We start from the raw sequence: 61,368 nt of genomic DNA on the forward strand, positions 1-61,368 counted from the left end.
GTAGACCAGGCTGGCCTCGAACTCAGAAATCTGCCTGCCTCTGCCTCCCAAGTGCTGGGATTAAAGGCCTGCGCCACCAGGCCCGGCTAATGCAGGTCTTTAATCCAGCACATGAGAGGTAGTGTCAGAAGGATCACTGTGACTATGGGAGCTCTAGGAGAACTAGGACTACATGGAGAAACCCTTTCTCAAACAAACTAACTAAAAAGCAAATAAAACCAGCTTCCTCATTCAGAAAATGGAAACATTGATAGTCCCTAAATTGTAATACCTAAAGCATGTGACACTTTGGGTGCTTCTTACTATAGCAAAGGGTTTTCTTAAATTTATTTTTAATTTTAAAAAGACTAATTAAAGTTTTTTAGATTTATTTATTTTAAAGCACATGAGTTTTTGTTTGCATGTTCTTTTTCTTTTCTTTCTTTTTTTTCTTTCATTTTTTATTTTTGGTTTTTTGAGACAGGGTTTCTCTGTGTAGTCCTCACTGTCCTGGAACTCACACTGTAGATCAGGCTGGCCTCGAACTCAGAAATCCTCCTGCCTCTGCCTCCCAAATGCTGGGATTAAAGGTGTGTGCACCACCATTGCCCGGCATGTTTGCATGTTCTTATGAGTACTACATACATGCCTGGTACCTGCTGGGGTGAGAAGAGGACACTAGACCTTTGGAGTTGAAGTTACAGATGGTTTTGAGCTGCCATGTGTGTGGTAAGAGGCTAACTCAGGTCTTCTGGAGGATCCACAAATGCTCTTAAGCTCTGAACTATCTCCCCAGACCCAGATTTATGAATTTTTGGCATTTATTTATTTATTTATTTATTTATTTGGGTTTTTTGGGGGGAGGGTGGGGGACAGGGTTTCTCTGTGTAATTGTGACTGTCCTGAAATTCATTCTGTAGACCAGGCTGGCCTTGAACTCATAGAGGTCTGATTGCTTCCATCTCCCGAGAGATGCGACTAAACATGTGTGCCACCATCTCACCCAGCTAATTTTTACTTTATTTGTCTGAGTATTTTACCTCCATGTAAATCTACATAGCACATGTCATCCCCTGTGCCAGAAGAACTCAGAAGACGGCATCAGAACCTCAGGCACTGGAGTGACAGACTATTGTTAGCCATCATGTGAGTGCTTGGTCCTCTGGAAGAACAGGCAGTGCTCCTAACCCCTGAGCCATCTCTGCAGCTCCTCTTTTTTTTTTAGATTATTTATTTATTGAGACAGGATCTCACTGTGTAGTCCTGGCTGTTCTGGAACTCAAAGAGACTGCCTACTTCTGTCACAGGAGTGCCAGGTTAGTGCCCTTTGCCACTAAGCCTGAGAAAGAGTCTTTTGTACATTTTATTTATTTGTTTGTTTGTTGTATGTGTGTACACAGTGCTCAGAGGACAGTTTGAATAAGTCAGTTCTCTGCTTTCATCATGTGAAACCAGAAGATTCTATTCTGGTAACCAGGTACAATGGCAAGCAAGCATCTTCTACCTTCTGGCTGGCCCTATTGTGAATGTGCATAACTTGGAGTTCAGATATGCAAAGCTTCATGATAGAAAACATCTGACAATTTGTATAAATACTATTCTGTGAAGATTCCTGTTTCTTCCTCCTCTTCCTCTTCTTCCTCCTCCTCTCCCTCCGCCTTCTCCTCCTCCCTTTTCCTTTTGATCGGGCCTGGAAGCTTTAGGAGGCAGGTGGCTCTCTGAGCTTTCTGTGAGTTCTAGGCCAGCGTGGGTTATATGGAAAGTTCTAGGCCACCTGTGATTACATGGTGAGATGAACTTGTCTCAGAAAAGAGGTGTGTGTGTGTGTGTGTGTGTGTGTGTGTGTCTATGTAATTTGGGCTGGAAGTGAACTTATCCTCCTGCCAATCTACCGAGCTGTGGGAATTACAGGTGTGTGACACACATACTATATGTGTCAATGCCTTTCCTATACCCTTTGCTCTTTTTGAGACAGGGTGTGTGTAAGTCACTGTGTCTCTGGATGACCTGCTTGCCCCACCACATCTGACTCTGATGACACGTTGGCTTTTTTGTTTGTTTGATTGTTTGTTTGTTTTGTTTTCCTTCCAGAGCTGAGAACTGAATTCAGGGTCTTGTATTTGCTAGGCAAGTGCTCTACCACTGAGGTAAATCCCCAAACCCTGTGTTGTTTGTTTTCTTTTGAGACAAGGGCTCTGTGTAGCCCTGGCTGTTGGGGAGCTCAGTGTGTAGACCAGGCTAGCCTCAAACTCTGAGATTCTCCTGCTCCTGCCTCTCTAGTGCTAGGAGTAAAGGTGTTTGCCATCAATCTGACTAGTTTTTGTTTGTTCGTTTGTTTCTGTTGTTGTTGTTGAGACAGGGTCGCACAGTTCATACATGGACTTGGCTGTTCTGGAAGTCAGTGTGTAAACCAGGCTGGCCTTGAATTCACAGAGATCTGCTTTCTTCTGCTGGGACTAAAGGTGTGCACCACCAGGTTAAGGGTTAACAACAACAAAGGATTGGGGGGTTGTGGGAGCAGAGGGCCTGTAACCACCTGGAGAGATTATAAGCACTTCAGTTTTACAGTTGCTTTCTTTTTGTGTAAGACAAGCACTTCACTGAGATCAGCCTGTCTCTGCCTCTGCAGGGGTTAAAGGCCTGCGCCTGGCTAGACCGGATCTTTTGTATCAGATCAGAGGTGCTTTCTTAAAACAATAGTAGTTTCTAATCTTTACAACTGTCCTTTGAAGGAAGTTTAGCATGCCCATTATCCAGATGTGGGAACCAAGAAACGAAGTGATTAGTAAAAGATGCAGTTATTAACTAAAGTAAAAATTCCCGAGCACTTATTTTAGGCCAAGAACTGAGCGAGGCCACGGGAAGCCAGTTCCAGGGAGAGCTCAGCGCCGCGGCTGCTTGCCCTAGTCCAGGTCTACGCCTCCATCCCCGGCCACGCCGGTGGATTTCTAGTGTGTGAAATTGACTTTCCCTCCTAGGGCCCAAAGCTCCCGGGCTGTGGGGCTCCGCCCCGCGCCGGCGAGGCCCCACCCACTCTGCAGTCAGTATTGTCCGACGGTACCCAGCGTCCCTCGGCAGTTTCCGGCAGTAATCGAGAGTTTCTAACGTGCCCCGCCTCCGCCACCCCCCTTCTCTCGGCCTCGGTCCTCTCTACCGCCGCCCGGCTCGCTGTCCCCGTGCTCCCTCCCGTCCTCCGCCCTCCGCCCCTTCCCTCCCCACCTCGCCTGGCCCTGCAGGCGCCTCAGGCGGTACGGGCTGGGCAAGATGGCGGCTTTCGGGATCTTGAGCTATGAACACCGACCCCTGAAGCGGCTGCGGCTGGGGCCTCCCGATGTGTACCCTCAAGATCCCAAACAGAAGGAGGTGCGTTCACAATTCCCGATTCCCGCGGGGTCCCGGCAGGTGTTTAGTGTGGGAAGAGACACTGACAGTTGAGGGAAAAGGGGGGGTAAGGTTAGGTGAGAGAAAAAGTCCCAACAGGGGGAAGAGTAGAGTGGACCGGTGCCCTGCTGGAGAGTAGGGTCTGCCAGCAGTTCCGGTTGAGGAGCTCGTGGTTCAGGAGCCATGCCAGAGGTGCCCCCCTCCACACTCACTCGGGCGCTCACACACAAACCTCAGAAAGTTGTTAGGGCCAGCTCGGTGAGGTGCCGGTAAGGGAAGAGTGATGTTGAGGTCGCTCTGGGGGATGTGGGGATCTCATTGACTGTGGGGGTGAGGGTGGGGTCCAAATGAACATAAGGGCTGGGCTTTAAATAACAACCTCTTCCAGTCAGAATCCTCCTCCTCCTCCTCCCTGGCTCCCTTCTTACCTTTTCCTCTGCCCTCTCTTACAACCTCTTCTATAAGGCGAATGAGGGTGAGCTAAAAAATGCTGTTTTTCTGCCTCAGGATGAACTGACGGCTTTGAATGTAAAACAAGGTTTCAATAACCAGCCTGCTGTCTCTGGGGACGAACATGGCAGTGCCAAGAACGTCAACTTCAATCCTGCCAAGGTGAGACAACCCTGCCAGGCTGAAGGAAAAGGCTGGAAGAATCTGAGGAGCAAAAGCTCCGGGTTGGGCAAACTGAAAGGGATAACCTAGATGGCAGAGTTTATAACTCAGTGCTCCCACATTGGCATTTTCACACTTACTACCCTGAGGTCTCCTTTTCTCCCTTTAGATCAGTTCCAACTTCAGCAGCATCATTGCAGAGAAGTTAAGGTGTAATACTCTCTCTGACACTGGTCGCAGGAAGTCCCTAATGAACCAGAAGGACAACTTCTGGCTGGTGACTGCAAGATCTCAGAGTGCTATTAACACCTGGTTCACTGACCTGGCTGGCACCAAACCACTCACACACCTAGCCAAAAAGGTGAGGTACTGTTTTCCTGTACTTAAGGTCAAGGTGGGGAATGTGTCTACCTATATTCTAAGATGAAGCTATGGGTGTCAGCTCCCTGGGGTAATTAGAGACCTTGCTGTTTGTGATGCCCATCCAGGTCCCCATTTTCAGTAAAAAGGAAGAAGTATTTGGGTACTTGGCCAAATACACGGTGCCTGTGATGCGGGCTGCCTGGCTCATTAAGATGACTTGTGCCTACTATGCAGCAATGTCTGAGACTAAGGTTAAGAAGAAAAATACTGCTGACCCCTTCACTGGTAAGTAACTCTGTACACCTGGTGTACCACTGATGGCTTCAAGGAGTGATGGAGCCTTAGAATAAATCTTTCTAGTCTATCCCTTGCTTCTACATGACTCTTATGTGCACGAACTTGGTAATCATGGAGTAATTTGAGTATCTGCTGTGTTCAGGTACTGGGCTGTAAAGATGACCAGCATATAATTTCTGCTCTTTAGATCTTACTGGAGATGCTAAGGCATATGTAGCATAATTAAATATAGGAAGTGGTAAATGCCAAAAGAGTAGACAGAAGGTTCTTTGAGACTTCAGTGGACGTAATGATTACTTGCTTTAAGGAGGTGGCATTTGTCTATAGGCTAAGAGGATGAATAGAGCTCAGAACTCTGGTGATTGTGGGTGGAGGCAGGGGCTAGAGTATTCTAAGCTTAAGAATAGTAGCATATAGTTCCCTTTCCATATTTTCTTTAGAATGGACTCAAATCATCACAAAGTACTTATGGGAGCAGCTACAGAAGATGGCTGAATACTATCGGCCAGGGCCTGCAGGAAGTGGAGGCTGTGGTTCTACTATAGGGCCTTTGCCCCATGATGTAGAGATGGCAATCAGGCAGTGGGACTACAATGAGAAGCTTGCCTTGTTCATGTTTCAGGTAGGAGCAAGGGCATGTTGTACATGGCATTGAGTTGCACCTTATCCTGTCCTGTTGGAATAGAATGGAACTTGCCTTTTACCTTGCCCCTGGTATAGCTCTCTTCATTCTTCCATTTACTTTATCTGCCCTACCTCTAATAGTTCCCTGCTATCCATAGGACGGAATGCTGGACAGACATGAGTTCCTGACTTGGGTACTTGAGTGCTTTGAGAAAATACGCCCTGGAGAAGATGAGCTGCTTAAGTTGCTGCTTCCCCTACTGCTTCGAGTAAGACCTAGACCCAGGGAGGGACTATTTAGAGGGACTTGAGTAAGAATTAGACATCAGGGCAGTGTCTCCTGGAGAAAACTAGCAGGCTCTCTTGGTCCTATCTTTACAGTACTCAGGAGAATTTGTTCAGTCTGCCTATCTGTCCCGCCGCCTTGCCTACTTCTGTACCCGGAGATTGGCTCTCCAGCTGGATGGTGTGAGCAGCCACTCATCTCATGTCATATCTGCTCAGTCAACAAGTTCTCTGCCCACTACCCCAGCACCTCAGCCCCCGACTAGCAGTACACCCTCGACTCCCTTTAGTGACCTGCTTATGTGCCCTCAGCACCGTCCCCTGGTTTTTGGTCTCAGCTGTATCCTTCAGGTAGGTACTAAAGGGCCCAAGAAAGTATAAAGAATTGACTGCTCATCCTGGAGAATGGGGGTGAGTTCAACTTGGAGGTGGGAGCAGGCACCCGTTCAAGAATTAGTGTTTCTCTGTAATAGGATGTTCCCTTTTAGAGATTCTGGACATTCTCTTCCAGGACTAAGTAATACGGCCCAAAGCTTTTTAGAAAAGTGCATGAGAATCTGGGTATGATAGTGTATGCCTGTAGTCCCAGAACTTGGAAAGAAGAGGCAGGAGGATTGTGAGTTCAAAGTCAGCTTAAGCTATATAGCCAAATGAAACCTTGTCTCGAGATACTTTTTTTTTTTTTTTTAAGAAAAGGAGGAAAGTACAGAAGATGGGCATCAGGAATGATACTTGCTCCAAGGACTTAGTCATAATAAACCTAGTTGAGATGTCGAACCTAAGGGAGGTGGGTCTTGAGTGGGGATTCTAGAGAGGTAGAAGTGGTAACTGGGTTTGATTTTTCTCTTTGTCTGGCAGACCATCCTTCTGTGTTGCCCTAGTGCCCTAGTTTGGCACTACTCATTGACTGATAGCCGAATTAAGACCGGCTCACCACTTGACCACCTACCTATTGCTCCTTCCAACTTGCCCATGCCAGAGGGTAACAGTGCCTTTACTCAGCAGGTAAGTTTAACTGCTGCACTGTTACTTCAAAGCTGGGATGTATTTTATGTTTCTGTTTTGTTTTTGAGACAGAATCTTGCTGAGTAGCCTGAAAGTTGCTCTGTGGATCAGGCAGGCCTCAAACTTAATGGTGATCCTTCTGCCTCTGACTTCTAAGTGCTACAGGCATGTACTACCATGTTTGGTAGTACACCAACTTGGCTACCTTTTTTTAAAAATAAAGATTTTTATATATCTGGGTGTTTCCTTAAAGTTGTTTTTTTTTTTTTTTTTTTTGAATTATAGGTCCGTGCAAAATTACGAGAGATCGAACAACAGATCAAGGAGCGTGGACAAGCAGTTGAGGTTCGCTGGTCTTTTGATAAGTGCCAAGAAGCTACTGCAGGTGAGTGTCAGAGGACCAAAGCTAAGAGGATGAGTGATGGGTTCATAGATATTTAAGACTCTGAATTCATTGAGCCTCTAGTTAAGTCCCCTTTACTGTTTGTCCTCAGGTTTCACCATTGGACGGGTGCTCCATACTTTAGAAGTGCTGGATAGCCATAGTTTCGAGCGCTCTGACTTTAGTAACTCTCTTGACTCCCTTTGTAATCGAATCTTTGGATTGGGGCCTAGTAAGGATGGTCATGAGGTGAGTAAGAAGAGAAACAGAAAGAGCAAAAACATTGCAGGAGAAGCAGTATGTATAAGGCGAAGGTATAGTATGCCATTGATACCAGGAGATTCCTGAAGAGATGTCTTCCGGCTTCCTGGGCCTAGGTTGTTTTTAGCTGGGGGCTTATCTTGAACAAAGAGAACTTAGTTCTTTTGTTCCCAGCCTTCCGTTTCTTATCCTTGTCAAATCCTTTGGTTACAGATTTCCTCTGATGATGATGCTGTGGTATCATTATTGTGTGAATGGGCTGTAAGCTGCAAGCGCTCGGGTCGGCATCGTGCTATGGTAGTAGCCAAACTCCTGGAGAAGAGACAAGCAGAAATTGAGGCTGAGGTGAGAGGCAAAGGCAAGGGAATGAATTGCCCAGAGGAGAGAATCTAACTGGGTTTGAACATCCTGCAGTGACTGTGGTAGTAGTGAGACTGGGACTGGACCTGAGGGATTGCAAAGAAACAATAGATAGAGAGCTCTTATCTTGGTACATAACTGTAATTACAGCCCTTGAAAGGCAGGCCGTAGGAGCACAGGTTACAAAGCCAACCAGGACTAGGTACAGAGACAGTCTCCAAAGTTGAAAAGAAAGCAGGCGTTACCGCCTGGGGGCATACCTGTAATCTCAGCGCCCAGGAGCTAGAGGCAAAAGCAGGTCACTGTGAGTTTGAAGCCACCTGGTCTACCCCTGGAGTTCTAGAACAGTTCTTAAAAAATGATGAGGATGGTGGTGCATGACTTTAATCCCAACACTCACTTGGGAGACAAAGACAGGCTGATCTTGATGAGTGTGAGAACTAGCTTGGTCTTCATAGTGACTTCCAGGCCCACTGGAACTACAGAGTGAGATCTCGCCTCACAAAACCAAATAAACAAAAGTGGTAAACTGACAGGAAAGGTTAAGGACATAAGGCACAAATAGAAAAGAGCTGTTGGATAAACTAGAGACTAGATCAAGGCTGTATGTAGTTGGGAGGTAGCAAAGGAAAGTGTGGGACGGAGGCAAGACAAGTGATGCTTCCAAGGTTGTGTATTGAAGAGTGAAGAAGCAGAGAAAACACTCCTCAGTTTGTTCTCTTACCTTGCAGCGCTGTGGAGAATCTGAAGCAGCTGATGAGAAGGGCTCTGTTGCCTCTGGTTCCCTTTCTGCTCCTAGTGCACCCATTTTCCAGGATGTCCTCCTGCAGTTTCTGGATACACAGGCTCCCATGCTGAGTATGCACATCTCTAACCTTCTACTTACTCTGCCTAGATTCAGTTACAAGCTATGTCATCAGAAACCATAAAGAAGGATCTTCTGGTGTCTATTTCTGTCTTGGGCTCTGTGCAGAATGACTTTTAGCATAATTCCGCTCCTTTATGGTCTCACAGTTTTAATAGAATAGAGAAATGGAAAGAACCAACACAAGAACATGTGAGCAAAGCAGTTTTAATATATGCACAGTGGCAAAGATGCTCTGTTCATTCTGAGGTGGTGGTGGGGACCACATTAAGTATAGCCAATTCATTCATTCTTTCTTTCTTATCTTTTTTTTTTTTTTTTTTTTGGTTTTTTGAGACAGGATTTCTCTGTATAACCCTGGCTGTCCTGGAACTCACTCTGTAGACCAGGCTGGCCTTGAACTCAGAAATCCACCTCCCAAGTGCTGGGATTAAAGGCATGCACCACCACCGCCCGGCACTTTTTTTTTTTTTTGTATTCTTTTCTTTAAAAGTTGTCTATGGGTGTTTTTCCTGCATGTATACCAGTGCACCATGTACATGTCTGGAAGCCAGTGGAGGGTTTTAGATCCCCTGGAACTGGAGTTTATAGGTAATTGCCCAGGTGCTGGGAATCAAACCCTAGGCCCTTTGGAAGAATGGCCAATTAATGCTCTTAACTGCTGAGCCATTTTTCTAGCCCCATTAACCATATTTTGTATTTTTAGGCAGTTTCTGGATTTTTGTTGTTGTTCCTCTTATTGCCTCGGGGATGTCTTTGTGCAGTATTCTAAGAGTGCGTGTTTTGTGTTCGGCTAAATCATCTTTCCTTATTCTCTCTTTATAGCTGATCCCCGAAGTGAGAGTGAGCGAGTAGAATTCTTTAACTTGGTACTGCTCTTCTGTGAACTGATCCGACATGATGTCTTCTCCCATAATATGTACACCTGCACTCTCATCTCTCGGGGGGATCTTGCGTTTGGAGCCCCTGGTCCTCGGCCTCCCTCTCCCTTTGATGATCCTACAGATGATCCAGAGCGCAAGGAGGCTGAAGGCAGCAGCAGCAGCAAGCTAGAGGTATGTGGCCCTTTCCTTGCTCTTAATCATTACTTTTGATCCCCATTTTTCACAGCTTCCAGAAGCCTCTGAGAGTCTCCTTTACCCGAGATTTACCCAAGAATGATAGTATTTTCTCAGCACTTCGTGGTTTATAAAGTAGTCTCATGTCAGTTTTTCACGTGGTCTTCGCAAAAGGTCTGTGAGGTATTCTTGCCTTCCATTTAAAGCTGATGGAAACTGAGACTTTACTTACTTACTGGTTAAGTAACTGGACAAGGTTTGAATCCAGAACTTGGGCCTTCCTTATGCCTCCTCGATCCAATTCTCCATGACCTTTCCCGGACAGTGAGGAACTACTTCCTGGGACTAAGGAAGCTCTTGCTTTGTTGAATGCCTTCAGGACCCAGGGCTCTCTGAATCTATGGACATCGACCCTAGTTCCAGTGTGCTTTTTGAGGACATGGAAAAGCCTGATTTCTCAGTAAGATCCTGAGCATGGACGCATCCAGTGCCTTGGCTCTCCCCTTGTTTCTCCTTTTGGAATTCCTTTCTACTTCCTGCTTCTCCTGAATGCTCTGCCCTTTCGCCTTCTTAGTTGTTCTCCCCTACTATGCCTTGTGAGGGGAAGGGAAGCCCATCCCCTGAGAAAGCAGACGTCGAAAAGGAAGTGAAACCCACAGCCAAAGAGAAGATCGAGGGGACACTTGGGATTCTGTATGACCAGCCACGACATGTGCAGTATGCCACACACTTTCCAATCCCACAGGTACTGTTCTCCAACACTGGCGATGGCCCTGTTTTGAGGCCAGATTTCCATCAAAGGAATTTGCTGAGGGGCTAGACCCATTCCTAGGGGGGTGGGTGTGTTTGAGAAGGGCCTTGAACATGGGAGTGTTGAGAGATACAAAGCATGCTCTTAAGAGGAGGGCAGGAGACTTGTGATGGAGCCTGATGGTGCTGCTGGGATGCAGGAGGAGTCATGCAGCCATGAGTGCAACCAGCGGTTGGTCGTACTGTTTGGGGTGGGGAAGCAGCGAGATGATGCCCGCCATGCCATCAAGAAGATTACCAAGGATATCCTGAAGGTTCTGAATCGCAAGGGGACAGCAGAAACTGGTGGGTTTCCATCTCCTTAAACAGAAGCCTCCCTAAAGAATGCCCTAGTCAGTTTTCCCATGCCCAGTGTAGGGCACTCCCCAGTCATGTCCCAATGTCCTGTCTCTTGGAGTCTCCTGAGAGCTCTAGTCCTTTTGAAACTTCCCCCTCATTCCCCCCCTCTACAGACCAGCTTGCTCCTATTGTGCCTCTGAATCCTGGAGACCTGACATTCTTAGGTACCTCACAGTAAGCCCCTTACTGCCTTCCTCTCCCTTCCCCCTTAACCTAGCACCTCCCTGTACATGTTCCTCTGAGGACCACATAGTCTGTGGTCCTTTTAAACCTGTGCTTCGTTGTCCCATTTGTCCCTCTCCCAGCCCTTCCCTGACCTCCCTTCCCCTCTTCTCTCTCCCTTCCCTCCCCATCCTTTCCCTTCCTCCCTCCCTACCATAGTCCCTTCTCCACACCCCTACCTGAGCCCCAGTCAGCTAGTTTTCTTTTTTTGTCCTGACTCCATGCTTTGAACTGTCCTGTCAGGTGGGGAAGATGGGCAGAAGCGACGCCGCAACCGTCCTGAAGCCTTCCCCACTGCTGAAGATATTTTTGCTAAGTTCCAGCACCTTTCCCATTATGACCAACACCAGGTCACAGCTCAGGTGTGGGCCTAAGCCAGCCCCCTTCCCACATTCTGGCCTCCCGTCCTGTTTTCCTTTTCGTCTTACCTTCCCCTTAGCTAAGCAGGCTAAGCTTGATGGTCTCATCCCCTCCCACCATCATGCTTTCCTGCATCCCTAGGTCTTCTTTCCTTCCACTCCGGTCTCACCCGCATTGCCCTTATCAGGTCTCCAGGAATGTTCTGGAGCAGATCACGAGCTTCGCCCTTGGCATGTCGTACCACTTGCCTCTGGTGCAGCATGTGCAGTTCATCTTCGACCTCATGGAATATTCACTGAGCATCAGTGGCCTCATTGACTTTGCCATTCAGGTGGGGAAATTGGGAGAAAGAAGGGTGGAAGAAGGAATTCGTGCTGTGTAGGGTCATGAAGACAAGAGTGGAGGCTCCAGCCAGTTTCCCCGGCTATTTGGATGGCTTGAAGACTAGCACAGGGGGAGTGGAACATGAGCGAAGACTGCTGGAATAGAGACTTAAGTGCTCCCTGGGGAGGCCCAAGAGAGAGATTAGTGCTATGGGTACAGACCATCTTCCTGCTGTGGAGTTCATAGCATGCTGTCCTGGAGACTGGTTGGAAATACTGCTAGTAGAGTGCAGGACACTGCTATGTGGCAATCTGACCCTTCTCTGCTGAAGTGACTCCAGTGGGAAGGGCTCAGGTTCGGCCATGCCAAGTTCCTCACAGAAAACAGGGCTTATGTACAATTAAAAAGGGCCTCTTCTCAGGTTTTACTTCCATTTCTCTGACAGTTACTGAATGAGCTGAGTGTGGTTGAGGCGGAGCTTCTTCTCAAATCTTCCGATCTGGTGGGCAGCTACACTACCAGCCTGTGCTTATGTATCGTGGCTGTCCTTCGACACTATCATGCCTGCCTCATCCTCAATCAGGACCAGATGGCGCAAGTGTTTGAGGGGTAAGTGTGGTTTCGGAGTAACTAAGATGTGTAGGTTCTGGTGATTGTCAGTTAGAAATGGCCTAGGAAGGACATGTGGGTCCACACAATGAGGCAACGTCTGCTAGTAAGGTAGGGGTAGGAATAGCTTTACTAAGACACTTGAATTTGTCTCCAGGGCTTTTGTGCCTTGGGCCCTGTATACCACCTGTTAATCCTCTCTACCATGCCTCTGTGGCAGGCTCTGTGGCGTGGTGAAACATGGAATGAACCGTTCAGATGGCTCCTCTGCAGAGCGCTGTATCCTTGCTTATCTCTATGATCTGTATACCTCCTGTAGCCATTTAAAGAGCAAATTTGGGGAGCTCTTCAGGTAAGAGAGGTAGAAGGGGTCAGAGAATGGGGCTAGTCCCACGTCCTTCCCGTTACTGCTCACCTCAGCATCGAGCTGTCTGTGCGGGATCGTTATGGACTGTGTCCCTCACCTGTTACTTTATTACTGAAAGTGAACCTTCTTCCTCCTTGCCTTCACAGGCCACTTTCTTAATCACATGTGGCTCCCTTCCTGCCATGTCTGCTGTGGCCCAGCTCCCTTTTTCTTCTCCCAAGGTCCTCCATCCTTCACTCCTTTTCTTTTTTTCTTTTCTCCCCTTTCCTGCCCGTCCCTGTACCCCACCAGGCATCCTTCAGTATTGCTGTTTCCTTTTCCCCACCCCTGCAGTGACTTTTGCTCAAAAGTGAAGAACACCATCTACTGTAACGTGGAGCCATCAGAATCCAATATGCGCTGGGCACCGGAGTTCATGATTGACACTCTGGAGAACCCCGCTGCTCACACTTTCACCTACACGGGGCTCGGCAAGAGTCTTAGTGAGAACCCTGCTAACCGCTACAGCTTTGTCTGCAATGCTCTTATGCACGTCTGCGTGGGCCACCATGATCCTGATAGGTATGGGCCATCCTGATACTGGGAGGGCTGGCTGACCAGATACTCTGCCTTCCCTTGTTACTGGGGCAGAGATGAAAAGTTAGGTGTCTGAGGTATTGTGGGATGACTTTTCCTGAGGGCTTTTGTACTTTTCCCTAGGGTAAATGACATCGCCATCCTTTGTGCAGAGCTGACCGGCTATTGCAAGTCACTGAGTGCAGAGTGGTTAGGAGTACTTAAGGCTTTGTGCTGCTCCTCTAACAATGGCACTTGTGGTTTCAACGATCTCCTGTGCAACGTAGATGTAAGCCTGTGGGTGGGGTCTTGCTGGAAGATGAGGCAGTTACCTATTTGCTAGAGATCTGGCTACAGTCAAGAGCATAGAGGGTCAGAGTTGAGTAGAGTGGAGGCGTGGCACACTGGCTGTGTCTCCTTCCGCATACTGACTCACAGGCTCTGTCTGTTTCCCTTAGGTCAGTGACTTGTCTTTTCATGACTCCTTGGCTACTTTCGTTGCTATCCTCATCGCCCGTCAATGTCTGCTCCTAGAAGACCTGATTCGCTGTGCAGCCATCCCTTCACTCCTCAATGCTGGTAAAGTACCAGCCTCTAGAATGTCAGGACTGTACCATGTGTGGTCATACATGCTCCCGAGCCATCCTGTGATTGTGAAGCCCCCTGCTGCAGTTCCTAGGCCAGTGCTTTGTTGTACCCCAGGCTGGGAGGATGGAAAGGCTTCTTTTGATGCAGTCCTGATGCCACCCCCTCATATCCCCCCGACACACAATTGAACCCAGTACCTCCCTCATGCTTGAGCATGAGCTTCATCCAGCCCGGCCTAAGGACCTTTTAGGTTTTTACCCTTCCGCTGTATAACGTTTTTGTGCTCCACTTCTCCTTCAGGATTATATTGTTTCTTCCCCTTTCACCTCACTTATATTTCAGCTTATTCCTCCTCCCAACACACACATACACATGCACCGTGTTCCATTTCGTTCTTTTTCAGATCTGCTCTGTCTTTATTCTCATTCATTCATTCATTCATTCATTCATTTATTTTTGTTAGCTTGTAGTGAGCAGGATTCTGAGCCAGGAGCCAGGCTTACTTGCCGAATCCTCCTCCACCTGTTCAAGACGCCACAACTCAATCCTTGCCAGTCTGATGGAAGTGAGTGACTTTGATTGGAGCCAGGCAGTTACAGAAACAGGCTCTCCCAACCCACTGCTTTTGCTCCTGTTTCCCCTAACTTGGACTTCCTTGCAGACAAACCTACCGTTGGAATCCGGTCCTCCTGTGACCGCCACCTGCTGGCTGCCTCCCAGAACCGCATCGTGGATGGGGCTGTGTTTGCCGTTCTCAAGGCTGTGTTTGTACTTGGTATGCAAGGGGGTAGGGAGAGAGACATGCCAGAAGTGTATATAGGGTGGAGTGCCAGCTGAACCACAGGGACAGTCTTTCTCCATCCCCAAAGTGGTCTCTCTGACCTTTGGAGAAAGGGGGTGGAGAGAAATATATTTCTGTATATTTCTGTTTCATAGGGCAGCGTTTGGGGAATTTCTGCCTCTGTGGGCCAGGGCAGGTCTCCATACACTGTTCTGATCTCACTGTGCACTCTCTATCTCCCACCCATGAACCGCAGGGGATGCGGAGCTAAAAGGTTCAGGCTTTACTGTGCCGGGAGGAACAGAAGAACTTCCAGAAGAGGAGGGAGGAGGTGGTGGTAGCGGTCGGAGGCAGGGTGGCCGCAACATCTCTGTGGAGACAGCAAGTCTGGATGTCTATGCCAAGTACGTGCTACGAAGCATCTGCCAACAGGTCAGTCTCACCTTCCCCCCACACCACCTATAAATGCTTCTATGTAATCTAGCCCAGTTTCTAGCCCATGACCACACTACCTCCCTGCTATACATTGGGTCCTTTACCTGCCCCTGGCACAACTTCCCAGGGTTGCCTGCTGTCCTCTAATTATCAGCCTCCTTAGGAATGGGTAGGAGAACGTTGCCTTAAGTCACTGTGTGAGGATAGCAATGATCTACAAGACCCAGTGTTGAGTAGTGCCCAGGCCCAGCGCCTCATGCAACTCATCTGCTACCCACATCGACTGCTGGACAATGAAGATGGAGAAAATCCACAGCGGCAGCGCATTAAACGTATTCTCAAGGTAGGCTAAAGGAGCTGGGGTGCTAGGGGGAGCAGCAGGACAGACCCTACGTGGAAATAGTGGGAACCATTTCTAAGTAGGAAGATGAACGAGCATGTAGGAGAATGGGAACAAGAAAACCAGCCCCAGCACGGGCTTAGGAGCAGATCTGGTGGTCTGGTCTAGACTCTGGAGTTAGGCTGTTAGGTGAGTGCACAGCTGTCTGGGGTGAGCATAGCTCACCTGTGGGAAGAATTGCCTCTGAGAGGCCTGGGTTCTGCTTTGCATATATGGCACTTTGGTGGCGACTCAGTATTACAGTGGCAAGTGTCTGATGCACAGGTACTGTATGCACAGCACCGTGTCCTCAATCCTTTTCATTTGATCTTTATGACCTTGTGAAGTGAATAGGAATATCCTTGTTTGGCCAGTAAGGAAACTGAGGCTCGAGAGCTTAATTGGCTTGTCCAAGGTTTGAGTAACGCTGTGGACTCAGCTGTGCCTGTACCCTTTCTCTTTGCCTTGTTGCCTGCCTCAGACATTTGACTGACTTGGGTGGGAAAATAAGGCCATGGATGAGGTCCTAAAGGAATGTGTTCTCTTTAGCCTGGAAAGGAGATTACCTAACAGTAGCTTTCCAGTCTCTACAGGCCTTCAAAAGAGTGTCCTGTAAAAAGGCTCTGTGGGGGACTTTTGAGCAGCTGATACAAAACAACATAGTCAGGTTTCAACCTTAACATTAAGGATTTAAAGGTTAGGCATTGAGCAGAACTTTGTGCGGCTCTGGGACAAGGATCTAGAGGGATATGAAATCATTTTTTTTAGCCATAGTAAAATACAGTTGCTTTCAGTGATTTGAGATTATTTAAATGTAGTCTTTCCTGATGAGAAGGGCATAGAGGTCCATTTCCAGCTTCTAGCAATCTGTTGGGGGGGGGGAGTACGAGTTAGTCATAAAATAGTAAGGTTAACATAATGATGATTGTTTGGTTTTTGCCACCAGAATTTAGACCAATGGACCATGCGCCAGTCCTCTTTGGAGCTACAGTTGATGATCAAGCAGACCCCCAACACTGTAAGTCATGTCCCCAGGCCCTCTCTTTCCCAGGCCCACTTCCAGGTCCCTGTGTCAGGGATATCAGCCATCATAGAAGAACTGAGGTCCTACCCTCAAGCTCCTGACAGAGAGATAAGAGGGGGAGTGAGAATGACAGACACGTGGAGCTGGTGATAAGGAAATGGGCTGAGAGTGTGGAGCCTCCTCTGTGGACAAGTATGGCTACAGTGGTAATAGAGCCTGTTTCTGTGGCAAAGGAGAAGACAGTAAGGAACTGTAGACATATAGAGGTACAGGAGGGTACAGATTCTGACAGTTATGTCCCTACTGCCGACCTCCACGATGCCCTCCTTCAGCCTCATCTCCCATCCCTCCTGCCTTGTCTCTCCTTACTGCTAGCTGCCTATTTAGCTCTTCTGTGCCTTTTATTCTCCCCAGGAGATGAACTCTCTCTTGGAGAACATTGCCAAGGCCACAATCGAGGTTTTCCAACAGTCAGCAGAGACGGGGTCATCTTCTGGAAGTACAGCAAGCAACATGCCCAGCAGCAGCAAGACCAAACCTGTGCTCAGGTTTGCCAGAAAGAAATTAGGATTTGTCCCTCATGAGTTTTTCTACTGATAGCATGAATGTTTTTGAAATGGTGATACTGGACATGCCCAGGGGAAAGAAATGATAGATTGTTCGACCTTGCTTAGCTAGCTCCCCTGAAACCCGATGTCCTCTGTCTTCTAGCTCTCTAGAGCGATCTGGTGTATGGTTGGTGGCTCCTCTCATTGCCAAACTGCCCACTTCAGTCCAGGGCCATGTATTAAAAGCTGCTGGGGAGGAATTGGAAAAGGGTCAGCACCTGGGCTCTTCTTCCCGGAAAGAACGGGATCGACAGAAACAGAAGAGGTAAAGGGGCTCTGGTCAGTAAGGACTACACAGTAGAATGGAGAGGAGGTGGTGGGCCCAGGAAAGAAGAAACATTGGGCCAAGAGGTAGAGAATAGATAGGCCTCACGAGAAAGGAGCATTTGGGTGGGGTGTGGTAGTACACACCTTTAATCCTGCACTTGGGAGGCAGAGGCAAGAGGCTCTCTTAATGTCTGAGGCCAGCCTGGTCTACATAGCAAGTTCTAAGCCAACCAGAGCTACATAGAGAAACCATCTCTCAAAAAAACAAAAAAGGGAAGGGAGGGAGGGAAGGAGGAAGGAAAGAAAGGGAGGGAGGGAGGGAGGAAAGAAAGGGAGGGAGGGAGGAAGGAAAGAAAGGGAGGCAGGGAGGGAGGGAAGGAGGGAGGGAGGGGGGAAGGAAAATGGCAAGTCAAGAGCTGAGTGGCATGGCTAAACAGGAGGTCACATCTTAGTGTTCAGCAAGATGACTCCATGGGGAAAACTGCTTGCTGACAGCATTGAGTTCAGTTCCCAGGTTACACATGGTGGAGAAGAGAATCAAGTCCCACAAGTTTTCCTCTGACTTCTGCATGTGCAGATGGCATGCACATAAAATGAGACACATAGAAAACAGAAATGAAAAAAGGATTTTAAGAGTAGAATCTGAGGGGCTGGTGAGATGGCTCAGTGGGTAAGAGCACCCGACTGCTCTTCCAAAGGTGCAGAGTTCAAATCCCAGCAACCACATGGTGGCTCACAACCATCCTTAATGAGATCTGATTCCCTCTTCTGGAGTGTCTGAAGACAGCTACAGTGTACAGTGTACTTATAATAAATAAATAAATCTTTAAAAAAAAAGAGTGGAATCTGAGACAAGGAAGTTAGAGGGTGCTTGACCTATGGTCTTCTTGTCTCTCTCCTCTTCCCTCCTCGTGACCCTAGCATGTCCCTGTTGAGCCAACAGCCTTTCTTATCACTGGTGCTAACATGTCTGAAAGGACAGGATGAGCAGCGCGAGGGACTCCTGGCCTCCCTCCACAGCCAGGTGCACCAGGTACGGGTATCCGAGGTCTTGGAGGTGACATCGGGTTGAGGAAGGGTGCATCTAAGAGGTCACTGCATGCTTGGACCCTTCATTATTTTCTGATAAAAACATTTGGTGATTTGGAATAGAAAGGAGATTCCTCGGCTACATGTTAAATTTGTTTCTATTCTAGATTGTGATTAACTGGCGAGAAAACCAGTACTTAGATGATTGCAAACCGAAACAGCTAATGCATGAGGCACTCAAACTGCGGCTCAACCTGGTGAGGGGGTCTTCGTGGAAGGAGGAAGGGGTGTGGTGGAAAAGACAGTTAAGAAGCTCCAGGTTAGGGAAGACAGGTTTGAGGATGGAGGTCCTAGATTCTTTGAGGTCTTCCAATATTAACCTCACTTTCCTGAAATGCAAGACCTTAAAATGCTCAAAGGAACCAGATCCCTGTGGTCAGGATCCAATAGACTGAATACCTCGTATGCTTGCAGGAACCTTGCCTCAATATTCAGCATTCTGGCTGGGCCCTAGAGTACTAGAAACCCATTGTGGAATGAATGTTAAATGGGATTGCAGAATTTGTTTAGTACAAGTCCCACCTCTTTATAAGTAAGGAAACAGATCCTGACATACCAACTTCAGCCTCTGGCCTAACATCAAATAGGAAATCATAGGTACAAGTGACAGGACAGGGCCTCCAGTGGGTCTCAGCTCTCACGCAACCAGGTTCTAACCTGAGTTTTTCTCAAAATCCTGACCATCATCACCTTGAACTGTCTGACTGCCTTGTGGTCCTGTCAGGTGGGGGGCATGTTTGACACTGTGCAGCGTAGTACCCAGCAGACTACAGAGTGGGCCCAGCTCCTCCTGGAGATCATCATCAGCGGCACTGTGGACATGCAGTCTAACAAGTGAGTATCCCCAATCCTGAAGGAGTCCCTACCCTGTGCCAGCTACGTGAACCACGGGCTCCATGGTCCTGGGTTCCTCCACACAATCTCAGGCCCCTTGGAATGACATCATCCTTTCCTGCCTCTGACATCTTAGGGCCCCATTTTCTTAATCCCTTGCTCCTTTGCTTTTCTCCCTGGCTTCCTGCCTGCCACAGTGAGCTCTTCACTACTGTGTTGGACATGCTGAGTGTGCTTATCAATGGAACGTTGGCTGCAGACATGTCCAGTATCTCGCAAGGCAGCATGGAGGAGAACAAACGTGCATATATGAACCTGGTGAAGAAGCTTCAGGTGAGCAGAGGGGTCAAGAACAAGGTTTGGGGGTGCTGGAAACTCAGCTCCTTCTGTCCTGACTATATTTACTACTCAGCCTGGGAGTGGGGAGTGAGATGGGCCCCCTTTCCTCCCCTTTCCTATCTGCTCTTTTTGATCTGTGTAATGGGGATTTACTGAATGCCATTGCCTTGTATTCTAATTTTTTTTGTTTGTTTGGTTGGTTGGTTTGAGACAGCATCTCATTTGGTAACCCAGGTTCTCCTATAACTCATTACATAACCCATACTGCACTTAAACCCCAGCAATCTTCCTGCCTCAGCCTCTTAAGTGCTGAGATTATTTTTGAGTTATTTTGGAGGAGAGTCAGGGGGCTCTTTTATATATCCAAGGCTGGCCCTCAAACTTAAAACACTCTTACCTCAGCCACTCAAGTGCTAGAATTATAGCTATACACCACCATGGCCAGCTCTGAGTGTCTTTGTTTTTTTTTTTTGAGATTTATTTTATGTATTTGCGTACGTACACTGTCACTCTCTTCAGACACACCAGAAGAGGGCGTCAGATCCCATTACAGATGGTTGTGAGCCACCATGTGGTTGCTGGGAATTGAACTCAGGACCTCTGGAAGAGCAGTCAGTGCTCTTGACCTTCTAAGTGTCTTCTTTATGCTTACTATATTCTGTACTACCCCTTGAGACTTCCTGTCCCCCTTATTCCATATCTTTGAATTCATGTCCCATCTTCTTGTGTCTGCAGAAGGACTTGGGGGAACGCCAGTCAGACAGTCTGGAGAAGGTTCACCAGCTGTTGCCACTACCCAAGCAGACCCGAGATGTCATAACCTGTGAGCCACAGGGCTCCCTTATCGACACCAAGGGCAACAAGATTGCTGGCTTCGATTCCATCTTCAAGAAGGAGGCATGTCCTGTTGTCTTCCCATGTCTTCTACCCCCTAGCACCCCATGTTAGTCTCTGACTGCACAGCTCCTGCTAATACAGCAAATCCAGGAGCCCATTAGGTTCTCTCCAAGAAAACCTACACACCATCATCCAGGGGGGCTGTGTCTCCCCTTCTTTTGGAGTCTCCCTCTTCTCTCAGACTGCTGTTATTTCTGCCTGCCTCACTACCATCTGACTTTTCTCCGTGCTCTGCCCTACTCTCTGCACCACTGTTTTCTCATCTCTCGGCATTCTGCTGCCACCCTGTCTCCATGTCTCTCTTCCTGACCAGCCCTGCTTCCTTTTATTTTTCATGTTGGTTTCAGTATTTGGATTTTAAAAATGATGTGCTTGGGTGTGTGTATGCCATGTACGTGTGCAAGTGCCCACAGAGCTGGATGTCCTGGAGCTGGAGCTCCAAGTGGTTGTGAGCCACCTGATGGGAGTTCTGGGGAACAAACCTGGGTCCTATGCAAGAGTAGCAAGGGCTCTTAACCACGGGCATCTATCCAGCACTTAGCTGAGCGTTTCCTTGAGTACCATATTGCCTTATAGAAGAGAGAGAAAGAGGATGCAGAGGTTCAAATGCAAAGTGAAGCCCCTCAGTGCACAGTCTCCCAATTCCTTTCTTACCATCAGTCTCTCTCCTGCCGCCTTCCTGTCTCTCTATCCATAGCCCTGTCTTTCTCTTCCTGTTTCTCTCTGACTGCCTCTCTTTGCCATCTTTAGTTTTTCCTTATCTCTTTTCTCCTCTCCTCTCCTTTCCCTTCTTGCCCTTCTTTCCCTCTCTCTGGCTCATTTCTATTCCTCTCATCTTCTGTGAGCCTCTTTCCTCCCCTCCATCTCTGCTTCCCTGCCTGCCTCTTCAGTACAGTCTCTCTCTCCTGGTCTCCCATTTCCCCTTCACTCCTTCCTCCTACAGTTCAACTCTGTCCCAGCCAGAATGTTCTGTCCTGCATACATCTGTGTGTCAGCGTCTCTTTCTTCTCCTCATGTCCCCTGACTACTTACAACTCTTTCCTTGTTTGAAAACTTGTCAACAGCTATTTTACCCTTTCTAGAAGTTATCCTATTTTCCAAGTCTCAGCTGCTCATTGTTTCTCCTTTTCTGGAGCAGGGTCTACAAGTTTCCACCAAACAAAAGATCTCTCCCTGGGAGCTTTTTGAGGGCCTGAAGCCATCAACAGCACCACTGTCATGGGCCTGGTTTGGCACAGTCCGAGTGGACCGCAGAGTGGCACGAGGGGAGGAGCAGCAACGGCTGTTGCTCTATCATACCCACCTGAGGCCTCGACCCAGAGCCTATTACCTGGAACCCCTACCTCTGCCCCCAGAAGATGAGGAGCCGCCAGCCCCTGCCCTACTAGAGCCTGAGAAAAAGGTTCCTGAGCCCCCCAAGACTGACAAACCAGGGGCTGCTCCTCCGAGCACTGAGGAGCGCAAAAAGAAGTCTACCAAGGGCAAAAAACGCAGCCAGCCAGCCACCAAAAATGAGGCCAGTCCCTACCCCACCCAAGCCCTTTTCCTGACTTCGTGTGTAGTCGGCAGTTAAAGGTCCTGCTTTCTGGGAGGTGTGCAGTACATAGGGAAGAGGTGCCGTTAGAATCATGATCCAGTGAATTATATCAGTGCTGTTCCTCCTTACAACCTCCTCCCCCACCTCCCTATCCAGAACTGCTGTAACCCACTTACCTTTGTCCTCTGCACCCGTGCAGGACTATGGCATGGGGCCAGGTCGGAGTGGCCCCTATGGTGTGACAGTGCCTCCAGACCTTCTACACCATGCAAATCCTGGTTCTATATCCCACCTTAGCTACAGGCAAAGCTCCATGGGCCTGTACACCCAAAACCAGCCACTACCTGCTGGTAAGTACTAGTCACTAGGATTGGTGGAGTTGAACACTCCTCCCTCCTCAGGGGAGATGTTGATGACTTAAGGGATAAGGCTCCCAGAGAGGTCAATTTGCTCTCCTTTCCAGGTGGCCCTCGTGTGGATCCATACCGCCCTGTGCGATTACCAATGCAAAAGTTGCCAACTCGACCAGCTTATCCTGGTGTGCTGCCTACAACTATGTCTACTGTCATGGGCCTAGAACCCTCTTCTTATAAGACATCTGTATACCGGCAGCAGCAACCCACAGTGCCCCAGGGACAGCGCCTTCGCCAACAGCTCCAGGCAAAGATAGTGAGAGGGGCAGTAGGGAGGACTGCCAGGGCGAGGGGTTTTGGTGGGTCCCAGGTCTGAGGAGATACTTGGAACCTTCACAGGAGCATGCAGGGTCGGAGGTATAAAAGAGATGTGGCAGAAAACCCTTCCTGAACTTGAGTTCTCCTTTTTCCCTTTAGCAGAGTCAGGGGATGTTGGGACAGTCATCTGTCCATCAGATGACCCCTAGTTCTTCCTATGGTTTGCAGACTTCCCAGGTAAGTGCCCGGGACTGTTACCATCAGGGAGAAGGAAGCACGTTGCTATCTTCCCTCATGCCCCAGCTCTCTTCTCCTTCCCCCCAGGGCTATACTTCCTACGTCTCTCATGTGGGATTGCAGCAACACACAGGCCCTGCAGGTACCATGGTGCCCCCCAGCTACTCCAGCCAGCCTTATCAGAGCACCCACCCTTCTACCAATCCTACTCTTGTAGATCCTACCCGCCACCTGCAACAGCGGCCCAGTGGCTATGTGCATCAGCAGGCCCCAACCTATGGGCATGGACTGACTTCCACCCAAAGGTACCCAAAGTAGTAGTGAACTGGCAAGGGACACTGAGGTAGAAGCAGGTTGAAGAAGGATCTGATTTGGGAAATCCCGTACTTGAAGGTGATAGATGGGCCTGAACTTTGGGAGACATTAAGAACACTAATCTTGTCATGTAACCATTACCTCAAATAACCTGAGCTGGAAGAAATCTTTGAGGACCAGAGAGAAGAAACAAATGTATCTAACTTTGATAAGAAAGGGCCTGAGGTTTATAGATGTAGTATATGATAAGGAGTCAGAAATCCAGTATTGAACAGTTTCCTCTAGGAATGAGGGTAGGGGTTAGTTGATAGCATGCTTACCTTGCTTACCTAGCATGCATGATGGCTCGAGTTTGCTCTCCAGCCCTACATAAAGCCTGCTATGTCATGCACACTTACAATAGCAGCACTCAAGAGGTAGAAGGAAGAGGATCAGAAGTTCAAGGTCATCCTTGGCTATATAATGAGTTTGAGGCCAGCCTGAGCTACATGAGACCCTTTCTCAAGGAAAGAAAAAGCAGTTGAACTCTAGGATGGACTGACAAATGAATTTCATGGCTAATTTTAGTCAAATCTTAGTTAAGACCTGGGCACCTGTCTCGAGTGGGCTGATTTAGTTGCCTGCTATGTAGCCAGCATTATGCTGGGACTAGAGTGAGGAGAGATGGTGAAAAAGAAGTACATGGCTCCTCACCACAAAGATTTTTTTACCCTAGTTGAGAAGAAGAGGTCTTATACAGAAGATACTGTACAGAGGAATGTTTAGAAAATGGTATGAACGAAGCCATAATCAGGTGTTCGGTTGGGCACAAGGAGGAAAATGGGACTTGAGGAGAGGTGGCCTACCACCAGTATAGATCAGAGTTACTGGAGAAGGACTCATGGACTCTCTGAGATAACTATGATTGCGATTTGTAGAGAAGTGGAAAAAGAAGGGCATTCCAGGTAAAGGATGCAGCATGAGCCAAAACATGGGACTGGATTGAGTGGCAACAGAAAGGAGCAGATCTTAAATGTAGTGTGGAATGGATGCTAAGGAGGGAGCTGGGCCTAGCTTACAGAGGGCAAGTTGACTATGACATTGAGTACTGAGGTACGGCATTGAGACAACCAGAAAGGACTGCTTTGCTTAGGAGAGTGACAGGAAGGGCTTGGTGTGTTAAGGGGTTAGTGTGGAATGAATGCATGGCGTGTAGGGGAAGGTGTGAGAAGACAGAAGAGAGGGAGCCCAGCTGCAGATTTTCAGGGATCTGCAGATTCGGGTAGAAAGGGCATATGGAGTAGCAGAACAACTGGGTGTGTTTCTGGGGAGCAACAGCAACCGTAAAACCCTTGATAGGTGTTTATAGAATGCTTATCGTGTGCAGACAGTTTTTCATGAGAGAAAAATAGCTAAAACAGATTCTAAAAATTCCTAAGCATTAAGGTTATGAGACAGTAAAATGGAGTATTGTCTTTGTGTTTTATTCTCTGACCTAGAAATCTGTCAGACTCCAGAAGGGCTCCTCTCATTAGTGCCAAGAGGAATGAATACGATGACTTGTTAGTTTCTTTCAGGTCAGGGACCCAGGGTTTGCACCACCCCCTTTCCCTGCCCTGTGCTTTGACCTTTGGACCTCTTGTCTTTGGAGGTTTTCACACCAGACACTGCAGCAGACACCCATGATGGGTACCATGACACCGTTGAGTGCCCAGGGTGTCCAGGCAGGCGTCCGTTCAACTTCCATCCTGCCTGAGCAGCAGCAACAGCAGCAGCAGCAGCAGCAGCAACAGCAGCAGCAACAGCAGCAGCAACAACAACAGCAACAACAACAGCAACAGCAACAACAACAGTACCATATCCGACAGCAACAGCAGCAGCAGCAGATGCTACGGGTAAGGCCATGGGATTGTGTCTGACACTTGGGAACTCAAGAAAGAAAGGACGTATTCTTCCCACACTATCCCCAAGATGAAAATGTGAGGTAATGTAGTAAGCACTGAGCACAATGGCCGACTTATGTTAGTACTTTGATTTTCTTTAGTTGCTTCAGACAGGGTCTCATACTATAACCTAGGCTAGTCTTAAACTCATGGCAATCCTCCTGCCTCAGCTTTCTGAATGCTGGAATTATAGGCCTATGCCTTCATAATGGATTTAGCAGTGGTGATTAAGTGGCTTCCTCCCGACTCCTTTTCATTTCCTGAGAATCATAGTGAGGAGGGAAATTGGGCAGTCTTTGCCAGATATACTATTTGGTTTCTTTCAATTGTGGACCTGGAGTTCCCTCACTGTTTCTTGGCTCCAACTCACTTTCCTCTTCCTGCTCCCATCTTTTCAACACAGAGTCACAGCTCCATTGTTCTTTTTAAAATGATCTCTTATGTGCTTATAGCAACAGCAGCAACAACAGCAACAGCAGCAGCAGCAGCAACAGCAGCAGCAGCAACAGCAACAACAGCAACAGCAGCAACAGCAGCAGCCACACCAGCAGCAGCAGCAGGCAGCTCCTCCCCAACCCCAGCCCCAGTCCCAGCCCCAGGTAGCTGCTGAACTATAGCCATTGGCTCAGGGCTAGCTGTACAGGGTGGGCACAGAGCCAATCCACGCTAGGAACAGTGTGTGATGGGGTAGCTTTGGGAGGTCAGGGACAGCACTAATAGGTTAAGATGGGTGAAGGAGCTGGAAAGTTGGAGTTCTATCTTCTACTTTCCGTTTCTACCCAGTTCCAGCGCCAGGGGCTGCAGCAGACCCAGCAGCAGCAACAGACAGCAGCTTTGGTCCGACAACTTCAACAACAGCTCTCTAGTAAGCCTGCATCCTTCCCAAGAAGAATCTGGGGAAGAAGGGGGGCTGGGGAAGGCAGAGGTGGCTGAGGTGCTCGCTTCAGGCCCACATTGTGGAGGTCCCATTCCCCCTTCCCCTTTCCTTCCCAGCCCACTAGCTTTCCTCATGAATATGAACCCTGATGGGTCTTCTACCCTGACAGTATCTCATTTTTCACAGATACCCAGCCACAGCCCAGTACCAACATATTTGGACGCTACTGAGTCACCTGGAGGAACTGCTTGTACACTGGATGTGGCCCAGCCTTTCTGCTTAATTCCCAGTCCCCTTCCTGGGCGAGCTCCAGTAGTGGTTGGGGTCCTTCCCTCAGGCTCCATTTTTAATAATTTTTAGTATTTTTGTTAATGTGAAACATTGAACTGTTGGGTTTTGTATATTATTTATATAGAGATCCTAGAGCTGCTGCACTCAATACACAGAGCTTCTTTGCAAAAGAAGTGTGTGAATGTACACATGGAAGGGTGTCCTGTGAGAGTACCAGGGAAAGGATGAATCACTAAGAATCTTCATGCCTTCCACATTGTCTCCCTCTTCACCCTCTGCCTTTGCATTTCTGAGTTCTCGCTGCACTGCTACGCTTGGTTCCCTGCTCGAAAGCAACCCAAATGAGCTCCAGGCCCTTGGTCCTCAACTCACCAGTGCAGCTTGTGCCAGCCTTTTCCCACTGGGGATGTGCCACTAGAAGGGGGGGCTCATTGGGCTGGAGAGAAATCAGTGCATCCCCATCATCCTTCACAGCACTCCAGATACTGCCTTCATACAAGTTGAGAGTAGGGTAGAGATGCCAGACAATGCCTGTCATTATGTCGTCTCATGTAGTCCCCATCAAATCATACACCAAGCTAACTAGAGAACTTCTCTGAAGGAAACATTTCTAAAAAGTTGCTGTCTGTGCACATGTGATGTCATGTGATGTGACAGAAGTCCCAAGTAGCTCTAGCAGGAAGAGAGACCAGCAAGAAGCCACACCTGTTTCTCCCTGACCCGCTGCTGGAACCCCATGTTTTCATACAACCCACCTTGGCAGTTTCCCAGAGTGACTGTTGCTTACTCTCAACTCAAAATTTCCTTCAGAGTCACTTGAAATAAGGACTGGGCCCATCTCACTTTCTCTGTGGTCTGTTTGCCTTAGGCCCTCAATCCAAGGCTATGCCGGGGACCCCAACTACTTTATGACAATGATGATTTCTTCCCAGCTAGGGCTGGAAGAAGTCTACACTAGCCTGGTGGTTGGATGATAACTGGAGGGTATCCCCAATCTATAGTTGCACCCTAACACTGGGAGGTGTCAGTTATGCTCTTAAAAGCCTGAGTGCCAACCAATGAATATCCAAGTCATTTTTAAGAGTATCTCTGAGCCCACGAAGCCCATCTACATAAGGGACTTCCTCAAGTCGTGAGAAAGGAATGGGGCTCCCAGGCATGGTAAAGCCAGCACAACTGAAGCATTTTTTTTCTTGACTTGCTCTATCCTGGAAGCAGCTGAAGGGGTAGAAGTTTGACTAGGATAAGGGACATTCAGCAGGGATTTAAGGGTGTATGTGTGCTAGGTCAAGTGGATCGGTGTATTACATATAGAAACTAGATTAAAAACATTAGCTATTGGGGTAGGGGTAGAAGCCAGAATGGGGAGAGAACTGGTCTGTTGAGACTGAATCCAATCCACCTTGACAGAAGCAGCAGAAGTGAATGACATTGACCTCTGGGAGGGTAACAGGATGAGGGCAAAGTGACCCAACTGGTGATTGCACCTTGGGTGGTGCTGGTGCTAAGGAGAGGTGATGGTTGCCAAATGAGGGCTTTGTGGCAAGAATCTGGATCTTCTCCATACAGTGCCTCAGTTTCTCCCTGTGTCAAGATCTCAAGCTTTGCAGATAAAGTTTGGATTTGTTTTCTTGGAAGATCACCTACCTGTCTGATAGCTTGGAATGTGAGGGTGGGGGACAGGAGCAGAGCTTGCCTGACGTGGTGTGTGTGTGTGGGGGGGGGATTGGGCCATGCCCCAGGACTTGAGCCATCACTGGCACAAAAGGAGTTAATGCCAGGGACCGCGCCCCCCCGTGTCCGGGCACGCGCAGCGCGCCCCCTTGGTGCGCGGGCACAGCAGCCAGGCTGCCGGAGAGCTGATCTCGGAGATTCGGGTGCGGAGCCCTTGGCCTGGAGGCGATATGGGTGGTCCGTGGCCTGGTTCAGTCGTTTGCAGCCGCCTAGGGAACAGGTGAGGCCGCCTGCTTCGGTCTCTCATCCTCTAGCTGCCCATACCTTTCCCAATCCTGTACCCTCCCAATCCCGGGTCCCTCCACCTCCCCGGCCAGTGGCTCCCATCCTTCTCAACCCCGTGTTCTCCATAGGTACCCCTGACCTCGCGGCCCTCCCTCGCTTTGCTTCTCTCCTCTACCTCCTCCCTAAATCCTGCATCCCTATCATCCTTCCGCCCATGGTTCCTCTATTTCTATCGTCCAGCCTGCATGCTCACCAAAAATACCCCTAACCAGAGCCCCCAGCCCCATTCCAGTATTGCACATTGCCAATACCCCCTCTCCTGCAGTGCACCCCCACACCCCTTCCATCACAGCATCTTACAGCCAGGTTCCCTCCCCCACTCTCTGCAGCCCCCCCACCCAATGGAGGCCTTTATTCTAGCCTCCCCATTCTAAGGCAATTTCATCCTCTAATACCATTCCAAACCCACATAGCCCCCAATACTGCAGTTCTCAACACTGATCCATTCCAGCACAATGCCCCTTGCCTAATACTGCTCCAGCCCCCAAAGTCCCCTTAGATGCCATTCTCATCCCAGCATTGCTGCCTCCCTTGTCTTCTCCCAAATTGCAAGTTGGACCAGAATGGAGATCTTGGCCTTGGGAACTAACTCACAGTGGGTCCTAGGGTACAGAGGGCATTTGGGGGTCGGTTGGTTTGTCTAGGTGTTCACCAGAGGGAGGGGCTGCAGCGAATTGACTCAACAGGGGAATTTGGCATTTGGCGCGGAAGGGTTACCGGAGAGGAAGGCCTCTAGAAAGGGTTAATGGAATTTTTGAGGTGGGGGCAGCATCGAGGGGGTTAATGGGGGGGTGCTGGCGGGGAAGCTGTGTGAATGAGCGGTCTGTGCCCCAGAGTTGCCATGGAGACGGTGAATGGGGGGATTGTGTGAACTCAGCTGCGGACTAACCCCCCCCCATATACACACCCACCCACTCCCTCCTGCCCCACCTCCCTACTCCTACCCTTCTCTCCCCTTCCCCTCCTCCTCTCCACCCGGGTGCATTCTGGGCAGTGTCTGGGATCTCCCCACCCCATACTTTGCTCCCCATTTCCTCTAAGCCCCCATCCCTTTAGTCACTTTACCCGCCTGCCTGCTTTCCTCCCCATCTTTCTGTCTCTGTCTCTTGTTTCTCCCTCCCTCTCTCTCTCTCTGTCTCTGTCCCTCTCTGTCTCTTCCTCCCTGTCTCTGTCTTTCTCTGTCTCTTACACACACACACACACACACACACACACACACACACACACATTCTCATTCCCCTCCCATGGTGGCCGATTGCCGATTGCTGGTCGTTCCCAATCTCCCTCCCCCACCCCTTCAGCCACTTCTTAAAGGAACAGCTCTGCAGTCTCGGAAGGCGGGAGAAATGGGGGGAAACTAAATGTGACTGTGTGTGTGTGTGTGTGTGTGTGTGCATGCATGCTTGCATACACACAAATGTGTGCATGTGTGCTCATTGAGTGTTTGTGTATCCATGTGGGACACACATGTCTGTGTGCCCGTGTATATGTGTTGACTGTAACTGTGTCAGAAGGCCTGTGTGTCTGAGCGTGTTGCTATTTCTGTTTCTGTCTCCACCTATGTGTCACCATTATGCCACTTGTGTCTGGATATTTACCTATGCGGGTATGTGTGATTTTGTTTCAGTAGCTCTCTGTGTGTGTGTGGCTCTGGCTGTGTGAGGTGGTCTGTCTTGGAATGTGGGACTAGATGAGGGACTCTCTGTGGGTTTGGAATATATGTCTCTGCCAGTGAATATTGCAGTGTCTGTGATTCTACCTTGGTCTCTCACTCCTTTGAGTCTTTATAAGTGTATGTCCCTACACCCTGTTGTTTATTTCACACTGCTCTAGCATCCACAGTGCCTAGTGTGCTCAGGAGATCCATTTTTGCCTTTGTTTCTGGCATTTGGTTTGAATGAAGGGCTAGGCAGCAGCAATGACAAAGGTTTAAGGACTCCACAGCAGTGAAGGCTGAGGAGAAATGTCAAGGGGAGGCATGGGGGGGGGGTGTCTCTGGACTTGGCTGTTGTGTCCCCTGCCCTGCCTGAGGGTAAAGGGCATCTCTCTGTGGGACCCTCTGCTTGTCTGTTGCTTTGCTTTTCTTAACGTCTTCGAGTCCCGGAGTGAAGTTGGCAGCCATACTGGAAGTTCCACTTCCAGCTCTCCATGTCACTACATGCTCTGACCCCAGCAGACCCTGGGGCTGGATGTTGCAGTTGGAGTTAGGGGCTGAATTCACAATGGCAACAGCTGTCACTCTGTTCATCCCCTTAGCTTTCTTTTTTCACACCATGACCGGGCACATAAAATAGTTCTAAATAGCAATGGATCATCTGTGAGTCTCTGGACCCCTGGGCACTTGAAACCTCTCATTGTGGGAAAATAGGCCAAGCCCACTGGGGTCCCAAAGACTGACCCTAGAGCCCACACAGACCATCTTCGATGACACATGCTTCCCTCTTTCCACAGGCCTGTCTGGCCCTAAGGGAGCCCTCTTTCGAAGTGGTGGTGCTCAGAAGACCTGCTCTCTACGTTGCTGGGGCACCTGTAGGTGTCCCTCGAGAGCTCAGTTTTGAGGTTCAAGTCAGTGTGGCCATGAAGGGGCTGCCTATTGGGCTGATGCTGTGACCCCGGAGTCTTCCTCTCCTGCCAGTCCCCCTGCCCGGAACATGTGGCTGCAGCCCTCGTTGTCCCTGAGCCCCACGCCCACAGTTGGCCGGAGCCTGTGCCTCACCCTGGGCTTCCTCAGTTTGGTGCTGAGGGCCAGTACCCAGGCCCCGGCACCCACAGTCAATACTCACTTTGGGAAGCTAAGGGGTGCCAGAGTACCATTGCCCAGTGAAATCCTGGGTCCTGTGGACCAATACCTGGGGGTACCCTACGCAGCTCCCCCGATCGGCGAGAAACGTTTCCTGCCCCCTGAACCACCCCCATCCTGGTCGGGCATCCGGAACGCCACACACTTTCCCCCAGTGTGCCCCCAGAACATCCACACAGCTGTGCCCGAAGTCATGCTGCCAGTCTGGTTCACTGCCAACTTGGATATCGTCGCCACTTATATCCAGGAGCCCAACGAAGATTGCCTCTATCTGAATGTGTATGTGCCCACGGAAGATGGTGAGTGCTGCGGCCAGGCATTGTGCCCTCCTTGCCTCCCGCCTGCCCTGTTGTGTTTGTGGCTTGCATGTGGTTGTGTGCCCTGCAGCATGCGTCTGTCTGTCTGTAAGATGCTTCTAACCATCACTCCGCTTGGCCTTTTCCCCTCCCTGTTCTTCCCTCTCCCAGCATTGTCCGAGCTCCCATGTGTGAGTGACACTGATGCCAGAAGGGGGCTGGCCAGGCCTGAGAGCTTTGACAGGTCTAGGTCCAGTGCTGGATGGGGGTCCCCCGGGGGAGTATGGGTGACTGCTGGCAGCTGCCCGCGGGAGGATGCTGGCTCCACCAGGCTCCCCTGTTGCCATTCCACCTGCTTCGAAAGGTGGTAGGTGTGTGTGGCTGAGGGAGCTGGGTGTGCGTGGGGGGTGGGGGGCAAGCCTGGTTGGCGATGCTTAGGTGCCTCCTCTTCCACTAGCTGATGCCTCCTCCCGCGGGGGTCACATTAAGGTAAGTGACAGAAAAAAAAAAAAAAAGGAGATGGTGGGACAGGCTCTCTGCCATGTGCCGCTGCAGAGCAGCTCAGCTCTTGGGGCCTGGGGGGGGGATGCATGCCCCTGGGCAGAGGCCTCCTGTTATTTTTTAGTTTTTTATTCATTTTACAGTAAAGCGGATTTCCAAGGAATGCGCCCGAAAGCCCAACAAGAAAATTTGTAGGAAAGGAGGTAGGTAGCGAGCCGGCGGGGAGGGAGAGAGAGAGAGAGGGAGGGCTGCCTGCCCACGTGTCCCTGCCCCTGAGGACCCAGCCTTCCTTCAAGTAGCCTAGGTTGAGAGGGCAGTTAGCAGGCTTAAGGTCCCACCTCCTCTAAGAGCTCTAGCTGCATTGTAGAGAGGATCCAGGGGCCCGAAGGCAGGTTCAGAGCAGAAGCAGAAAGCCCATTGATACCAGTCCTCTCAGCTCTCCTAAGGAGTGTACCAAAGATAGAGCTCGCTGCTCTTTTGGTAACACCTCAGAAGAAAACAGGCGGTCAAGCTGGAGCCAAAGGCTCCACCTTTTCCTGCAGCAAGTGCAAATATAAGACCATCCCTCCAGTACTCTGTCCTGGGCTAAAAGTCTATATTTGACTCTCCCCCACTGAAGCTTAAAAGAAACGTGGTACACACATTTATTTGTTCTTCTGCAACACACCCTGCCCCTCCCTCACCACCTCTGGCCAGAGCAAAGCTGAAAGATGCACTCGGGCTACTCCTGAGGCAGAAACTGGAAATCTCTGGAAACTGTAGACTCTAAAGAAAACCAATTTTAAACTCACCCTCCTGCTGAAAGGGCTGTCTTTTTTTCCTGTATAATAATGTTTGCTGTTTGCACACCACTTTATGTTTTCTGCAAGGGCCCTCATATTTACCTCATAAATGCCTCTCCACATCTCGGGAAGCCAGCAAGGCAGGAAGCGCTATTCCGATTTTACAGATGAGGAACGGAGCCCAGGGGAGTGACTTGCTAGACAAGGCCCTGTTGCCAGTCTGGGGACAGAGCTGGGGCCAAAACCTGGGGCTCTTGACCCTCAAGGAATGTTCTTTCCACTGTAGCCCATGAAGGCAACTTCCACCTGGCCGACCCCACCTCACATAAAAGACCAGATGTGGCTAGGTTGGGCTAATTGGCTGAGGTAGCAGCCTAAGGAGCAGGGACAACCACAACTCACTGTAAAAGCCTTTAGCAAACTTGGCCTTTGTTTTCCTTTGATGCTCTAGGGCAGGGTTTCTCCCATGTCATTGGGATTCCTGGGCTGGAACGATCCCTCCTGAATGAGAATCTCTAAGGACTGCTAAGAATCAGCACATTCAAAAGCCCATAAGTGGAGGGCTTTTAATGCTCGCTGGAGCACGGGAGTCAGACTCGCTGCCCTTAAGAACAATGTTTTACCTCTCTTTACATCCAGCCCAGGCCCTCACACACAGTAGGAAGCATCAGAGGCTCTCATGCAAATGAAGGACCTCTGTAGTGCGGCTTAAGCAGCACCACTTGTCCGGGAAGCACAATCCCTGAGTGACCCCAGGCTTCTGCTGCCAACTCATAAGGCATTCCTTCTATTCGGTTTCATTTTTCTTTGCTTTGCTGTGTTCTGTTTTGGTTTTGGAGCCAGGGTCTTGCTATGCAGCTCAGGCTGGCCATGAACTCTTTATGGCATCCAGGCTCAGAGGTCAGTCTTTTTTTTTTTTTCTTTTAAGAGCCTCCATTTCCACATGGGAAGGCAGAAAGACCATTCTAGCCATAACCTTCCATTAACTTATCCGTGTATTCAGGGAAAGGGTTTGAACGCTTCTGCCACAAGTTATGTAGTGGGGTACCAGTGGGGTGAGGAAGAGATTACTACTAACCACTGCTTAGGAAGAAAGATCTATCAGGGCTCCAGTAAGAGCCAAGGGCCTGCCTAACCCATGCTGAGATTTTGGCCACAGTGCTGACTAGAGGCCGGCATGCAGTATGAATATTTTGCCAATTGTAATTGTGAATGATGGGCAAGGTGCTGTTGGGCTGTGAAGGGAATCTAATATTTGTCCTGAAGAAGCTCCTAGCCTGGCATTAAAACTGCTGGATTCCTTGACTCCAGAGGCCAGTCTGGGAAGTGGGCTTTACACAGGATAGGGAGGGCATTTGATTGTTTAACTGTTCAAATTGGTTCCCTATTATGGGCCTGTTAGCCATTTGAAAAAGTTACTAATCTTGCCTCTTTGGGCACACACTGTGTGTGTGTGTGTGTGTGTGTGTGTGTGTGTGTGTGTGTGTGTGTGTAGTGCACAGGGCAGGTGGGGTGGCCTATGTGGGATCCTCCGGTGCCCCCATGTGTTCAGATAGTGCCTGGTAAAGCCCATGGCAGCAAGGAATTGATTATTGGGGACAAGCTGAAGGGACTAGGACAAGGCTAGGATCATGTACCAACCAAGTACCCTCAGCCCCTCACAGAAAGAGCCACTGGAAGTGAAGGGTGTCCTGGGAAGGATCTCCTCCAGCCCCTCCCTCTGTGGACTTGAAAGGAAGTGATGTCTAGGAATGAGCGATGCTGTTTGGTGGCTGATCCACTGTGTGGCTATGTCTCATTGAGATTCTAAGAGCAAGACAGGCAGGCGTTGAGCTAATGTGTTAAGACAGTAGTGCCACTGGAAGTTCAGGAAGCCAGAGGCTGTTTCTAGTGGAGCTGGGGCTCTGCTCTCTTGTAGTATGAGAATAGTTCCTGGTTCGGTTAATAACTCTAGGGATATTCAGGTACCAGAGTGCAGACCAACAGACAAAGAGAGCTATTGACTTGCTCCAGGTTGAAGGTATCAGTGATCATGGATGCAAAAGGGTACGGTGTGGGGTGCCAGCCGAATTACTTCTACCTTGACATGCCGACCAGCAGGCAGGCAGTAGATCAGGTCTTTTTATAGCCATTCCAAGTTGTCCCTCTAGTCTCCTCATAACAGGGAGAAGTGGTACCAGTCTAAGCTGCCCCTGCCCCGGCTTCTAACTGCCTTTCTTCTTCCTCTAGGCTCTCTGCTCTCCTCTCCTTTCATGTTCCACGTCTTCTCTCATCAATTTCCTCCTTCCCTTTCCCTTGCCCCTGAAAGGTGGCATGATGCAGTGGAAAGACCATAAGGGCTTTGGAGTCCAGTAGACCTGGGTTTGCGTCACACCACTAGCACTTTCTAGCTGTGTGATCTTGAGCAAGTCACTTTACTTCTCTGAACCTCAGTTTCCCCATCAGTGAAAGAGGAATAAGGATAGTGAAGGATAGTGCCTACCTCACTGGGATGTAGGACTCAAACAGCAGCAACAGCAATGTAGAATGTCTGACATGTGGTAGATGTTCAGTACTCAGTATATGGTAGGAACCATTTCTCTCTCTCTCTCTCTCTCTCTCTCTCTCTCTCTCTCTCTCTCTCTCCTCTCTCCTCTCTCCCACTCCCTCTCTCTGTCTCTCTCCCTCTCTCTCTATTCCTTTCTCCCTCCCTCCCCCTCTGGCTCTCTCCTAGAGCAACACTTGCTGCTCTTAAAGCTGGTTCCTGTGGGCAGGAGCCCCATTTGCCACTCACAAGAGCAGAGGGCCCCAGTGAACAAAGCCAGAGGGAAAATTTCATCTCCCATCTTCTCCTGTGGGAATCAGGGTCAGCTGAGGCCCAGTTCAAATCTGCCCACTGGGGCCTGGGAGCTCAGACTTGGGGTTCCTGGTAAACACCTCTGCCCTGAGTACATCACATAGATGTTCACACAGATGCTGGCAATGTCACCTCCTACCTTCAGTACCTGTCCCTGCTCTCCAGCTCAGCCTGCCTGTGTCTAGACATGCAGCCCTTCCATCCAGAATGAAGTTTCCACAAGTGGGCCTTTGGCTCTGTACCCTAGCCAACTTGCTGCTACCTCCTAACTGCGAATGAACTTGGTTGGGTACAGGGAGGCGGGGCAGGGAGGTGCAGGGAGGTCAGCACAGCAGAGGCCTGCAACACCATCATCCTGATGAAGGTCTGGGCCTCAGCCCACCCATTCCCTCAGTTCTTGCCATCCCTCCTGCCTGTCCTGGGCCCAGGCCCAGAGCTGGCTTGCTGGGCCACACTGCAGTCATGCTGTTTTTGAATTCTCTCTCTGTTTTGTTCTCTGTTCTGTGCTGTTGTGTCTCCCCGTGTCTGGTCCCCAGGATCCGGCGCTAAGAAACAGGGCGAGGACTTAGCGGATAATGACGGGGATGAAGATGAAGGTATTTGGGGGCTGCAGGGCGCGGCGGCTGGTGCATGGCACAGAGCCCCTCCCCTTCTCAATGGGGAGAAGCCCCGTCTGTCTGTCTGTCCGTCCGTTGGTGTGTTTCTGTTCCTGTACAAGGCCGTTGGGCTGTTCCTCCGTCTTTGGCCTCATTGGCCACTGGGACTTCTGGGGTAATGGACACGGCTGGCAGGAGCAGGGGACCAACCACAAGTAGAGCCATAGGGAGGGTTCTTCCTGGCCCTGGCCCCTGACCCCCTCCCATCTTCTATAACTCATGGGTACCTGCCCATATTTGGCAGCAGAAATGGTGAAGAACAAGTAGGGCCAGGGAGAGTGGGGATAGGCACAAAGAAAACCGGATGGTGATGGGGTGCCTGGGTTTCACTAAGGAGAGTCTGGCTCCTGGGAGAGTGGCCCTGCTAGGGCACACCAAGGGGCAAAATAGTGACATTCAAAGACAGCACTTCTCCAACTTCCTCCCCCAAAGAAAGATGCACTAGAGCTAGAGGTTGCACTGGGTTGGGAACAGAACCAGAAAAACTGTGACCTAACAAGCCAGGCCCAGATAGCACAGCCATCAATAGATGGTCTAAGAGTCTCTGGCGGTGATGGGACCATCCTTCCTCCTTGGGGTAACAGGATTGTTTATGCGACAACAGACAGCATTCCCTTCTCCACCCATGCTCTGGGCCTGCCCCTTTGGAGACTCTGGAGGGGCCAGGCAGTTCAGGGGATCCACTGGTGACTTGGTAGGACTGTGTCAGTGTGGCTCACAGACTGACAAATGACAGGCAAGTCAAGTTCAGGCCTGGAGCCTTCTCTTGACTGCTTCAGCCCCACACCATGCTGGCTGGGCTTGGGAGCAGCCCCCGATGAGCCCTGGGCACTGGCCTGGTGGAGACTTCTCCTACATCTTAACTCTGGCTGGGCAGGCCTTCTCATGCCAAGTTCTGCTCCACCCCAGTGTTTCCAGCTAAGTTTGCCCAGGAAGAATGGGGGATGTGGGCATGCAGTTAAGAAACCATGTCTCTAAGGTTCCCCCACCCCATCTTTACCATTCACTACCCCCACCCCCACCTTCCTGTTCTCTCCCTGTGCCACCCCTTCTCCCCATCCTTTTTGTCTCTGTCTGCACTGGGGGGGCGGGGGATCCAGCTGCTGCCAATGGCCGTTTCCATGTAACTGGTCTAGTCCTGGGGGTTTCAGGGCTCCCCAGCTCCTGCTTTCTAAAGCCATGTCAGGTCCCAGGACTCCTGGATGCACAGGGCAGGAACTCACCTGATGCTGCTAAGGGACCACTAAGCCCTCGCTATTTCTTCTCTCATCCCCAGAAGCTAGCCGTGGTCACCCAGGCCCAGATGAATTATGCCCACATGGCCATCTTCAGTTGGGAGGTGCTCAAAACCCAAATCCTTAAAAGATATTGTACAAGTTCTGCTCTCTCTGGCCAGTACTTCAACTCCGGGCCTAGCAGCCCCACGAGTCCTGCCCTCAGGGGTGGTGGTGGTGTCCTGGCACCTGGAATAGCTTTGCTGCCCGCACCCCCCCCCCCCAGGGCTGGCGGGGGTAGGGAAGGAAGGGCATCCTACCTAGCTTGTGTCTCACCCCTTTTCCTTACAGACATCCGAGACAGTGGTGCTAAACCTGTCATGGTCTACATCCACGGAGGCTCTTACATGGAAGGAACAGGCAACATGATTGATGGCAGTGTTCTTGCAAGTTACGGCAACGTCATCGTCATCACCCTCAACTATCGGGTCGGGGTGCTAGGTATGGCTCTTTGAAAGGGGGAGGAAGGAATCCCAGGGAAGTCGATTTAGGTAGTCCTAATTCTCTCGCTGGTGTTAATAACCAGACTCAGGATTTTATTCCTTCACAAATACCAATAGCTTTCTTGTCTTCTCAGGCTGCCTTCTCAGAAGATTTACATGCCAGTGGAAATTCAGTTCAAATGTATACTTCTTTTTGAAGGAGGGATTAGATGGGGTAGCCTAGGTTGGACTTGAACTCCTGGTCTTCCTACTTCTATCTCCCCAAGTGCTGAGATTATAGGCCGGGGCCACTACCATGTATAGCTTAAATGTCACAATTCTTAAGTCTCAAGCCAGACTTCTGTTACCAGATTTTGCTTGGCTGAGTTTTGTAGGTCCTGTTACTTTTCTGGTGCCTTATCTTTATCGCTGCTCACCCAGCCCCATATCCCTAAATACCAATGCATATACAGATATTCCTTCTAACCCACTGTGTATCCACAGACACTTATACACCCACACATCAAATCCATCCACCCACTCCCACGCATACAAATACTTCTCACTCCCCACGGCACATGTGCACACAGCTCTAGTCTGCTCCTGCATACGCCCTCACAGAGCAAGACACATAAGGTCTCACTCACACACATAGCCACATACCCACACACTTTATACACCACATCCATACCCCACACAGATCTCTCTCACCTTCCATATATACACACATGTTTTTATATACTCTGCTCCACATCTTTTACCCACAGCCACACTATATATGTACCATACACTCCCAGAGTCAGTTCCTGCTACCCCTATATTGACAGCTTACACAAATACCTAGACTCTTCTGTGCACATGCCTTCCACCACCCCTATACACACACACACCACGTCCCACATGTCCCACTGTGCATTCAATTCACACTTGATATACTTCATATATATATATATATATATATATATATATACATTTATCCCTTTCCTACTTTACATAAAACAAGCCAATATTCATTTTTACATGGTAACCATTTCATTTGCTGCACATATATGTCCCCTCACATAGTCACACTAAATGGACCCCCTCCACGTGCTTACAGGCATACACATGTACATAGTCTTCACATATACTCTGTCAATACATACCCAATACATACACATGTGCTCACTCCCTTACCTCTCAAATACACACACATTCTTGTATCTCAAGCTGCATCTGCGCATGCACGTGCGCGCACACACACACACACACACACCTATTTACCCTAGCCACGTGTGCTTCCTCATGTATATATATATATATATATATATATATATATGTACACATTCCTTGTTCTTCCACACATACATCCCTTCACTCTTAACTCATTATGTGTACCTACGCATGCGCATATACGTTTTTCCCCAAAGCCTCCCCCATGTAAGACCATGTATCCTACCTCCAAATATTCTGCCACCTAAATCATGTTGGGTGATTTGGGCTGTTCCTCTATCTTATACCTTCTGTGATGACTGCCAGTACCTATCCCAAGGTCTTGAGATAAACAAATACCCCAGAGAAGGTGACAGCAGATAGACCCTTGCTCCCTTTTAGGTGCTAATCCGGGCTTTCCATCCTTGGAAATGTGGGCATGAAGAAGCCAACTTCTTCGTGGGGAAATTGTGTCTTCAGGATTTCTAGAGGGGTCTGTAGGCCTAGATGTTGAATCAGCAGTTTGTCTGGTCGCTGGGCAGGAGTTCATTTGAATTGGCTCTTGGCTATGTTGCTTTGCCAATTCCAGTCCCCAAGGCCATTGTGCGGCATTTGCTTCTGGGCAGGGTTATATGCACAGAGTGGCAGTCTCCTCTTGACTTTCCCTTAAATCTACATGGGACATGCATCTATTTGGAGTTCAGGCTGGAAAAATGAGGCTAGGTGTGGTGGTGTATGCCTTTTAATTCTAGCACTTAAGAGGCAAAGGTAGGTCTCTATGAGTTCAAAGTCAGCCTGGTCTACAGAGCAAGTTGTAGTCTAGGCAGGGTTCCACAGTGAGACTTTGTCTCAAAAAAAGGTTTTAGACTGTGTTTCTTCAGTGACTCCTTGGGACCCTGAATGTGGAACATTCATGGCACCTCTCTGGTCTCTGCATGATCTGATGGACTTTCCCTGCTTCTCCATCTTTCTGCACTGCCTCAGACACCATGGCAAAGCTCTCATGTCCTGTTCAGAAGTGGGGATCTGAATGTCATGGTACCACAGAGATGACCATAAACTCACACTCCAGGGTCACACAGTTCTGGAAAAGCACCAAAGCCACAAAGATGATCACACACAGATGTACACATACACATGCACAGTAATTGATGGCCCAAAGCAATTAGCTAGTTTCTTTTCTCCAACTAGAAGAAAATACTTGATTCAGCTGCTTTTAAGGGTAATAACTACAAGGCTTACCATTTTATAAGGCGTACCTGAATGTGCAGAGGCTACCAAGGATGTGAGCCAATAGTATCAGACCAGTAAGGAATGGAAGAAAAGAGAGAATGGAAGAGCAAGAGAGTGAGGCAAAAGTAAGGAAAAGAATAAAATTACCGATGAGAGAAAGAGGTTAGGACATGGGACATGAGGCAGAGAAGAAGCACTAGCTTACAGTGTGATTCAAAGCCTCCACAGTCTCAGGCAGGAGCTGCGGGCTGGATAGAAGGAAGGTGGCTGGGAGTGCTCTGTGTAGTGATATCCTGGTTTTAATGGGAACCTCTCATCCCTTCAGCTTCTCTAGGAGAAGTCCTTAATCTTGTTTGTTTGTTTGTTTTATTGAGACAGGGTTTCTCTATGTAGCCCTGGCTGTCCTGGAATTCGATTTGTACAATAGGTTGGCCTCAAACTCAGGGATCTGTCTGCCTCTGCCACCTGAGTGCTGAGATAAAAGCCGTGTGCCTCTACCACCTGGATGAAAAATGGTTAATTTTTTGGAGGCGGTCTTGCACTCTTCTGAGATTCTGAGGACAGCTATGGAGTCTTCGTCACAACAATACAGACACACACATAATTTTTGTTTTTAAAGACAAAGGCTAACTGTGTAGTCCAGGCAGCCTTGAGCTTCAGACTCTCCTGTCTCCGTATCCAAGTATGGGATTATAGGCCTACGCCACCGCACCCAGCACACAAATAGTTAAAAAAACAAATAAACAAACCCCAGGACTTTGTAGATTCCCCTGAAGCTCAGCCATGAAAATGAAGCTCAGGCTAAGAGCACTGACTTTACAACCTCCTCTCATTTGGATCATCAGAAAAAGATGCATCTTTGAGATTAAGCAATTAACATTACTCCATAATCAGAAAGAGTTATAAACTGAGATTTGGTCAGAAGTTCCTGAACACTTCCTACGTACTCTTTAGTTCCTATTCTGGAACACAAATGTAATCAATAAGCCACTGATTGCATTCTGGGTACATACAAGATGTTTTTGTCTCTTGGCACTAGATGTAGAACATGAGTTTGTCCCTGATGCTTGGGGAGTTTGCTGTGTAGCTCTGTTTTGTTTTCCAAAGTATATATATATGAGAGAGAGAGAGAGAGAGAGAGAGAGTGTGTTTTGGACTCCAGATGTACACATTTGCTTGCCTTTCTTCCTAGCATCACCTCCTGACCCTGACTGCAGTCGATCCATGTAAGCTTCTCTAGGGGTCTTGAGAATGTCACTAGCTAATTCATGGAGGTCTCCTCCTGCCCATGACCTGCCAAGGCAGAGGGTGTGGCTATTATTTGAGACCCTTCCACTGATTTGAGGGCCAACAACACAAGAGGAATCTAGCAGTATATTGGATGTGGCTAGACCTAGAGGTAATAGATGCACTGAGAAAGTAAGAGCTTGCCAAGTTCTCTTCTGGGTTCCAGAATTCCCTTAATTCCACGTCATTGCTCAGGTATGTTTCAGGCAAGCTGAAAACATGGTGAGTGACACTCCTGGAGTGACACAAATACCTAGTTTTGATACAATCTGCCAGATTCTTCTATCTTCTGTTGACAAGCAGCTTGTGTATACTGCTTGGGTAGAAACTTGGGTTCAAGAAGGCTGACTCAGATTTATTTTGACAACTTGTGGAGTCGGGTATTTGAGTCTTCATTCTCACATAGTTTATGTGGATGGCCATGAGCCTGTGAAGCTATCAATGAGTGGCTTCTCTCTTAGGCTGCAAGACTTTGTGCACTCCTAGTCTGTCATGCTTACATCTACCACCTTCTGAGCCTGTTGGCTATAGTATTTCAAGCAGGACTCTTTGTGTAGTGAGGATGGCCCCAGCCACATACTTCACTGTTCCTTACCTGGAAGCTCATGAGGTCCAAGGGAACAGAGGTATAGCCAAACCCTCTCCTCAGTCTTTTCTGGCTTTGTCCTAATCTAGGAGAACTAGAGATCTACTCTACATCCAATTGCTGGCTAGGATAGCAGATTCTCTCTTTCTCTCTCTCCCTCCCTCCCTTTCTCCCTTCCTCTGTCTTTCCTTTCTTTCCCTATCCCTTCCCTCCTCTCCCCCACCTCTTTCTCTCAGGGTCTTGCTGTGCAGTCCAGGATGGCCTTGAACTCATTCACTGTGCTCTTGAACTCCAAAATCTCCTACCTCTGCTTTCTGAGTACCATGTCCAATTAGGACAGACAATTTTAACATATCTCACTTAATGATACCTTGACAAAGATTGAAGACAAACCTGCTTTTGTCTAAGTGAAAGAAAGGGGGGGAGATATAAGGGAAGGAGAGGAGAAGGAAGACACATGACAAATTTTGCTAGAGGATCTTAAGACTTGGGCAGCTGACCTGGGTACTGCCTGGCATTAGGTATTGCTGCTGTTTCTTCTTCTTCCTTCCTTCCTTCCTTCCTTCTTCTTCTTCTTCTTCTTCTTCTTCTTCTTCTTCTTCTTCTTCTTCTTCTTCTTCTTCTTCTTCTTCTTCTTCTTCTTCTTCTTCTCCTTCTCCTCCTCTTCCTCCTCCTCCTCCTCCTCCTCCCCCCCGCTCTTCCTTGTCGTCACCCCCAGTTAGGTTTTAAGACTTACAAGAGTCACTTGCATTTCTGAATAGGACCCACAGATTGCTTCCTCCTGCATCTGAAGGAACTAGAGCTCTTCCACTCCTTGTTGCTCATGCTTATGCTAATCTCCTCTCCTCATCTGGAACTCAGGGTTAAGGAAGACTTGTGCTAAAGTTCTGGGAGGAATACTTACATACTTACTACTTACTTAATTTGACCAAAGGAAATTAATAACGCACTTGGAAGTGGTAAGACGGATTCTTTTTGCAGAAGCTACATACAGAAAGACCTGAGAACGGTAGTGATGTGGTTTTCTGTCTGCTTGGCTCTATTTGAATTAAGCTTCTGCCTGCAGACTGCCAGGTCTGCCAGGTCTGCCAGCCAGCTCTCTGCGAGCTCTGGGCTCCTCCAACATGGCCCGGAACCAAGCTGATTCCAGGTGCTGTGAACAGGCTTTTTAACTGTGGAGTCAAAAAACTCTGATCCAAGTTTGGGTTTCCACTGTGTAGGAGGGGCACAGCAATTACACCCACCTGGAAAGGACCCTACCAGAAGCCTAGGGTAGGAGAAGATAGATAGAGCCTTCCAAGGAACCCAGGGATCAAGGAAGAGATAGAGGAAATGAGGCAGCAGGATCAGTCTAAAATGGAAGCACGGGGTAGGAGGGGGGATATAGGACATCGCTGTGGGATAGCCAGCAGGTGGGCGGGAAGGTAGTCTCCATGGTAACAAGTCTCCACGGCAGCAAATCCCAGCAGGTGGGTGGGAAGGTAGTCTCCATGGTGACATGTAGTCTCCTCTGCAGCAAATCCCAGTGGGTGGGCGGGAAGACCTGTTTCTGTGGTAACGCAGTGCACTGACTTCCTCATTTCTCCATCAGATGAAAAAGATGATCTGACCCAGTGGCTTCTCAACTTTAGCAGGCATCAGCATCACCTGGAGAGCTTGTTAACAACACAGATTGCTGGGCAGCATCCCCTAGAGTTTTTAATTGCTTAGGTGTTGGAGGAAGGGAACCGAGGCCCTGCCCTGAGAGTGATGAGAAGGGGGCCATACCAAAGCCCTGGACAGAAGTGGAGCTGGGCAGATTTACACAGGAAGGGCAAGGCAAGCTTAGGAACCGCTGCCTGTGGGCTCTTCGCTTCAGAGAGAGAACGAAGGGGAAAATGTAACTGTAGCTCTACCACGTGCTTGGCTTAGGCTCAGTTTATCCTTGCTACAACCCTTTGAGGTATTTTTATCCCCATTTTACAGAAGAGGAAACTACGGCCCAGAGATTTTTAAATAACTTGCTGAAGGCCACATGCCTAAGATGTATTCATCCTGGATTTAACCAAGGGCTGTTTGGCTCCAGGGTCCTTGCTTTCTCCCCATTGTATCTTGGCTGATGTTAGGATCATATCCCTAGATACTATATCAGGGCAGAGAATGCTGGGTTCTGGCCATTTGTAAGCTCTGCAGTTTAACTCTTCTGCCTAGAGGAAACAGCCACATTAAATCATCTGCCCCTGCTTCCAAAGTAGATCATGGGCAGGAAGCAGGGCTTTTTCCCTGCCTACATTGGTGATGCTGGGCCTTGCAAAAAGCAGCAATGATTTATGTTAGCTTTCGTGAGGTGGGAAGGACTACATGGCTGCTTGCTTATCCTCCATGTGACTCCTCCCAACCCATCATAACCCAAATCCTGCATCCCCTCCACCTTCATTATTTTCATGCTTTTTGTTGAATCTAGGTTTCCTGAGCACTGGGGATCAGGCTGCCAAGGGCAACTATGGGCTCCTTGATCAAATCCAGGCCCTTCGCTGGGTGAGTGAGAATATTGCCTTCTTTGGAGGAGATCCCCGTAGAATTACTGTCTTTGGCTCTGGCATCGGTGCATCCTGTGTCAGTCTCCTCACACTGTCTCATCATTCTGAGGGTAAGTAACTCTTGAGCATCAACATAGAATAGCTTGTTTCCCTTTCTTTCTTTTTCTTTTCTTTTTTAAAAGATTTATTTATTTATTTATTTATTTATTTATTTATTATATGTAAGTACACTGTAGCTGTCTTCAGACACTCCAGAAGAGGGCNTCAGATCTNGTTANNGATGGTTGTGAGCCACCATGTGGTTGCTGGGATTTGAACTCCGGACCTTTGGAAGAGCAGTCGGGTGCTCTTACCCACTGAGCCATCTCACCAGCCCTCTTTTTCTTTTTTTTTCTTTTCTCTTTTTTGGAGACAGGGTTTCTCCATGTATCCCTGACTGTCCTGGAACTCCCTCTATAAACCAGGTTGGCCTTGAACTCAGAGACCTACCTGCCTCTGCCTCTGCCTTTGTCTCTGTTCCCCTAGTGCTGGGATCAAAGTTGTGCACCACCACTGCCCTCCAACACAGAACAGCTTAATGCTGGTACACATTGAGCTTCAGGTATCCCAGGCTCCAGAATGCCAGTCTCCATACCCCAGTCGTGCCCAGGGAAATCAGCTCTCCCATCAGTTCCATGTCCTTTGTGGGGGAGGGGAAAAGGAAATGTTTCTGCACAGGAAGAAGTCCTTCTCCTCATGTGAAAGAATCCCCATTCACACCCTGAGAACGATGGTCCTCATTTCACATGGGAGTCTTATTTGGGAGAGTGGGAATAGAATGCCTCTCTCTGAAGGGACAATAGTTCCTTGTAGGGGAGGAAATCTCTCAGTATGGGAAGAACATGGTACTTCAGGGTCAGAATCTCATTGTCCACCTTTCTGGGGGGTGGGGGGAACATGTCTGTATAAGAGGAGAATTGGTCCAGAGTGAGAAGTGAGTCCAAAATAAGATGCTCTAGATTGAGAGACAGGCTGCTGTGAGGGAGGCAGACTGCGGTTGGACCACAGGCTCCTTCCAGGGATATCCACCTTGCTGAAAAGACACTCATTTTTACCGTGTTTTTGCTGTGGGTCTCTCTGCTAGTGAGTTTCTGAAGGGCTTGCATAGGCACGGGGGTATTCCTTCTCCAGGTAGAGTATAGAGGAGAGTATATTTCTGAGAGGCAAAGCTGAGCTTCCTATGGAGAAAAATAATGTCCTTGAAATAAGTGCCCTTCTCTAAAGTGAGGAAGGATGTGAGCAAGAATGCATTTTTATCATTGAGACTGGCTCTCACAAGAAGCCTTACCATCTTTTGAAGAAGGCTTGTGTCTGAAAGCAAGGAACCATCTTTACTGCCCCAGAAGCTCTATCCCTGAGCCCCTCATGAAACGACACTGACAAAAGACTAAGGTGTAGCTCGCTTCTGTACAGAGCTTCTGTACAGAGAGGAACCGGGAAGCTGGGTGTGGTGGCACACACCTGCGATCGCAGTGCTGAGAAGGTTGAAGCAGGAGCTCTGCCACAAGTTTGAGGCCAGCGAGGGCTACCAGCAAGACTCTGTCTCAAAAGAGGAAGGCATGCACACACACAGGAATTAAGAGAGAGAGAATAAGAGTGAGTGGGTGGATGGATGGATGGATGGATGGATGGATGGATGGATGGGTGGATGGATGGATGGATGGATGGATGGATGGATGGATGAAGGGACAGTGGCCTGAATTTCATCTCTAGCATCACTAGGAAGAGTATTTGTCTCTAGGTGACAGTAGAAGGAACAAGAATCCTCTTTTTCTTCTTCTTCTTCTTCTAGAGGAGGGTAAAGTGACAGGCTTTACAGATGCCTGTGTCTGTCAAGAGGCCTGGCACCTCTTCTGACTGGGACTCTTTACTGGGATAAGGCCTTCCTGGAATGTATCTGTGCTGAACATCTTAAGGGGGACTATAACTCTGGAGATCTGGGTAGAGGCGTGGCTCCGTGACAAAGCCCTCACCTGCCCCACAGAATGCTCCCCGTTCCATCCCCAACACTAATAAATGTATCTAAATGTCCTGCAGAAGGTTAGCTCTCTCTTAAGCAGTGATCTGTACTTCTCTTCCCCCTCTCTGATCATGCATCTTCCCGTTGGCCCATGTACCTGAGAGCCAAATACTCCCTTGGGGCCAGGGAGAAATAGTTCTTCCTTTAGAGAGGTAAAAGAATCTCCTTTTGATATTAAGGAATGAGGTCCCTCCAGCTCTGGGAATCTGAATGTGATATGTCCATATCTTTGGCAAAAGGGGATCTGGGCAGAATCCACACTGCCAGGGCACATTCCAGGAGACTCTCAGACCCCAGGGCCTTTGCTCTTGGGATTCGTCCCTAAACTCCCAGAATGTGGGGCTCTCTCCTCCCTGCATTTCTCATCTCTCATGAAAAAGACCCCTTTGTGGTGTGAGCGCCAGCTCCCTGGTGGTGCGTTGGCACAGAACTGGGCCCAGCTGGGCAGGAAGCAAGAGGGAGAGACAAGGAGTGATAAAGAGAGGAGGGAACATAAGGAAGCCCATGTCTGGGGCCCAAGGGGTTAAGTCTCCCTGGCATTTCCCTTAACCCCCAAGCTACCAACCCCTGTACCAGAAATGGGAAGCAGTGTGTATGTGTGTATGTGGGGACTTGATGGGGAAACAATCAAAGAAGGGGCTCAGCAACCTCCCTCCCCTCCCCACATCCTGCCCTGATATCGCCTGATAAAGACTAGTTCTTCCTTCATAGTCAATTCATAGCACAGGGTAGCCTCAGTGACAAAAGAGCAAATGGTTTATGGCCATATGTGACAATGACAGCTCTGACCCCCTTCCACCTATATTCTGTAGGGCTTTTCCAGAGGGCCATCATCCAAAGTGGCTCCGCTCTATCTAGCTGGGCTGTGAACTACCAACCAGTGAAGTACACCAGCTTGCTGGCAGACAAAGTGGGCTGTAACGTCCTGGACACTGTGGATATGGTGGATTGTCTTCGACAAAAGAGTGCCAAGGAGCTGGTAGAACAGGACATTCAGCCAGCCCGCTACCATGTGGCTTTTGGCCCTGTGATTGATGGTGATGTCATTCCTGATGACCCTGAGATCCTCATGGAACAGGGAGAGTTCCTCAACTATGATATCATGCTAGGCGTCAACCAGGGTGAGGGTCTCAAGTTTGTGGAAGGGGTGGTGGACCCCGAGGATGGTGTCTCTGGCACTGACTTTGACTACTCTGTCTCCAATTTTGTGGACAATCTGTATGGCTATCCTGAGGGTAAGGACACCCTGCGGGAGACTATCAAGTTCATGTATACGGACTGGGCAGACCGAGACAACCCTGAGACCCGCCGTAAAACACTGGTGGCACTCTTCACTGACCACCAGTGGGTGGAGCCTTCAGTGGTGACAGCTGATCTACACGCCCGCTATGGCTCACCTACCTACTTCTACGCCTTCTACCATCACTGCCAGAGCCTCATGAAGCCCGCATGGTCAGATGCAGCACACGGGGATGAAGTGCCCTATGTTTTTGGTGTCCCTATGGTAGGGCCCACTGACCTTTTCCCCTGCAACTTCTCCAAGAATGATGTTATGCTCAGTGCTGTTGTCATGACGTATTGGACCAACTTTGCCAAGACCGGGTAAGGAGAAAATGGGTGTCCTCTTCTCTGGGACCCCAGCATGCCCTCCCCTTTGCTCTTCTATCTAACTTCTTCCAGTAGCTTCTTCTCTCTGCATTTCCCTAAAGCTTGCTTGTTAACCCTTTAAGTCTTCTTCTTGTCATGATTCTGTGCTTCTCCCCCCCTTCCTTCAATCTTTTTTTTTTTTTTTATCGAAGGAGGTAGTAGAGCCCTTACTTAGCACACCCCAAGCCCTGGTAACCAGAGCCACCAAACTCATTCTGTTAGAGTTCAGAACTCTGTTAGCATCAGGATTGAGCAGGGAGGTGTTACAGGCAGAACTGTGGGATCCAGGGTTAGTTAGCTGGTCAAAGGTAGTATGCAGGGGGAGGAATGTGCACTTGGAAAGTCTTCTAAGGGCTCTTGATAAAACTGGGCAACTCAACGGATTGATAGGTCCTCGTGGCGTATGAGCTGACAGAGCATCTGCGTAGCCTGATGGCGGCGGCGGATGGGCTCAGGGAAGAAGGAGATGTTTTCATGCCACCGTGGGAACTAGGAGTTCAGCTCTGGGGAAGAAAGGGCTGGGGGAGGTGACAGGACCCTGAAAAACATGTATGTCATGGGAGATTTTAGTCTGGTGGGAGTGAGAAAGGGGCTGGGCCTTTTCTTTCTCTAGGTAGCATGGTGACCCCAGATTTCAATGTGGTATTTCAGGGATCCCAACAAGCCGGTACCCCAGGATACCAAGTTCATTCACACCAAGGCCAACCGCTTTGAGGAAGTGGCCTGGTCCAAATACAATCCCCGGGACCAGCTCTACCTTCACATCGGGCTGAAACCAAGGGTTCGTGATCATTATCGGGCCACAAAGGTAGCCTTTTGGAAACACCTGGTGCCCCACCTGTACAACCTGCATGACATGTTCCACTATACATCCACGACCACCAAAGTGCCGCCCCCGGACACCACCCACAGCTCCCACATCACCCGTAGGCCCAACGGCAAGACCTGGAGCACCAAGCGGCCAGCCATCTCACCTGCCTACAGCAATGAGAATGCCCCTGGGTCCTGGAATGGGGACCAGGATGCGGGGCCACTCCTGGTCGAGAACCCTCGAGACTACTCCACTGAATTAAGTGTCACTATCGCTGTGGGGGCCTCCCTCCTGTTTCTCAATGTGTTGGCCTTTGCTGCCCTCTATTACCGTAAGGACAAACGGCGCCAGGAGCCCCTGAGGCAGCCTAGCCCCCAAAGGGGAACTGGTGCCCCTGAATTGGGAACTGCTCCGGAGGAGGAGCTGGCAGCATTGCAGTTGGGTCCCACTCACCATGAATGTGAGGCCGGCCCCCCACATGACACACTGCGCCTCACAGCACTGCCCGACTATACCCTGACCCTGCGGCGCTCCCCTGATGACATCCCACTCATGACTCCCAACACCATCACTATGATTCCTAATTCCCTGGTTGGGTTGCAGACCTTGCACCCCTATAACACCTTTGCCGCAGGGTTCAACAGTACCGGGCTGCCCCACTCACACTCCACTACCCGTGTATAGCTCTATCCCGGAGCACAGCCCATCTCCCAGCTCCCTCCCTCCTAGACCCACAAACACACATGCACACACATACACATATATGTACACGCACGCACCCACACCCTACAGCAGACCCATCTGCATAAACACAGACAGATGTGGACATGCACCCGCATGTACAAAAACACAAATCCAGACGTGAACCTGAATAGGCCCTTCAAATGGGGACACATACGAGTCCTTGGTACCAAGGGCCCATGGAACAGCAGCTGGAACCAGCTCCTTGAGCCCGACCACAGACACTCCTGGGGCCCTGGAAGCCACAACCGGACACCCCCTTGGTGCTTGCCTTCTCGGAACTGCACCTCTACCAACTGCAGACTCGGGAGCTTTAAAGAGCAGGATAGCTCTTCCTCCCCCAGACTTGGTCTTTTCTCTGGGTCTTGTTTTTGTTGATTTTTTTTTTAATTGGAACCAATGCTTTTCCAGCCCATTGAGTGCTAAGCACCTCTGGAAGGGAGGGCTCCAAGATCAGGACTCTCTGGTTCTGGGACTCCCAATGTTCATACAATCAGACCAAGGAGAAGGACCCTCCAAGACAGTGACAGATGGGCACAAGACTATGGGGTGAGAGGAGGAAGAGGCTAGCAATGGATGGGGCTTGAGGGCCAGCAAGGACAGAGCACCAACTGGCTCTGGACCTCCCAGAGAGGACTGCAGAGCCTACACAGGGTGGCCTGCTTCTGCAAAGGCCAGCAGCAGCAGCCTGACTGGAGGAGCTTAGGCTTGGTGAACTAAGTACTGTGGAGGCCCTGACCTTATTGGGCCCCGGGGTATATAATCTGGGTTCTGCCTCTGCTCTGCCCTTGGGGACATGATATCAGAAATTTGCCCCATTTTCTTTACAGTCTCTTTGTGTCTGTCATTTCTCTTTCAAAACAACGGTGTTTTTTTTTTCTTTTTCTTTTTTCTTTTTTTTTTTTTTTTCGGTTGTTGTTGGCTTTTTTTTCTCTTTTTTTCTTTTCTCTCNTCTCTTTTTTTTTTTTTTTAAGAAAAGTTCTTAAAACACTAACGGAAACCCATGGAGTTTGTCCTTTGTAAAAATTTTAAACACAGTGTCTTGATATAAAAATAAAAAAATCCAGTTAGCACTCCCAACCTGCCTCCATTGCACAGGCCTGCCCCAACAGAGTCTCGAGCCAGGGGCCTGCTCAGGCTGGTAGCTCAATGCTCCAGCAGCCTGTGGCCTCCTGCCTTGTAGCACCTACAAGTCTGGGCTCTGCTCTACTTGTCCTGGGCCCCCTGCACAAAGCCCCTCTCATCCTAATCATGTTGCTGTACCATCCTCCTTCCTCCCGGCGCTTTTGAGTTCCTGCAGCAGAAACCTCTCATCGCCTCAGGCCTCCTAATGAAGCAGCAAAAATAATACTTACTTCCTCTGCCACCAAGCCACCACCACTGATGCCACCACCTCCTCCAATGCCACCACTATCGTGGTCATCGTCTTGCCCTCATCTTGGACCGGTGGCTAGGAGGAGGCTTGATCTCTGACCTGCTGAAATGCTTTCTCCTGTGGATATGTGGCATCAGCTTGTGACCTGCTCTGTCTCCATTGACTTACAGGAGGGCCATTCTTCCCTCAAGGGATGTAGGTTTCCTTTTCTGTGAATTCGAATAGCATAAGTCACTGGAGATCAATTTCTCTGGGGGACTGTCACTAGTGGCTCCCTAACAACTCTGGGGGATGGATTCAAGGTGGGGCCTCATAGGGTTAGCATTGTGGGGTTTCCTATTGTCCTCCGTGACTTGAAGGGCTGCAGTTGAAATCTGCTCATCAAGTGTGACAGTTGGGCAGGGTTGCTGATACTCGGGAAGCCAGGAATAGAATTCTTCAAAGTGACCCTGACAAAATGAAGGAGATGAGCCATCACAAGGCAGGATGATGTACAAAGGGGACCAGTGCAAGGTACTGTATACAAAGATCGAAGTCAGAACTCATACATGAAACCAGAACAGGTAATGGCTGAACCAACACAGGAACAGTTACCAGAGGGACCGGGAGAGGGAATGCATGTTGAATGATTTCATGATTGGAGAATAGCTTTGTCTCGAGAATAGCTTTGGGCCCTCTCCTTCTCTTCTTCTTCTTTTTTTTTCCTTTATAATTTCTGAAACAAAGATACTAGCATATAGTAACAAAAGCATCAGGGAGGATCTGGGAAGTAATCACAGAGTGACTGTTAAAAAAGAAGTCACCCCAGTGGCATAGAGTCCAACCCACTTACACCTGGACGGAGGAACAGGAAAGAGAGGACCAGGAGTTCAAGATTATCCTTGGCTGCAAAGTGAGCCTGAGGCAAGCCTGGGCTACCTGAGGATCTCTCTCTCTCTCTCTCTCTCTCTCTCTCTCTCTCTCTCTCTCTCTCTCTCTCTCTCTCTCTCTCTCTCTCTCTCTCTCTCTCTCTCTCTCTCTCTCTCTGTGTGTGTGTGTGTGTGTGTGTACCGTATGTATCCAGGTGCCCTGGAGGCCAGAAAGAGGGTATCCAATGCCCTGGAGCTGGAGTTACAGGTGTTTGCCAGCTGCCAGAAATGGGCGCTAGAAACCTAACTCAGGTGTTCTAGAAGAGCAGAAGATGCTAACACCCTAAGCCATCATTCCAGCCTCAAGACCCTATCATAAAAACAAAAACAAAAATAAGTAACAAAAAAGAGACCTCGAATTGGACCCATTCCATTAGTTTCTGGTCCTGTCATTATCCTCATGGACTATCTAGTCCCGCACCGGTTAGGTTTCACGAAGCATCAGCAGCTCCAGCTTCAGTGAGCAAGCAGGAAGGGTCGGGAGACAAGTGGCATCTCTAGATCAAAGGGTCTGCTGTTGGGTTGCATTGATTGGTTGGTTTGATTTTGATTTGTTTGTTGTCTTTTTTTTTTTTTTTTTTATCCTTTTTTGAGACAGTGTCTTGCTAGGTCGCCCTGGCTGGCCTGAAACTTGCTTTGTAGACCAAGTCAGCCTGGAACTCACAGATATCCACCTGCTTCTGTTTCGGGAGTGCTGGAATTAAAGGTGTGCCCTGCTATATCCAGCAAAATGTTTTCTTTTTTAAAAAAGATTTTGTTTTTATTTTTTTAGATTTATTTATTTTATTTTATGTGTATGAGTGTTGCCTGTATATATGTATGTGTGCACCATGAGAGTGTCTGATGCCCATGGAGGTCAGAAAAAAGGAGCAGGATCCCCTGGAACTGGAGTTATGGATAGTTGTAAGCTACCATGTGGGTCCTGAAACCCGAACCCAGGTCCTCTGCAAGAGTAACAAGTGCTCTTAACTATTAAATCAGCTCTCCAGCCCAGATTTTATTTTTATGTATATGTCTGTATACATCAGATCTCCCGGAGCAGTAGTTACAGGCAGCTATCAACTATGGGTCACGTGTGCTAGGAACTGAACTCAAGTCCTCTGCAAGAATAATGCTCTTAAGCACTGAGCCATCTCTCCAGCCCCCAGGTTGCTTTTTATGTTTGTTTTGTTTTGTTTTGTTTGAGACAGGGTCTCTCTATGTAGTCCTGGCTGTCCTGGAACTTGCTAAGTAGACCAAACTGGTCTTGAACATCTAGAGATCTGCCTGAGTGCTGGGATTAAAGATGTGTACCATCGTGGTGCCCGGTCCTAGGTTGCTTTTCTTTTTAAATATAGAAAGGAAGAAGCTGATTAGGAACATGGTTGCCAAATATCTACTATGTAACAAGTGTGCTATGACCATCTTCAAAATGTGACTCCTGAATAAAGACCAAGCTGTGTTCTTTCATGGTCTGTGTGCTGCAATCCTTCTGAGGATGACAAAATGGAAACAAGACTAGGAGAAAGCCAAGGAGTGACATAGGTGTGGTCAGGAGATGCCAAATGAAATGACTGTGCTGTGTCCTTCACCCTCGGAGGGCCTAGATAGTGCCACTGCTTAGGTCCGTTCTATGTGTATTGTTGTGTTTAACCTTTAGTTGCAACTTTTAAGATATTTTCAATGGGGCCTCCCATAATAAAGAGACTCTAAATTAGGAGAAAGTCTCATGGGGGTGATTTAGATACACTATTTCTTCTCACACAATCAAGATGCCTTAGCAAAGTTGGAGCCATTAGTGAGAAGCTTCAGTTGGTCCTCACACCTTTTAAAGGGCTGGCTGGGCAACACAGACAGGATTTCAAGATGATTAACAGTCATCCTAGACATACGTGGTTTCATGGTCTAGGTGGGCCTCACTGCTGAGCAGGGGCCCTGAGCTCACGTCGCACAAATCATTTGTGTTCATAGGGTATAGGACTAGGGTGCTAGACACAGCTATCTTAGGATCTGTATTTGTCATGTGTGTAAAGGGTCAGTTGTTTAAAATCCCCATGGAAGAATGGTAACCATGACTGTAGGGCTGCCCCTGTGCTAGCTTCTATAACTATTAGGGGTGAAGACGCTCATCCTGGCACATACTGTCAGGAACCATGCTCAAAAAAAAGAAAGCCATCTACCCTTAAGGAACCTCTGGCTACTCAGAAGTGCTCTATGACACAGCATATCTGCAGAACACCTGGTGGTGGTTTTTAAAACCCTACAGAAAATGGAATGGATGTGTTCTTCAGCCTCAGGACTACCTGTTTGGATGAGAAAAGGTGAATCTCACCGTTCCAGATTAATAAATGTGGAGCCATTGGTGGTGGTGGTAGTGGGGCTCCTTAGGGATCACTCATAAAACAAAATAAAGATTCGTCGTCACTGCACAGAGCCACCTCACCCTCTTTGATGGAGAGACTGGGAAAGTCCTTGAAGAGAAGGCCATGACCACAGTTGCGTGGAATTAGACAAAGCATTCTTGGGAGAAGACAGAAAAGTTCAGAATGAGTAATGGTAGATGTAGGGGCTCAAATGCAAAAAGATTCTGCTTTAGTCACTCGACAGATTGGAGTCCAAACTGTAACAGCCAAGTGTAAGGTGTGAGAGGTATTGTTCTTAAGAGTATATCCCTCAGAATAAAGGAGAGAAACATCCTGGCATGTGCTGTCTTGCACTCATTGGACAACACGTGGGATCCTCTGTTCAGTTAGAGGCTCTAGACTGCAGCAGAGACGACAACAAAAGATGCTTAGAGGAGAGTGGTGGGAATAGGGAGCGTGCGCCTGGAGAGATGTGCCCAGAGTGGGCAAATGACTATGGGATGGCTACAGAGAAAAACTGTAGGCTTTGTGTATTTGTTTTGTTTTGTTTTGTTTTAGATGAGATATTACTATGTAGACCCAGCCAGCCTGGAATTTGCTATGTTGACCAGGCTGGCCTCCAACTCATAGGGATCCATATGCCTCTGCTTCCCGAGGGCTGGCTTGAACTTGTTGCTTTGTTATGTATGACTGATTCCAAATGCTCCAAGACCTGATGGATGGAGGTTGTAGGAAAACAGATTTGGATTCGGCATTAAAATGCTGCTCTCTTTTGCCTTTCTATAAAACCTTTATTTACTTACTTGTTTATTGCTCTTGTGAGTTGCATTTTCTTTACTTTTTTTAGACAGGGTCTCATGGAGCCTGGGCTGGCCTCAAATTCACTGTGTAGCAGAATATGACTCCAACTTCTGACCCTCCTGCTTCCATCTCCTGAGTACTGGGACCACAGATGTGCACCCCCATGTGCAGATGCGACAGTGCTGGCAATGGACCCGAAAGCCTTATGTGTGCTAGATGAGCTCCATGCCCACCGAGCTCCATCCGCAGCCCTGCTCTTCCTTTCTTCTTTATAAAGAAAAATTGTAATAAAAGTTTCAGCTTCTGATTGCAGCCTCTTAGTCTTTTGAAATTTATTACCAATAGTTTCAAAAGGGGAGACAAAAAAAAAAAAACCCAAATGCCCTAAGATCCCAACATGAGCACTTTGATGTATTAGTAGCACCCTGCAATTACAGCAGACTTGCCCAAAGGGTAGCAGTTCTCTATCAGCAGAGATAGCCAGGCCATGACTGGACAAGCACTCCACGGGGCTGATGCAAGGGTGGGTGGTGAAATGCCTGATTAAAGGCTGACCAGATAACCTCTGGGCTTTGCTGAGATCTTGTGATACTTGATCTGGAAAGTCTCATGATAAAGTATTCAGGAAAATATTTCTGGAACAGAGGAGCAGGGTAGGCCAGAGACAGGGAGATTGGGGGCAGAGATAACAACTGGCTAAGAGGTGTCTGCTCTGAGGGCTACAGCTAGCTTTTTATCTCTGTTCTCTTTATTTGAAATTCGAAATCACGCTTTCAGAGATATGGCCTCGCTAGTCTAGGCAACCTACTGATCTTGCCCCTGCTTAAGTACTTCCAGTCTCATTCTCTCAAGGCCATTACAGACTGGATCTTCTCAAACTATTCTGAAGTCCCTTAGTGGAGTCCAAGTCTGTTTCCCATAGTACCTTCCTTCTTCTCTTACTGACCCCTGCCTCTGCAGCAAGACAAGGTGAAAACCCTTCTGCAAACTGCCCCCTGAACCAGCACACTCACTCTGCCCTTCCTGTCTCCAGGAAAAACAGCTGGAGCACAGTGCTTCCCCAGCCGTCTCACATCTGCATTCTCTTTCATTCCAGGTTGCGAATGACTTTGCAATGTCCAGGTCCTAGCTCAGAACAACCCTCCACACTGGCCTGCTATGCCGAACAGAAGGCAGAGCTCCCTCCTCACCCTCACCCCTTGTAGAGCTCAACTGATTAGCGTTTGAGGAGCTAATGCCCCAAACTAGTGAGCACACAGTCACCTCCAACACTTGAAAGCATGCATGAAGATGAATGGGAAGTCATGTCTCTCCTCCCAAGGGTGGAAGCGTCTGCATTTGATGAACTGGGTTCTGAAGATGTATATTTCATTTCATAGCAGCCCTTTGGGAGCTTTCTGATGGCATGGCATGGCATTGTGTGTGTGTGTGAGTGTGTCTCTGTGTGTTTACTGGGGGTTGGACCTCGAATGCTAGGCAAGGGCTCTACCTATGAGGTACATCCCTTATCATTTAACATTTGAACAGCATGCCATCAATACCTCATCCAAGTCATTAGTTACATGACTGAGCAGAGGTGGAGAGATGACTCAGACTTGAGTACTGCTCTTACAGAAAACCCAAGTTCAGTTCTCAGCACCACATCAGCTGGCTCACATACACAGACTCTCACACGTAAATAAAAATAAAACTTTAAAAGGGGGTGGGGGCTGGAAAGGTGGCTCAGCAATTAAGAGCACTGGCTTCTCCAGAAGACCCAGGTCCAGTACCCAGCACCCACGTGACAACTCGTGCTCATCTGTAACTCTAGTTTCAGAGGACCTGATGACATTACAGAAGTGCACAGACCTACGTGCACATAAAATGAAAATAAATAAATTTTAATTAAAAATAAACAAAATTATCGGCAGAACCAGCACATGGTGGCTCATGCTTCTAAACCCAGTACTTGGGAGGCTGAGGCAGGAAAGTCTTGAGTTCAAGGTCAGCCTAGGTTACACAGTGAGATAAGATGCTACCCCCACCCCCAAATTAGATAATTTGATGATTCATTGACTACTTGTCCAGGCTGACCAAAAATGTGCTAGTCACCAGTTATAAATGCACATTCTTGCCTGCTTTACCCCATATCTTCCCCTTCATATGCACATTGATCATTTTTAATCAAAATAGGATTTCACTGAAGCACTCTTTGGAAATGGGGGGGCTCTCTGAATGAGCCCTCATGGTTTCAGACTCTAGGAATGAGTTTCCAGACAAGAATGTAGGCACAGACAGTTGGAAGAACTAGAAAGGGGATTAGAAAACCTACCTTCAGTTCCACCTCTGCCTCCTCCCAGTTGTCTAACCCTGGACAAGTTGCTTAACCTGTCTGTTTGCTCATCTGTAAACTAGAGAAGATAACACCTACCTCACAGGGCTGTCATGAGACTTAAATGAGAATGTATGTGGATGTGCTTGGTAAAGTGTAAGCACTATGCAAATATAACACTTTGTTCTGCTGATCCTGAGGATACCAGGGCCCAAGGGTTTTCATTAAAAAAAAAAAAAAAAAAAAAGACCCAGTCCTTGCCCTTTTTTACGGAGCTCATGCATGATTTTGTAGAGCAGATTCACTCACAAATCATAAGATAAAGTACAAGAACAAGACACAGGGCATTCATGTCACAGTCACTAAGAACAGGGAGGGTCCACCTGGGTGTTGCAACACATACCTGTAATCCCAGAGCTCAGGACATAAAGACTGGAGAATCCTGAGTTCAAGTCCAGTCTGGTCTACATGTCTTAAGACAAACAAAAATCAACCCAAAAAAGAACACACACACACACACACACACACACACACCTGCAAAAAAAAATGTGTGGAGAGTCCATTAGACTCAGGGACAGCCAAAAAAAAAAATGGTTCCAGACATAGAACTGTAGGAGTCAGAGCCTCTGAAATGTGACTGCAGTGCTGGGATATGCCTGATATGAAGGGGTAGTGGAGTGGGTCAGTCACATCCCAGTGATTTTAGACTGTGTTGCTCTCAGCATGCCCACCATGCAAGCCTTCTGCCTTTCACTAGATGGGAAGACAGAATTTGAGCAGAAGCACCTGGTTCTCATGTGTGAGTTTCTCCGACTTCTTTGGGGGTGAAGGCATCTATAAACACACTTAAAAGATCACCTGTGTTCTTTTTAAAAAACATTTTTAATTATTATTTTATTTGTGTCTCCATATGTGTACATCACTTTCCTGTGTGGTGGACTGCAGTTACAGACCATGTGGTTGTTGGGAATGGAGCCCACGTCTTCTGGAAGAGCACTCAATGCTCCTGACTGTTGAGCTACCACCTCTCCACCCCTCTTCTTTTTGCTTAAAAATAAATCTGCTTTGACTTTGAATGAGAAATAACTTTCTTTTAAAATTTATTTTTATTTATTTTTAATTTTTTCACACTCCAATTGTTACCTGACTCCCTGTCTGCCCTCCCACAGTTCCTCATCCCATTCCTCCTCCCCTCTGTCTCTAAGAGGATGTGGTCCCCTCCCCATCCCCCCCCCACTCCCCTGCAAAAAAAAAAAAAACCCTGCCCCTCTAGGCCTCTCCACTCCCTGGGGCCTCAAGTCTCTCAAGGGTTAGTCACATCCTCTCCGGCTGAGGACAGACCAGGCAGTTCTCAGCTGTATATGTGTCAGGGGCCTCGGAGCAGCTCGTGTATGCTGCCTGGTTCTCCAAGCCGCCTTTATCTGCAGCTGAGAGGAGGAGCAGGGGCTATGACTGTATTTCAGGGAGTCTGAACAGTTGGACACAGAGGTGGCTGGGAGAAAAGACAGTGCTCGGGATGAAGCTTCAGCTGGAAGTGGCTCCCTGAAGGACGATTGTCCATCACACCTGAAAAGGCTTCTTATTCTCCAGTTCCATGTAGGGAGCAAGGCGTAGGAAAATAGTTCAAGGGCTCTCAAGGTCCATTTTCCTAATGGCTTTTTCAGAACTACTGTTGGGATCTACTGCCACCTGGTGTCCAAGATAGGATAGTGCAGGCCCCTTTCCTGCCTTTCCAGCACTCAGCCTAGCTTTGTTCCCTAATGGGTCACTAAGACAGATGCTGTTTGGGGTATGTGGAAAGCAAAAGAAAGAGCGAGGGCAAGTACTGCTTTGAGTGTAGCAGATGCTCTTTTCTATGTTGCCAGGATTTCCATTTCTCCAGAGTGACTCTGGGAATGTATCTTTTTCTGGATCACTACAGGATTGGTTTTGCCACACCCTCTTCAAACTCTCCACTTAGGCACTCTCTCATATGATGACTTGAGTGTCTGTAAATCTCTAAGCCAGACCCAGGAAATTGCCTGTAACCTTTCCAGTAAGCAAAAGAGCCTGTTTTTCCATGAACTCAGGCTTAAGTGATGTTTCCTCCTAAATGGCCTAGAGTTATACTTAGGATTCCTGTAGCCCCACTAAAAGGCTGAGAGAGAAGAAGATGTTTCAGAAAACTCCATTCCACAATGAGTCATGAAACTAAACCGGGAAAACTTAGGGCCCAACTGCAGTCCCAGATACCCAAGAGGCTGAGGCAGGAAGATCACAAACTCAAGACCAGCTTGGATAACAAAGAAGGATCCTGTCTCAAATTAAAAAAAAAAAAGCCACTGACTGTTCTGGTGAATCCTCACAGTGTGGTAATAGAGAACACACAGGAGTAATAATTTGAATGGCAATGACAGAGTTGAGCATTGCAAGACTAAGTTAAGGAAGATGGCTCTCTTTCTGCTACAGTCCCCAGTCCTAGGGACTCTTCAACCTTGTTTCTGTCATAACCCATCCCAGGCTTAGACTTGTCAGGCTCTTCTGTTTGCTCATAAATTCTGAAACAGCTCTCACTTTATACTCTAAGCTAAAGAAGGTAATTCTCAACCTTCCTAAAGCTGCAACTCTTTAATGCAGTTCCTCATATTGTGGTGACCCTCAACCATAAACTGACTTTCATTGCTACTTCATAACTGTAATTTTGCTACTGAATTGTAATGTAAATATCTGCGTTTTCTGATGGTCTTAGGCGACCTCTGTGAAATGGCTGTTTGATCCCACGAAGAGGTCAAGACCCACAGGTTAAGGACTGCGGATATTAATAAGACTATTGATGGAGAGGATACATAATTGCAGAGGGAAATGAAAACAGCAGAAAGAACAAAAAAGGAGAGCCATCTTTACAGTGTTCCTGATTCCTAGAAAATGGCTTTTTTATTTGCATAGGGCTCCAACTCTTCCCTGGTTCCCACAAAACAGGGATCCACGAGCAAAGGCCCCTTAACCGTACTTGCCAAGATGTGGACAAATCCCTTTTTATCCTTTAGTTAAGATACTTTTCAAGCCTGTTGTGGTGGCACATACCCTAAATCCCATCACTCAGGAGGCTGAGGCAGGCTGTTCTCTATAAGAGGCCAGCCTGGTTTACAAAGTGAATTCCAGGACATTGAGAGCTGTGCAATAGAGAAACCATGTCTCAAAAAAAATGTTTCTTCTGGTTTTTCAAGACAGGCTTTCTCTGTGTAGCCCTAGCTGTCTTAGAACCCTCTGTAGACCATGCTGGCTTGGAACTCAGAGATCCACCTGCTTCTGCCCCCACCCCTCAGTACTGAGATTAAAGGCATACTCAGGCGCAGCTCAAAAAGATCCCCCCCTTTTCCCTTTTGAGATAGGGTCTCTCCATATTGCCCACGGTTTCCTGGAACTATGTGGACCAGGCTAGCCTCAAACTCACCAAGATCCTCCTGCCTTAGGTTCCTGGGTGCTGAGATTAAAGGTATGGACTACCAAGCTTGGCAGGGGAAAAGAAAAACTTCCAAAGTAACGTTTGTGGGCCATCTCATAAACAACAAATTTTACACAGATTGACATATTTTATCTTGTAAGTTGCTAAGTTTTAAGATTTCTGATCCTAGCCGGGCAGTGGTGGCGCACGCCTTTAATCCCAGCACTCGGGAGGCAGAGACAGGCGGATTTTTGAGTTCGAGGCCAGCCTGGTCTACAGAGTGAGTTCCAAGACAGTCAAGGCTATATAGAGAAACCGTGTCTTGAAAAACCAAAAAAAAAAAAAAAAAAAAAAAAAAAACTGATCCTGAATTAACTACATTGAACCTATTCAAGGAA

The 61,368-nt window shown here is 48.5% G+C and overlaps 2 protein-coding genes across 5 annotated transcripts; both read left to right on the plus strand.

Moving 5' to 3' along the window:
* The first annotated feature begins 3,083 nt into the window (after window positions 1-3,083).
* On the plus strand, window positions 3,084-26,336 carry Med12 (mediator complex subunit 12). Of its 2 annotated transcripts, none has more exons than XM_021188520.2 (45): window positions 3,084-3,342; window positions 3,868-3,972; window positions 4,142-4,333; window positions 4,461-4,620; window positions 5,073-5,254; window positions 5,415-5,525; window positions 5,638-5,892; window positions 6,400-6,546; window positions 6,832-6,931; window positions 7,041-7,177; window positions 7,403-7,534; window positions 8,281-8,407; window positions 9,240-9,469; window positions 9,852-9,932; window positions 10,047-10,217; window positions 10,423-10,567; window positions 10,735-10,785; window positions 11,087-11,205; window positions 11,391-11,534; window positions 11,973-12,136; window positions 12,357-12,488; window positions 12,837-13,064; window positions 13,203-13,347; window positions 13,517-13,637; window positions 14,110-14,211; window positions 14,308-14,421; window positions 14,684-14,859; window positions 15,026-15,205; window positions 16,188-16,259; window positions 16,680-16,813; window positions 16,977-17,138; window positions 18,062-18,173; window positions 18,337-18,426; window positions 18,954-19,063; window positions 19,261-19,396; window positions 20,138-20,299; window positions 21,438-21,815; window positions 22,036-22,186; window positions 22,300-22,505; window positions 22,667-22,744; window positions 22,832-23,049; window positions 24,690-24,933; window positions 25,440-25,580; window positions 25,765-25,846; window positions 26,045-26,336. In XM_021188520.2, exons 1-45 carry the CDS (start codon window positions 3,244-3,246, stop codon window positions 26,086-26,088), a joined length of 6,570 nt encoding a protein of 2,189 aa, XP_021044179.1. In that variant the 5' UTR covers window positions 3,084-3,243; the 3' UTR covers window positions 26,089-26,336. The 2 variants fall into 2 exon arrangements, with proteins under 2 accessions (XP_021044179.1, XP_021044180.1); XM_021188521.2 differs by having other exon boundaries at window positions 22,300-22,496.
* Window positions 26,337-27,981: 1,645 nt separating this feature from the next.
* Nlgn3 (neuroligin 3) lies at window positions 27,982-50,700 on the plus strand. Of its 3 annotated transcripts, XM_021187662.2 has the most exons (8): window positions 27,989-28,103; window positions 30,620-31,267; window positions 31,909-31,968; window positions 35,920-35,979; window positions 37,605-37,754; window positions 44,476-44,661; window positions 47,423-48,212; window positions 48,909-50,700. In XM_021187662.2, exons 2-8 carry the CDS (start codon window positions 30,820-30,822, stop codon window positions 49,750-49,752), a joined length of 2,538 nt encoding a protein of 845 aa, XP_021043321.1. In that variant the 5' UTR covers window positions 27,989-28,103; window positions 30,620-30,819; the 3' UTR covers window positions 49,753-50,700. The 3 variants fall into 3 exon arrangements, with proteins under 3 accessions (XP_021043323.1, XP_021043321.1, XP_021043322.1); XM_021187663.2 differs by lacking the exon at window positions 31,909-31,968; XM_021187664.2 differs by lacking the exons at window positions 31,909-31,968; window positions 35,920-35,979 and having other exon boundaries at window positions 27,982-28,103.
* Window positions 50,701-61,368: the final 10,668 nt, after the last annotated feature.

Source organism: Mus pahari, chromosome X (assembly GCF_900095145.1).
Source record: "Mus pahari chromosome X, PAHARI_EIJ_v1.1, whole genome shotgun sequence".
In the NCBI taxonomy this organism is placed as follows: Eukaryota; Metazoa; Chordata; class Mammalia; order Rodentia; family Muridae; genus Mus; species Mus pahari.

Bases quoted from the DNA above. Each gene is read 5' to 3' on its own strand.
- Med12 (XM_021188520.2), top strand. From the start codon at position 3,244: ATGGCGGCTTTCGGGATCTTGAGCTATGAACACCGACCCCTGAAGCGG. The intron at 10,218-10,422 runs GTACTGTTCTCC...GCTGGGATGCAG, and splicing joins CACACTTTCCAATCCCACAG to GAGGAGTCATGCAGCCATGA. The intron at 10,786-11,086 runs GTACCTCACAGT...CTGTCCTGTCAG, and splicing joins TGGAGACCTGACATTCTTAG to GTGGGGAAGATGGGCAGAAG.
- Nlgn3 (XM_021187662.2), top strand. From the start codon at position 30,820: ATGTGGCTGCAGCCCTCGTTGTCCCTGAGCCCCACGCCCACAGTTGGC. The intron at 31,969-35,919 runs GTAGGTAGCGAG...TCTGGTCCCCAG, and splicing joins GAAAATTTGTAGGAAAGGAG to GATCCGGCGCTAAGAAACAG. The intron at 35,980-37,604 runs GTATTTGGGGGC...TTTTCCTTACAG, and splicing joins TGACGGGGATGAAGATGAAG to ACATCCGAGACAGTGGTGCT.